The 72,089-nt window shown below is 36.9% G+C and overlaps 2 long non-coding RNA genes across 2 annotated transcripts; one reads left to right on the top strand and one right to left on the bottom strand.

Moving 5' to 3' along the window:
• Positions 1–40,691: 40,691 nt before the first annotated feature.
• Positions 40,692–47,550, top strand: LOC130541038 (uncharacterized). The gene is made up of 3 exons (XR_008955078.1): positions 40,692–40,820; positions 44,272–44,405; positions 45,520–47,550. It is a non-coding gene; the product is annotated as an uncharacterized LOC130541038 (long non-coding RNA).
• Positions 41,098–44,839, bottom strand: LOC130541039 (uncharacterized). The gene is made up of 3 exons (XR_008955080.1): positions 44,636–44,839; positions 41,819–42,018; positions 41,098–41,329 (listed from the first exon to the last, which is right to left on the bottom strand). It is a non-coding gene; the product is annotated as an uncharacterized LOC130541039 (long non-coding RNA).
• Positions 47,551–72,089: the final 24,539 nt, after the last annotated feature.

Here is a 72,089-nt window from a genome sequence, read left to right as displayed (position 1 = left end):
AGATATACTTGAGAAGAGGCAGTGGGTAGTCTTATAGAAGAAGACATAACCTTTAAAAAGAAGACATAAATTTTACTACCAGTGGCTCTTTTGAAATATTTCACAATGGTTACTTGAGAGATGCTTTCTTTCTGTGGGTGATAGCACTAAGGCTTCAAGTTACAGGTGCTGAACCATGTCTTGCAAATAAGAGGCACATGGCAAACGTTTGCTTTTTTTTGTAGTTGTTTGTTTGTACATGGAGTGCTCTTAGAAAATTTAGTTTGGAGCCGCAGCATTTAGTAGAGTGTTCTGAATATCTACTGCTACATAATAAACCATCTTGAATCTCAGTGCCTTGTAACAACCATTTATTATTAATCTTCATAATTTTGTGGATGGACTGGGCTCAGCTTGGGGAGTTGCCATGCAGATTCTTCCATGCATTTGCCATTAGATGGTGATCAGAACAGGAGGCATCTCTAAGATTCACTGCTCAGTTGGGATGGAGGTACCCAATGGCTCACAAATGTGTCCTGTCCAGACTTGCCGGCTATTGGTGGGGAGCTAAGCTGAGGCTGTCAACTGAGCACTTACACCTGGTTTCTCTGTGGGTCTGGGGCTTCTTACTACAAGGAATTTCAGTCCCCACAGACAAAGTGCTTAGACTGTCTGTTCTAAGGGATTCTAGAAGTTGCAGGCTTGTTAAGTCTCGTCTTCAAAAGACCCAGATTATCACGTCTGCCACATTCTGTTGGTCAATCAATTAAATACCAAAACAAACAAAACAATGTGTGGTCATTTTTCCCCTGTGCACCGAGGTCTGCTACAGCAGCATGCCACTGCCCTTTTGCTTGAGCCCATGGAAGATGTGGCATTATTGCCCTTGAGATAGAACCTAGCCTCATAATCCTTCCAAGCAAACAGTTTTAGAAATTTTAGATTAATGAAGGAAAGTGAGATGAAGCCTCTTTGGAGTCTCATTTTTACAACTGAAGTAGAAAAGCTTCTGATTCATTTTTTGCTTTTAAAATAAATTTTATGTTTTAGATTAGAATTAGATTTATAAAAATTTAAAGTTCATACAGGGAGTTCCCATATACCCCACACCCATTTCTTACAGTTCATATTGTATCGTACATTTGTCACAATTAATTAATCAATATTGATTAGCATTATTAACTAAAACCCATACCTTATATACATTTCCTTAGTTTTTACCTAATGTCGCTTTGTTGTTTTTCCAGGATTGCATCCAGGATTCACCATTTTATTTGTTTATCATGTCTCTTTAGGCTCCTCTTGGCTGTGATAGCTTCTCAAACTTTCCTTGCTTTTGATAACTCCGAAATTTTTGAGGTTTACTAGTCAAGTACTTTTTAAGAATATCCCCTCAATGGGGATTCATGTGATGCTTTACTCATGATTAGATTGGGGCTATAGTGTATTGGAAGAAGACTCCAGAGGTGAAGCGCGCTTCTCATCACATTATGTCAAGGATTTATGTGTGTATGTGTGTGTGTGTGTGTGTGTGTGTGTGTGTGTGTGTGTGTGTGTGTGTTTATTTTGAGATGGAGTCTTGCTCTGTTGTACAGGCTGGAGTGCAGTGGTACGATCTCGGCTCACTGCAACTTCTGCCTCCTGGGTTCAAGCGATTCGCCTGTCTCAGCCTTCTAAGTAGCTGCGATCACAGGCAAGCACCACCAAGACCAGCTAATTTTTGTATTTTTAGTAGAGGCAGGGTTTCACCATGTTGCCCAAAGCTGGTCTTGAACTCCTGACCTCAGGTGATCTGCCCGCCTCGGCCTCCCAAAGTGCTGGGATTACAGGCGTGAGCCACCATGCCTGGCCAAGGATTCATGATATCAACATGACTTATTACTGCTATTGTTAACTTTGATTGCCAGGCTGAGGCAGTGTTTGTCAGATTTCTTCACTGTAGAGTCATTTTTTTTTTCCTGCTTTCCATAGTGAACTCTTTGGAAGAAAGTCACTATGTTCAGCCCACACTTAAAGCATGGGGAATTAAGTTTTACCTTCTTAAGGACAAACAAATTATTTAGAATTCTTCTGCATAGAATTGCTTATTCTCCCCTATGCATTTTTTTGATCATTTATTTGTGCCAGTATATATCATGCATATTGGTTTTATACTTTAGGTTGGGATCCAGTACGACTTTATTTTGATGCTTAAATTTTTTAGTTTTGGCCATTGAGAGCTCGTTCAGGTGACTCCTACGTCTCTTTGACTTATCCCCATCAATGAGGGTTTTTTATTGTTTGTTTATCTATTTTTCTTTATAGCACCACGAGGCTCTCCAGGCTCATTTTCTGTTCCAGTCCTAGAATCAACCATTTTTTTCATTAAGCCCTGGGTCCTTTTATTAGAGAATGGAATTAGAGACCAAATTCTGGGCACTAGATGTGCGCATTGCTGCAAGGGTTTTGTTGTTTAGGCCCTATCAGTAGATACATGTGTATATACTAATCTGTGCATATACACATACCTATCAATATTTCTGTATGTAACCATCAATATCCACATTTAGCTAAACACGAGTTCACACTAATGACTCCAACTCTATTACCACATGGATCTTTCTAGTCTTTTCACTTGCTTTTCTGTAACTGCCCCCTCCAACAATGAGAAACCCATCTGCCATTCATTTACTTAATCATTCAATTCCAGACACGTGTGGAGGTTTCAGAATTGTTAACTCTCACCCCTGCGGGAAACATCTTTACCAACTAGAGTGCTTATGTGAAGTTCTTTCTGCCTTTAATCTTATAGATTCTACTCCTTTCCAGATTTACTTAGAGCCCCGGCACCTTTTTCTCCCACTTCAGGAAATTTGTTTTACATATTTGCCATACAGTTATATTTATTCGTCACAGTTTATATTCCATCCTGAGAGTCCCTGGTCCCTTAAATACTTTATTTTCAGTTTGCATAAATTAGTGCTGACTCTTAGTACTATAAAATTCTATGGATTTTTGACAAACACATAGTATAATATATTCAGCATTATAGCATCATATAGAATAGTTTCACCTCCCTGTAAAAAAATTAACTATGCTTCACCTGTTTTATCATTTCTCCTTTGACTCCCAAAAACTTCTGCTCTATTTATCTTTTACTGATCTGTTTACTAAACTGTTTTGCCTTTTGCAGAATATCACATAAATGAAATTATACAGTATGTGGCTTTTTCAAACTGGTTGGCTTATGAATTTTGAAAGTAAAAATTAACAAAAAAGTGAACAAAGAGAGTAAATTACCCTTTAAAAATGCATGCAGTAAAAATGATAAATTTTTAGGGAAAAAAATCTTTGATTTTCCAATTAAGGATACTATAAATGCAGAACATTGTTAAATAATAAGAGTGTAGAGTATGATAGTAGAGAAAGGATAAACATATAGATCAATAGAAAAGATTAGAAAAGTCAGAAATAGACTCACAAATTATAGTTGATTGACTCTTAAAGATGCAAAAGCAATTAGGGACAAGATAGTTTTTTCAAAAAATTATGCTGCAATATGGAAAAAAAATGAGTTTTTACCAATATTTTGCACCCTATACAAAAATAAGTCAGAATAGATCATAAACTTGAATATGAAACCTAAAAGCACAGCATTCCTTAAAAAAAAAAAAAAAGAAAGAAAATCTCTGTGACCTTGAGTTTGGCAAAGATTTATTAGGTATGACACCAAAGACATGATTCATAGACTAATGTAAAAATAGGTAAATTGAACTTCACCAAAATTAACTGGATTTTTCTTCAAAAGAAACGAGAATGAGAAGGCAAGGCACAAATTAGGAGAAAATATTCACAAAACTCGTATCTGATGAAAGACTTTTATGCAAAATGTATAAAGAACTCTCAAACCCAATAATCAGAAAGCAAATAATTCAGTTAGGAAATGGGCAAAATACTTGAACAGACATTTCACTAAGAAAATATAAGGATGACAAATAAGCAGATGGAAAGCTACTTAGCATCACTAGTGATAAAAAAATGCAAATGAAATCCGCAATGTACTACTTCACACCTAATACAATGGAAAAAAAGAAAAAAAAACCCCACCAACCTGACACTTCTGAGATGTGAATGACACTCAGATGTGAATAAGGTGCAGATTCATCGGAACACTCATTCTTCACAAGTGGAAATATAAAATAGTATAGCCACATCCACTTTGAAAAACATTTTGGCTATTGGCTTTGAAAAAAAAGTTTTTTAATAATGTTAAATATATACTTGTCTTTTGATCTAGCAATTTCCATCCTAGGTATTTATCAAAGTGAAATAAAAACCTATGTTCACACAAAAACCTATCCAGAAATGTTTATGTTAGTTTTATTCTTAATCTCTAAAATCTGAAAACTATCTCTCAACTGCATAATGGGTAGAAAACGTGGTACCTCTATGCAACAGAATACTTCCCAGTAATAAAAAGAAGCAAACTACTGATACATGCAACAACATGGATGAATATCAAATGCATTGTGTGCAGGTGAAAGAAGCCAGACTTAAACACTTACATACATATGATTCTGTTTACACGATATTCTTTTAAAAGATAAACTGATCCCAGCAGTTTGGGAGGCCGAGAAAGGCGGATCACGAGGTCAGGAGATCGAGACCATCCTGGCTAACAAGGTGAAACCCCGTCTCTACTAAAAATACAAAAAATTAGCCGGGCGTGGTATGGTGGGCGCCTGTAGTCCCAGCTACTCGGGAGGCTGGGGCAGGAGAATGGCGTGAACCTGGGAGGCAGAGCTTGCACTGAGCCAAGATCAAGCCACTGCTCTCTGTCGCCTGGGCGATGCAGCAAGATTCCGTCTCAGAAAACAACAACAACAACAACAAACAGAATAGTGTTTGCCAAGGTTTGATGGTGGAGTGAAGAATTCACTACAAAACAGAAACACGGGAATTTTTGGAGTGATGAGAATTTTCTATATCGTTGCTCTGGTGGTGGAAACGTGATTCTGTGCATTTGTTAAAACCATAAAAAATGAATCTTTATATACCTTAAAAAATGAATGAATCTTAGTTTATATATCTTAAAATAAAAATCAACCACCAACGATAAAATAAAAGTGTCACAGAGGCTAAATAACAGATTGTTAGAATGACACACGGCTCTAGTTTTTCGTTCCTTCAGTTCCAAGTACTTTGTTAAATGACTTTCAAGGCCTCACCCATGTGGGGCCAGTGAGGGGTAAGGTGAGTCTGGGGAAAGAGCTAGTATTTAGGCTGGTGGTCTCAAAAGGATCTTAGGCCAACTGCTCTGCAAATCAACCCAAATCTACTCAGGCTGTGAACCCTGAATTATTGTTGTTGTTGTTTTTCTAGATCAGAAATCTTCACTCCACTGCCCTCTATGTTTGTGGCAATTTCCTGTCTTTATCCAAGTCAGGACTTGTCCCTTCAGGCACTCACTGGTCCCCAACATTTTTGGCACCAAGGACTGGTTTCATGGAAGACAGTTTTTCCATAGACCAGGGGGTTAGGGGGATGGTTTTGGGATGATTCAAATGCATTACATTTGTTATGCACTTTATTTCCATTATTATTAAATTGTAATATATTATTTACACTGTAACAATATATTACATGTAATAATATATGTAATATACTTTATATGTATGTTATATTATTATATATTTTATTATATTATACATAATAATATATTACATGTAATCATATATGTAATATATAACAATGTAATATATTACAAATGTAATAATAATATATTACCATGTAATTACACAATAATGTATTACAATGTATATTATTACAAATACATTATTACAATGTAATAATAATATATTACAATGTAATACATTATTACAACATAATAATATATTACAACATAATACATTATTACAATGTAATACCTTATTACAACATAATAATATATTACAATGTAATACATTATTACAACGTAAAAATGTAATGTATTACAAGTAATGTAAAGTATTACAACATAATGTATTACAAGTAATACATTATTACAACATAATAATAATATATTACAATGTAATAATAATAGAAATGTTATATATTACAAAATAGTATATAATGGAATAATTATACAGTTCACCACAGGGTAAAATCAGTGGGAGCCCTGAGCTTGTTTTCCTGCAACTAGACGGTCTCATCTGGGGGTGATGGGAGACAGCGACAGATCATCAGGTATTAGATTCTCATAAAGAAGACACAACCGAGGTCACGCGCAGTTCACAATAGGGTTTGTGTTCCTATGAGAATCTAATACTGCGGCTGATCTGACAGGAGGTGGAGCTCAGGTGGTAACGTGAGCGATGGGGAGCGGCTGTCAATACAGATGAGGCTTTGCTTGCTTGCCCACCCCTCACCTCCTGCTGTGTGGCTCAGTTCCTAACAGTCCACAAACTGGTACCAGTCCATGGCCTGGGGGTTGGGGAGCCCTGCCTTGAGGGTTCTGTTTATGGCTGGATACCAAATGGGGTGACTCAAAGTATTTTCAGAAAACATCCTTTATAGCCCCCTTCCTTTACCTTGTTGTTGGGATGCTGGTGGAAGTTTGTCAAACAGGGACACAGAAATATCTGAATTTTCTGAGTCTAAGTATATCTGAGATTAAAAACTCATGGGCGTATACTTCTGAAAGTAAGTACTAGCCTTCCTGTCAGATATCACTTAGGCATCATTTGTCAGATGGATGAATGATCATAATAACAATTAGCACACACTGTAGTCCACACCCTTCTCCCACACTCCTAGGAACTCATAAGCCCCAGAAATTTAATTCCAGAGTTAGGGGAAAAGGAGATATTCCTTTCTACCCACAAAAGAGCAGTGTGAATAGGTGTCATGAGATAGGCTTTTCTGGGATCTGTGTTCTACTGAGCAAATTCAAATCAGCTATAAAGAGAATTTTAAACGTCTCAAGCTTCATTCTCCTGAATTTCAGGAAACCCTGTAAACAGCTTCTGAAGTTCTTTCATTCCATGTCAGTACATACCCGGTGGCTTCTTCCCCTACACTTAGAAGAAAGAGCCGCAGGCTTCCATATCTTAGGCAAGGTCAATATGTCACAGACACTGGCCACACATACAAATATAAAATTGTGTTCAGTGTTTGCCATGGCTGTGAACTGCAGGGGTAGAATGAAAGCTTGGGATGGAGACAAAGTGAAATTGCTCTTTTAAGGGAGTGTAAAAGTGCCCAGGAACACAGAGAGGCATCCAGCATCTCCTAATTGTATCCAGTCTGCATTGGTGATGCCACCTCCCAAGGTTCCCTCCAGCTGAGTCCGTCCCTGAATGAACAATGAGGATGTTTCCTTTATATATTTTTTCTCCCGTCAATGTTGCAGATTCATTTTGACAGAAACATGGCAGGGTGATATTGTCCAAAAGGTGATTTGACAGTGATACACAGACTTTCTCTGTAGCTTGTTATCCACTAAAATGATTTAGAGGAAAAGGGAAAAATAAGGTGATTTGTAGTTGAAAGAAACCAAATAATAAATTAATGTCTGTTCAGAAGGGTGTAGTAGGAAAACTACTAGAAAAGACACAAGAATATGGTCTCTAGTCTTGTCTGTTTTCCTTAATGGCCCCATGAACTTGGATAGTCTGCTTAAACTCAAACAACCTCCATTTCCATGTGCAGTAGATAGTAATAACGTATTGCCTTATTCAAAAGGCTACGCAGAAAGGATCTAAGGGGAGGACCAAAAAAAAAAAAAACATTTATTTTAAGGCAGCCTAGAATCTATTTCCTTCCCTAGCAACAGTCTGGTTTTATCTAAGGGGAAACATGCTAGTCATTAGTTGGAGAGTGGACTATTACATGCAAGAGTTAGGGTACACAAAGGGAGTTCTGAAGAGTCCTTGCACCCTGTCCTTCCTTTTATTTTCTGGTAAGATCAAGATGGGCATGTGACTCAAGCTACAGGGATTTGATGCTCCTCCCTGGAATGCATAATGACCAGAAAATCTGGAAGCAGTAGAAGGTCTTCCCAAATGTGGTTGCCCATGCAGTTTACTTTCCAGATGAAAACATGCCTGTGATTCTATCATTCTGGGTTTGTAGGGACAGCTTCCTTCTTTCCTTATAGTCCAAAAAATTCCCTTCAGCTTCAACTAGCCAGAGTGCGTTTCTGTACTTCGTTACCAAACAATTGTTGCTCCTAGAGAGGTTATTCTTCAAACCCTTTCAACATATAAAAGACTAGATAAAAGTAGCTCTACTACTGTTTTTGAAACACATGCTTTTCTACATGTTTCTGAACATAATTCAATAATTAATATTTTATTAAAACTACTATGTCATTCTACACTGAAACCACTAAGTCCGCATGATAAAGAAGTTTAATTACTAGACAAGAATGCAGACCAATTATTGTTATACATTTTGTGACTTTTTCCAAGACTGATGGCTAATATTGGAATTAACATTTCAAGTTCTTATTCCATGATAATGATTTGAAGCTCAATTCTTCATCATGGGTTTGTATAGTTTTCATTCCTTTGTAGATTCTTTTGTTTAAAGGACACATAATACACCATCCTAATATCAGCAATTTGGATTAGAATAAGATATCAGTCACTTTAGATTTTTTAAATGATTATGCACTTAGCAAAGAGTTGAAAGTTCAAGTATAAAAATCATAAATATATATCTCTGTAGAGACATAAAGATCATGATCAGAGTCAATAGCTTTTGATTTTGGATTGCTGTTCATTCTTTCAACCATGTCCCTATCTTTTCTATCAGATCCCAGTACTTTGAGGTTTTGCAAACAACATTCTTCTTATTTGGTAGATTTTTTTTAAAGCTAAAAGTTTAGAAAAATCTCACTAGGAGCTTATCATCACTACATTCTTTGATTTGGGAAATTATTCTTCAAAATCAGCATAATGAATGCTATTGAGATCCCTACCCTGGTACAAGAAAAATACTAAAAAGTATTTTTCCAAGGCCAAGAAAAAGCTGTGAGTGCATTCACACAACCTCCTACCCTTCAATATCTCTTTTTGTCTATAACTATATGTCTATATGTCTGTGTCTATATATCTATATTTGTATCTGCATATACTATATCTATAACTCTAATATATCTGTACTATATACACATAGCTATATCTACATAGATATATGTTCATATCTACTCTGTAACTGTATATATGTATCCATGTATATATGTATCTAACTATTTATTATGTATTTACCCATCATGTTCCTATTCATACTCAAAAAGGCTGGATAAATTTGCATTAAAGATTAATACCAAAGAAGAGGATACAGCATGTGCAAAAGTCACTGGGTGTAGGTGTGTAGGGCTGGGGACACCATAAAAAGAGAGACAGTTATCTTTTAGAGCAGTTGTAACAGAAGTGCAAGAAGGATTGAAAATTGAGTGACATAGGCCATAGAAGTTGATGGTTGCCCATTTCCAACTGAGCTGTCTCTCAACTGGACCACTATGTGCAATATACTCCAAGATTAGTAGAGGAGGGATTTATTTATTTAGTGATGGTTAATGATTGATCTCACCAGGCATGTTGGGGAACCAGGCAATCATCATAATTATCAGTATTTGCCCAAGTAAGAATCCAGCACTGTGTTAAATACTTTATATGCATCATTTCATTTAATTCTTATAACAACCTTGCCTTAGTTTCACCTTACATGGCTGAGGAGACTGAGTCTAAAAAGGGTAAAGAAAGGTACGCAGAGTGATAGAGGTAAGAAGCAAAAGAGTCTAGGTTCAAACACAGCTTCTTTGATGCCAAAACTCAGGTTCTTAATTATTTATTGTACTACACTGCTCCAAATATTAGCATCATTTTGTTACTTTAATTTATTTCATTTTATTTCTATTCTTCCCAGTGATTGCTATTATTTACCATTAGTGTATATGACATTTTTCTCCAGAATAAATTTAAAGGGCATTTTAAAATCTTTTTTTTTCAATTCCAGAAGGAATTATCACATTCTGTATACACAACAGCTTTCATCCCTGGATTATAAAACAATTTACAGATAGATACCACTAATCCCCAAGATCTCACAGAGGGATGGGTAAAGAGTATACTCAATCAGATAATTGATATTTATTGAACGTCTTCTATTTGTCCTTTACATTACACATTATAACATTTCATTTAATTTTCATCATGAATCTGTATGGTAGGTAATATAATCTTTATTTTACAGACAAGAAAGTTGAGACTCAAGGGTTTAAATAATTATTCTATATAATATGTCAGTCTCCAGTGCCACCGTTAACTTTCCATCTTTGGACACGGAAAATGTCACCACATTATTTTCCAAATCACAGAGTGGTCAATCAGTAAGTAACATTAACTTCTTTGTTTAAAGTATATACTTTTCTCATTAGCTTCCTTATGTTATCACACAGTTTTCATAATAATTAACAGTGTGGCATCCTTGGTTAAATTGCCTTGATTCTGTCTCATATCCACCACACTCATTATCTGTGTGACATTAAACTTCTCTTGAGTTTCCTCCTTTAAAAAATGGCATAACAATAACATCTACTTCATAATGTTGTTGTGAGGATTAAACAGGATAGTATAGATAAGTTGCTTATAAGTCTACCTAGTATACATCATACTAAATCCTTAGTAAAGGTTAGGCAATGATATCATCATAGCAATGTCGTTTAAAAACTAATGTTGAGCATGTAGTCATGCATTCACTGACTTCTATACACAACATAAAATCTAATTTGATTCCTGGCCAAAAAAAAAAAAAAAAACCCAAATATGTTGCTTGGCTTATTTCCTTTTAAAATGTTAATTATAACTCAGATCTAGGACTTAGACAGGTGTGTATTTAGTTAAACTTAAAACTTGGCAATCTTTTCTTCATTAAAAGGGAATGCAAAGATAGAAAAAATTTATCACAAATATTTATAAATTAATTATCCTTATTTGGCAACTACCTTTTGCACAATTCTTTGCAAAAGCCAGAAAACAAAACAAAGATAAAGAATGGGTATAGCAGAGAAAAAAAGGATTTTAAAGGTGACTATATAGAAAGACATTCTTAGAGGACTTATCTGTCTGTGTTTTTTTTTTCTTGTTTGCTGTCAAATGCATAAAAAAGTTGACTTTCTCATGTCATAAATTAGGAAGAACAGCATTGCATTACTGATGGAGGATAAAGAGCTAGTATCTCAGCAGGTCATGCAAATTTTGAGATATTGGGGTTTGGAAGTTTAAGAGTTATGGTAGCATCATGAGTCAACAGCTGAGAGGTCATGTGACTCATCTGCTGTCCAGGGGCTGTTCCTTACATCGGTCACAAGTTCTCTCTTTATCCTGGCCTATGAAATGCAATATTACTGGGTCTTGACTGCATTTCTAAACTTATCCTCCATTACTAGTCATTCCCTGCTTTAGTCAGGATACTTTAGGCGGTTCTGCTTTAAAAAAATAACTCCATCATCTCAGCAGTTTAACAGAGAAGTTTGTTTCTTGTTCCTATAGTTTCATTCTTGGATGGGAGACTCCCAGATAGCTGTTTTCCACCTGAGGTGTGAGTCATCTCAACAGGAAACCTATCCCATTCACTCCTACAGGAAAAGAGAGAGACTCAAGAACCATGAAAGGCTCTTTACTGCTCTATTGAGGAAGAACACATTTTATTGTTATTTGCATGGACAGAAAAGGCATATGTCTCTAACTACAAAGGAGCACAGGGATGTAATCTCTGCACGTGCCCAGAAGAAAAGGAGAAATGGATACGGGTGGGCATCAGACCCGTTCTTCCTCTGCTTTATCACATTGGTCTTCTTTCTATTCTTGGAACTCTCCAAGCTTATTTCTATTTTAGAATCTCTATACTAGCTCTTCTGTAGTGCAAATAAATCAAAACATTCCATGAACAAAGAAAAACCAGAGCAAGTGCTCCAATCCTGGAAGAATGCCCTGACTTATGTTTCTCACACTGGAATTCCTTACACACTATTTCAGGCAGGAGAACATCTAGACTCTACCTGAATTACCCCTGGGAAGCGGGGAGCTCATCACTTTGCATTATGAGCAGCATAACTGCATTTATTGAGGATGAGTATTTATTGAGTATGCAGTGATTTAAGATCATTGTAATATAATGGTCTTAAACCAGTGCACACTTAATAAATACTTGAGTATTCCATTGTAACATAATTTTATCTTCATAACATCATTATATTATGAATACTACTGTTACTACTTAGAAAATAAAGAGCCAAGACCAGGCACAGTGGCTTACGTCTGTAGTCCCAGCTACTCGAGAGGCTGAGGCATGAGTATCGCTTGAACCCAGCAGCCAGAGGTTGCAGTGAGCGGAGATCACGCCACTGCACTCCAGCCTGGGTGATAGTATGAGACTCTGTCTCCAAATAAAATAAAGAAACAATGACTCAGATAAATTTAATAATTTTACCTAGGTCACACAGTTGGTGATTCAAATCTCAAAATTAAGTTTTTAACTAAAATTATGTAATATTTTTGAGAAGGTGACCGATTCAGTTTTTGGAAATCTCTAGCTGGTAGAAGGATATTTCTTCCTTTATTTAGTCAAATTATGCCTCCCTATAACTTTCCATCATCATTTTTTTTCTGTTAATCAGAGCCACTCATAACATGTATTCTTCTCTATGAAAGCTGCTACAAAATTTGAAGATAATATTTAATAATGTGATATTATTTCTAGACTACTCTTTATTTTTGATGTAGACAGGCTTGTTAACATCCCTTTTAAAATGCGATACAAGATTGGCAATGGATTTTTGCAATATGACCCCACCAGGACAGTGTCTAATGAGTACTTTATTATTGCTGACTTATATATATCACATTCCAGTTTTGAAGCCTGCTTCCTTTAGCTTAGTTGGTAACTGAGCCTTTCTAATAAGTTCTAGTTGAGTTTCATCTAAAACCCTATAGATTATGAAAAACAATCAGTTCTTGTATAATTTTTTTCTTTCTTTGCTATAAACAGTCCTACACATTTATTCCTATTGAATACAAAGAAGGAAAAAAAAAAACAGAACAGAGCTTTATCTATCTACCTTCACAGTTAGGAAGGGCCCAACCTCATGCTACAAACACTAACAACTATTTGTCAGAATAAATTCCATTATGATCCAGTGAAAGAATATAGTTCTATTCAGCTCAGAAGCACACTGAATTGGCATGGCTGTGAAGACCCAGAGAAGAATTTGTTGAGAGAAGTCCACAATGGCTTCCATAAATGATAAATCTAGACCTGCATTTCTAAACATCAACACCTAGCCCAAGACAGAAACAGCCTTCATAAGTGAAATGGATCTCATCCAAAATAACGTCTTTAAGAAGTTAAGTATTATTCTTAGTTACATCCAAGAAGATGCTGTGCTATTAAAATAAGACAGGATGATAAGAAACAAGAGGGAGTGAGAATAGGGTGTTTTGGGAACAAAAAAAATGTTAGTTTTTGGATTAAAATATCAAGAAAGCCAATGAATCATATTCTTGCACAGTTTATAGCTAAAAGAAAAATATAATAGTTTATTTAATTCTAGCTAGAAATTTTGAGGGGAAAATAAGATATGGTAAGATGAAGGATAGATCCAGGAGACCAAGCATTTATACAATTTGCAGAGGGTGGAAGCAACTGCAAAGATCAGCAAGCGTTTTCTATAAAGGTCCTGACAGTAAATATTTTAGGGCTCCTCAAGCCATATGACCTCTGTCATGACTACTCAAGTCTGACCTTGCAGTGTAAAAGCATCAATGAATGAGTATGGCTATGTTCCAATAAAACTTTATTTACAAAATTGGCTGTAGCTTGTTGACCCCTGAATGTCAGGAAAGAGGAAATAATAATCAAAAGCAACTTGTCATTATGCTTAAATATAGGTTTGGACTGAAGCAGACCTGAATTTAAATTCCAGCTCTGTTGTTTACTTACTCTGTGATCTTTTTTGAGCAGATTCATCTAAGATGTGAGCTCATCTTTGTTAAGTGAATATCTTACATAGTATAGAACTAAAAGAAAAGCACAATAATAGTCTATAATATCAGAGTAGGAAAATTATATATGGTATATAAAAGGCTTACCATTGTGCTGGGCTCAATAAATAAAAATGCCTATAACTTGAATTATTATTATTAGTGAAGGAATATATTTAATATATAAAACATTATTACAAATTAATAAAAAATATAGACATTCAAAAATTTTAATGGGATTAGAACCAAGAAACTGGCAATTACAAAAGAAACAAATTAAAATTTTAGTATAGTAAAAAGTTTAAATCTTCTAGGAATAAAAATAAATATGAAATAAACAATGATGTTCCTGATTTTATAAAAGAAATATTAAAACCTTTTTTCTATTTTTTGGTGTTGGTAAATGTATAAAGAAATAAACACTTTTGGCTACTTCTATGGGTGGTCAAAAATGGTATAATCCTAATTAAGGGCAAATTGGCACTTGTATTTCAAAAGCCACAAACGTGTATATGCCCTTTGAGCCTATAATTCCACTTTGAGAAATAGATCCTAAGAAAGTAATAATAGATGAGAAAGAATTTGTCTCAAAATATTTCTTACAATTTTGTTGGTACTCATTACCAACAATGATAAACTATTTAAATATACAAGAATAGAGCTTGGTTCAATAAGTAAGCCATATGATAGAATACTTGGCAAAATCATTAAAATGATATTCTAAGATTTGCTTTTTTATCTTTGCATTTTTGTATTTTTATGATTTTTATAATATTCTTATGTAATAACAAAATAGATTCTATTAAAATAAATAAATGAAATTAGCATATGTATTAGAATTTCTGGTGGCAAAGGGCAAACCCAATATACCCTTTACTTAGTCAAAAAGAATTTAATGTTTTACTTTATTAAAAAATACAGAAGTGGATTAAATAGCTTGCCTTACTAAACATCTTACTAATCCCTTACTTTACTAAAAAGTAGAAGCATGGGTGGATTCAGGGTCTGAAGCAAGGTGTGACCTGAACCCAGTTCTCTCTGTCTCCTCAGCCATGCTTTCTCCAGGGTTGCCCTTCCTTCCTGGCAGGGGTTGTGAGGTGTGAGGAAAGACAGGATGCCCAGTTTACTACAGGGCAGGCTTGTTCAAACCTGCAACTTGTCAGAAGGAACTTCCCAGTCAACCCAGTTAAATAAAAACCTTACCTCCCTACACCTTATTCCTGGCCCCTGCTTATTACAATTGGGATTACAAATACTCGAATAATTCTTCCTTCCTTTTCTTTTCTCTAGAATGCAAGCTCCCTTACAGTATTAATTTTTTGGTTTTTTTTCCTACTGCTAAATCTTTGATACTTGTAGTAATCCATTCTCACGCTGCTATAAAGAACTGCCTGAGACTGGGTAATGTATAAAGGAAAGAGGTTTAATTGACTTACAGTTCTGCAGGGCTAGGGAGGCCTCAGGAAACTTATAATTATGGCTGAAGGGAAAGCAAGCACGTCCATCTTCACATGATGGCAGGAAGGAGAAATGCTGAGCAAAAGTGGGAAAAGTTCCTTATAAAACCATCAGATCTCATGAGAACTCACTCACTATCAAAGAACAGCATGAGGGTAACCAGCCCCATGATTTAGTCACCTCCCACCAGGTTCCTCCCATGACACGTGGGGATTATGAGAACTATAATTCAAGATGAGATTTGGGTGGGGATACAGGCAAACCATATCAATACTTAAAACTACACTTTGCACATTAAGTGTTCAAGAAAGACTCATTGAATAAATGAATAAAAGAATAAGGAACTAAAACCCTAAGTAGGAAAGCAAGTAAAAGGTAACATTTGAGGGCCTTTGCTCATTTAAAGAGCTTCCTAACAGAGACAGCTGGGTTCTAAGCGTGGCTAGGTCAAACTCTACCAACAATTATTAGTAGTAATAAAGTAAGTAGGAGATCACAGATGAAGTGGAAAAGTAGTAATTCTGCTTCAGAATCCCTGTAAAGGATGATAAAATTCAAATACCTGAACTCTACCACCAACTGCAAAATTAAAATCTAAGAGTTGAACTCAGGAATATGCATGTTTTTAAACTCCCCTGTGACTCTTGAGTAGAATACACTGTGTGAACCCCTAGAGAAAGGATTGTAGTCTTTACAGGGAGCCTCTGGAAACATGGAAGTTTTTAAAATGGTCTGTGATCTTGTCTTTGTCCTCAGCAGAGAAGAAAGGTTGACAATCTGCTCCTCGGGGTTCAGATCTTGTGAAAATCAGTCCTTTATTTGCTTTGTTGAAAATCCATCCTTGCTATATTGCAGGGGCCAGGAAGGGCAATACTGGTTGAGATGGTGAAGGGTGGGAAAATTATATCAGTTTATGGACATTCAAATAGGTTTGTAGTGACTCAAGAGTGTTACTTACTTTAATCAAAGCATTTACCATGACAGTGGAAGATTAAATGGAACACTAATTAGGGAATTTTTAAATTATCTTCCTCTCAACGGCAGATGGGTTTTTAGCCCTGACAAGATCAATTGTATTCCCAACAAAGCTGAATAGTTGATGACTTGTCTATTACAGCTTTTCATTTGCAATCTGAAAGTATTCCTGAACAATCCATGTTTGTTTTGTGATTTTCCCCCTTCCTTCCTTTTGTGTGAAATTACAAGTCTTGTGAAAAATAAATCATTTCAATAATCAAGATAACTCAAGGGATGGGTTACTGAGCCTAACTAAGGGACTCTTGGTCACATTTCCTTAGCTCACAGGTACTGAATTTATTTTAACAGAGAACATCACAGTTGAATGTTTAATAGAGGAAAATTCCGGAGACGTTTTCATCAGCCCCACTTCTAGCCTAGCACGTGGGGAAAAAATAACTTCAGAAGAATGTGGAAAATAACATGAATCACTAGTTTTCCAAAGTGTGGTGTGTTCATATGTGTGTGTTCTTTGTATAGCTATATCACATAGGTACAAATATACATGTTTATACCAATGCACTTCATCTGTGTGTGCTTAGCAGCTAATTTCAAAATAATAATTAAAATGAGATAAAGGGCTAATTGAAATCTTTCTGGCCCTTTTGCCACTTGCTGCCTTGAAGTGAGCAGAAGAGAGACGTGAATCTTTTTTCTACTCTGGACTCAATCTTTGATTCCTGTCATGGTATTCACTTGATGTTTCTAATGTTCTAGTATTTAAAGATATGTTGATTCTAATGTTTAAAGATAAGTTGTTTGCTTGTTTTGATTTGCAAACACAAGTCATCTACTTCTAGTGTTCAATGAAAGAAATAGAAATTGTTCCAATACTGGAGGAAAAACTCAATGTGCTGGATATTCTAGATAAATTTCCAAGGGAAATTGTGATTATACAATAAATTTCTCTTATCTACTAACTAGAACTTAACCATTCCTCTACACACACACACACACACACACACACACACACACACACCCAAAAGGAGTCAAAATCAACTGTGCTTTTCAGTTCCAGTTCTTTCTTTCGACAATATTCACAGAGAATATGATTTATTTATAAGTATATCTGGGGGTGCTGGGGGGCTAAAACTCAATCTTCTGATATTATGAATATATAGAAAAAAGTTGATATCTAGGAGAAAAGATAAAGAAGATCATAATAAAGAGGTATTTGTTTATTTTTATTATGATTTTCCCCATCTTCAGGTCTATTTATCAAGTTTTAGAATACCAGTGTGCCAACAAAAGCTAGTTTTACTTCCAAGATTGGAAGCGTATTGGAGCATGGGGACCATATAGAACCACTTTTCTAGAGACTAGGAGGCCAACGAACCCCGAGTTGCTGAGAGAGGTTTCTTTGAAGAGTCCTGTCAAATAGATCATTAAAAAGCAGCCAGAAAATGTTCTGACCTCTTGGTGATTATTATTCAGAGGAGGAATCTTGTTTAGCTTCAGAGCAGAACCACTCACTTTTTCACTGTAACTATCTAAAATAAATATATTTTTCTAAACATGTTGACCTTCCATTCAAAGCAAAGGAACTTCTGGTGGCTTTCAAGGACATGGGGGTCTGATTCACTTTTTACATCATGGCCATATACAGAATTGACTTGATTTGATAAAAGAAAACAAGAGACTCACACAAAACTATTTTAGATCCTTCTCATTTGCTTTTTGAATGTCCTGGTAAATGGACCTGCTAAAAGGTCATTGACGTTAAAATCCACTGCAAGTCCATCCTGCCTCCCACCTGTTCCCAACCCAACTGATGGGTCACTGGAGCTCTGATGTTATGTGCAAGTGGCCCACATTCTTCTGCTATCAGGCAGCTGCCTGCACCACAGCTGGTGCCCTCATAAAGCCCAAATCAACCTCTAAACCCTGCTTCTGATGGTTCAGGAAGTTGATATGCCATCTTTCTGGGTTGATTTTCAGAATGATTTCTATTTCCTTTTCAGTAAAGGTAATTACTGAGAAGTTTCTAACAATTTTCTTGCTTCCAGCAGTAAGCATTCTCATAAATTAGCTTTTCAGATAGGCTCTTAAATATTACATTTGGCCTAGAATTGGTGTCTGCTTCCCATGCTCAAGCTTAGGGTCCTTTGCCAAGCTCAACATTGTCACATTGCAAGAATGTTCAGGCAGAAATAGAGCTCCAAGTCAGCAATGCATGTGAACAAAAGGAAGCAGATACTTTATCTCACTGTAGAGTGTCCTTTAGGTTTATTCTGACTTATTTAGTTAAGAACTGACCTTTGCAAGAAAAAAAGAGAGATTTAAAATAAAAGAAAGCAAAAGTTTTTCATATAAAATGTTTTGTACTATTATGAAATTAGTAAAGCAAGTGCATTGATGAAATGTGGATTCACAAAACAAACAGAGCTCTTAGTTCTTAAGGTACCAAAACTGGCTCTAACTTACCCTTTTAGGAAGAATATGGGAAAGATCACAAATTCTAAATGAAATCTCCAAAAGCTGAATCATGGCCAAGCCAGGAGATCCGTGACTCCTCTCCCCAAAGTGCCACTATAGAGATGGATACATAAACACTATCAACCATTAAAGTGCTATGGGAATTACAAACACCATACAACAATCTGAGAAGTGTTCACTCATGAAAATCTGCTGAACTCTGGATAAGAAGAAGAGAGGGAATCTGTGGCATGCTGGGTGGCCTTGCTTCCATCTGACCCCAGCTTGGTAGGAATGAAGGCTTTGCCGTGGTGTTACGGGCCTTGAGAACTGGAAGCTTCTCTGTCCTAGTCAAAGGGACTCATTCACTTAGACCAGTGGACTTGGCCACACTCAGCGCAGCCTTGTTGGTAGAACTGGTTATTTTGAAGTTGGTCAAGTGGGGAGGGCCAATTGATTAACTAGCCTAAGGGTGCATGGTTAGAACAGCATACGCTAGACTGAGGCTACACACATGCGCACTAGAGTCAAGCGGGCACAAGCCAGCTACACACTCCTGTTTAGCCTTGAGGGTACACACATTTGCATAAGAGATGTGAATGGACCCAGTAGAAAGTAAAACTAGGGAAGAGTTGAAAACCTTCTGAACCTTAAATTCATTGTAAGGAACGGAAGCCTTACTGACTCAAGGTGGTGAGCACAACCCCTGCCCAGTTATGGACAGACACCAACATATGCAGACACGGGGTTGACCCTTAGGAATTTAGAATTAAACGTAAAACTGAAAACTTTGAAAAATGAGCAAAGACATCAACAGTCCTGCATCATAGAGAGATAAATTTCACAGATTCACCCAGAGAAGTTACAGAAAAAAGAAAGAGAGAGGATTCATAGAGAGAGGATTAATGGAACTTGTCCCTATGGGCAGTCGACAACCATACCCCTACAGTGTGCAATCAAAATAAAATCTAGCATAGAAGGTCAGGAGGCTGAGGGAAGTTGCCCAAATAAAATGTCACAATCCTTTTCCCGATTTCTGCAACAAAGTCAATATTCAGATCAAAATTCCTTTGACTGAAGGAAAAGCCAGGTTCCCAGAAGGAAGGACCCTATGATGCCACATGGTAATGATTTCTCCAGGGGCATCTCTTGCCATTTGCTTGGGTAAACATATGCCGGGGAGGGGAGAGGGAAATACCTAAATTTTTATTTAAGGGCTGTTGGAATTGCCTCAGCTAAAACGATTTGCTTCGCCCAAGGTCATTTCTCCTTCTTGGGTTAGTCCATATACAATGACTGGTCCACAGAGAAATATAAAAGCCACCTCACGCCAACTCATGGGAACCTTCAGAGTTCCCAGCAGTGTTGGCTGAGGCCTTCATGGTGTCTGCATTACAGCCTCTCCTCTCCTTCTGCCCAGTCCAGTTTTCTTACTCTTCCTTCCAAGAGTACATGGCAGTAAGTTTCCTGCATCCTAATCTCCATCTCAGAGTCTGTCTGCCAGGGAACCCAAATGAGATAATACACTCAAAAATGCTTTGTAAACTGCAGCGCTCTGTACACTTGTAAATTATTATATCTCTGAGCTAAGTTGTTTTATGTTGTTTTCTTGGCCATCTATTAAACAAAAATCTACCATGAACATGAAAACGGCTGCTAGGAAGACTTTAGGATTCTACTACTTAAGATATCCTTCTTAGAGTAAATAGAACTATGGCAAAGACTATCTTTTAAAATCCGGGAATGAAAGAATAGTAATGAGTTGTGCATCTCATTAACATTTTATGTGAAAAATTAATGCCCGCATATCCCCCAGTCTTTATTGCCTCTATAAAGAAGGCCATGTAGACCCCTAAATGGTGTTCCTGGGTGATTAACTGAGTATTTGCATCCTGCTAATCACTCACACTTGTACATTATGATACCTAAGGCCTTTTTGCTTTAGAGTTCTAGTAAAAAAGCAATATAAAAAAATAAATGAAATAAGCTAGGGTGTCATTTACTTTTTCATGTTAAATGAGCCAGTGATTAGAAAAAAGAAAACTAGTTAATATTCTGTTCCTCCAAGATTTAGTGTGGGAATGCTTATGAAAATATGCCTTTGACAAAAATAGGGGTAAATGAGCAATTGAGGTTGTTGAAACTCCAGATTCCCCAGTGGGCTACACGACAAAAGGCTTTTATGCTTTTTTCCCTGGAGGCATATCAGTTGGGTTCCACACCTGTAAATAAAAATGACAATATTTCTGATACCAGAAATATAGGGGAACAAAACATCACTGACAGCATTTTGTCTATAAAACAACTCAGACTAAATATTTAATGTTCTTTGAATAAATTAGTTGTCTAGGCCTGAATTGGAGATAGTCAGTTCCCCTGAATAATGTGTGTATATGAAATCCAATAAAGACGATCAACGAAAGTGTCTTATCTTTGGCGTCTACTAAGTTACAACCTCAAATGGTCACAAGTCCTAGCAGGTGTAAAAAAACAAAGAAACAACAGCAACCAAAAAAAAAAAATGTGAATCAGACTGATTACGTAAGCAAAGTAATAGAGGATGGTGAAGTTTGTGGCTATTTAACTCTTAAAAGCATTCAAATTCCATATTTATATAAAATCGTACATACAAATAAACCACAATGGTAGCCAGAAGATCAGGGAAGCCACTTGCTGCCTGTTTTATATTATGATCCAATTTTTCACTTAAAAAATACAATTTCAGGTTTACGTAGTAGGGGCATGGGGAAGAGACTTGTCAGTTGTTTATGCATCTTTCAAACTGTGGCAAATCATTTTTAGTATTGGTGGATATTTTAATACTGTCCCAACATACTTTTGAAATTTGTGGAACATTGTAGGTTTTTATATTTTAGAACTAAGTTTGGTTCTTATGCCAATTGCCAACTTTCTATTTCATTAATTTATTTTTAAAAATTAGTTTATATAACCTCTCTGTACTTCATGTCTCTTAGCCCAAAACATAGAGAATAACATAGACTTGGGAAGGTGATTTCATTGTGGGGGAGGTCCTGAGTGATATGGATAGGGCTCAGAAATTCCTTATAGCCAAGGTGGCCCAAAAACCTGAGGTCAAGGATACCTATTATTTGTGCGCTGATGCCTGTTCTGTGTTGGTATCCTGTTCAGTTTACCTACTACTTCTGCTACAACAACTGTTAACACCCAGTGCATGCAGAGTGGCTGGAAAGGGGGTTAACAGTTGCAGAAAGGGTAGTTAATAGATGCAGAAATATGTAATTAACTGGGAGCAAAATATAGTAAATACATTAGCCAACACTGATTGGTTAGCTATAGGAGTTACCTTTAAAGTATCAACCTCATTTACATAATAGAGATAGGTAGGTTATCTCAGGACCCTATTTTATAGATGAAAACATCTAGAAACATAAAGCTTAAGCAATTTGTCCAAAGTCATAGATTCAGTTTAAAAAAGAAGCCAGGATTCAAATCCAGGCATTCTGACTCCATGGCTTATGCTCTTAGTCAATATAAACAACACACATTTCGATGATATTGCAGAGGAGTCACGAAGCTTTCCACAGTCCTTGGAAAGGATACAAGAGATAAATACTGACCTCAGAAAGTAAGAGTATTTAGGGAAAACCAGAGAGTAGATGATGTTTTTAATCTATTTTTCCCATCCTTTTCTGTCTTCCTAGATATATTCCAAATATCTATCTCTAGCGTCTCCAAATTAGAGCACTTGAAACTGCAGCAACTTGTATCCTTATTTAAATCTTCTTGATTCTACACTTCATTGTCCTAACATTCCCCTTAACTCAATAGTGACTTTAATAATAGCCTATGTTTTATTAAGAATTTACCCTTAACAAGGCACTGTGCTAAATAGTTTCTACACATTAACATACTTAACTCTATGTTAATGACTCTTAATCTTTTTATTTCTTTCTCTTCCAACATATGAGCATTAATCCAAGTTTCATCTCCTGCCTGTGATTCAGTGATCACCTCTTTTAGTCTTTTTTCCAAACCTGCCTTCTAGCTCTATCCTGTCTGTTGGGCACGACCTCTACATTTGTGATCATCTGCTCCCCAAGTTCATCTTAATGTCAGGCTGGCAGATACTACATTTGTTTTTATCAAAACTGAACTTGTCTTCTTCTCACAAATTGTTCCTTCTAATGACTTTCAAATGACCATTAATGGAACTTCCATCCTTCCTTTCTGCCATCCGGAATCATCCTTTACACATTCTTCTAAGTCATGCCTCCATACGACTGGGACTGGCTCTGAGTCCCACAGAGTCGTAACTCTTTCAGTACCCTTCTCAATCATCTCCTCCTCTTCATTACTCTTGTTATTACCCTAGCTCAGGCTCTAATAATTCTACAAAAGGGTCTCGCTTTTAAGTTTTCTAAAGTTTGGCCTTTGTTCTCAAATGCTTATATATTTGATAGTTTTACACACAGTAAAATACAATTATAAACCCACCGCTGATTTTAAAATGTCTACCAAATTTCTAACTACTCTAATATTTGAACTCAACTCATCCCTCACTTACTTATTGTTTGCTATTCTTTCTGTTGTTTCTAATCATGTGTTTCATTTTCTAATACAATTTAATCACAGTTCCCCAAATAAGCCATGCCATTTTTTTCCCAATGTTCCCTTGTTTGCCCTATTTCTTCTACCTGGATGCACCTTTCCTTACTCTCCATCTTTCCAGGTCCCATTTATGTATTATGGAGAGTATTTGAAATACTCTCCATCTTTCCAGGTCCCATTTATGTGTCTTCCATGAAATCTTTTCTGATTACCCCAAAAGAGGTAATTTCTCTGTCTTTAAAACTCCATAGCATTTTAATTGTTTTCAAATGGCCCCTAGTGCTTTTTAAAAACATGTGTTATATTTATTTGCACACATGTTTTATTTCTATACCGAACTGTATGAAATTTTATAGTAATAGGCATCATTTCTTATATATTTTTATCTTTGAATCACTCAGAGTCCTGGCTTGAGGTGATAGCTGGCACTCTCAATATGAGAGTGCTTGGAAAGGTGTGGGCAGGGTACAAAGAAACCACAGGGAAGATTGGCATTACCTTGGCTAATCACAGCAAAGCTGTTACCACCTCCAGGTTTTAGGAATCAAGGGAAAGGAGTAGTTCCTGGATGGGATGGGTGTAGCCTTGAGAGGTCCTGTGACCTTTAGTGCAGGGTCCACCCAGCCTGAGGCAGTCCTGCAGGGCAGCTCCAGCTGAAGTCAAGCCTGCCCCTTCACCTCCTCCCCTCAAATCTCCTGCTGGGGCTCTCATTGGCCAAAGGCAACCTGGAGTCAAAGGTCAAAGGAGCCCGTTGACTCCAGGCCCCACTCCTGGGATGATAATTGTGTTGAGAAAGTTGGAAAGGAGATCTGGAGGGCCGAACCGAAGAGATATAAAACAATCATTAAGATCAAACATTTATTGAACATTTGTCCAATAGTCCTTCGAGTTGTAAATGGAACATTTGCAACTCATTTGCAATTAATGACATTTTGAGGTTGAAATATTTTTAAAGTTGTATGGTTCAGTTAACCTCCCTTACCAAGCATAATTTTTGCATTCTGCTCAATGCAGTGATAAAGAAATAGACTTATTCTTTCTTTTTCCAATATGTGTACTCTCATGATGTTTCTTAAGAATAAAATGACTTTTCAATATTGAACTGATGCTGACATAGAGATTATTTTTTCCCCAGGTTTATTGAGGTGCAGTTGACAGTTAAAACGTGTATCTATTGGTATAGCCATTATGAACAACAGTATGGAGGCCGCTTGAAAAAATTAAAAATAGAACTGCCATTTATGATTCAGCAATCCTACTTTTGGATATATATTGAAAGGAGATAAAATTAGTATCTTAAAGAGATATATGAACTTCCCTATTTATTTTGGCATTATTTAAAATAGCTAGGATTGTTTTCAAATGTACATTTTAAGAATGAGAATTTTCTGGAAGAAAAAGGCCAGTGAAAAATGACCTACCTGGTTACTAAGTTTCACATATCTCTTGCCAAAGGTCATAAAAAATCAAGATTTATTTTCCTTTTTAACTTCTTAGTTACTTTGAACTTTCACTATGGCTATTTTTGTAGACCCCAAAATGTGTAAGTCAAAGAAAGAGCAATGGGACATCTGATGTACAAGGATTCAGTCCGTTATTCCGTGAAGATTTATTCTTGAGCTTCTAATACTACGACTCATGTATGCATCTTTATTGAGAAGCTAGGCCTTTAAATAAAGAAAAGTCCCACACACACACACAAAACTGAAGACCACAAATGTAATGATGTTTAAATATACTATATATTATTTGCTATATATGATGTATAAATATACATGTACTTATGTAGATAATATATAAAAGTATATATTCGTATAAGCTAAATATATAAACATAAACTAATAATATATTTATATAAACAGAGAGCCACAAGGTAATTCAAAGGAATATCCCTATATGAAGTGTATATGATGTGATTAAACTGTCAAAATGAAGACAACTTACTTAATGTTTTATATGATTACAACTATGATGAGGACTGATTGTTTTCCTAGCCTCCAATCCAAGTTTGATTTTAGCCGCTCTTCAAAGACATTATTTTTCCTGTTATTATTATTTTGAATGGCATTAATGTTGACTGGTCTTTATCACTGCCACTAGTTACTAATATGATCTTATAAATAAGAAAGCAATAAATGCCATGGGCTCTACATATATAAATGATGCTAGTTGGGGGGTGTAGGTTATGACAGGATTCATGCTTCATTTTTAGATTTCTAGGCTGATACATTCTGTAAAAACAAAATAAAACAAACATTTCTAACTTTCATTGCAACTCTCAGGGTTCTAATTTATCATGGATTAAGTTATGTTCGAACATTTTTATATCTCTTCCCTTTGCTTTCCTTTATATAGAAGAACTGCAAACTCTTTCAATACCATCTAGGCAAAGAAAATTAGATAGTGATTTGATTGTCTTTGTCCTTGAAAAGCTCATTCCTTATAGCAGATAGCTGGTTGACCATCAAAGTGGCAGGACTGGCCAGGCGCGGTGGCTCACGCCTGTAATCCCAGCACTTTGGGAGGCTGAGGCTTGTGGATCATCTAAGGTCAGGAGTTTGAGACCAGCCTGGCCAACATGGTGAAACCCCGTCTCTACTAAAAATACAAAAATTAGCCAGGTATGGTGGCACTCACCTGTAATCCCAGCTACTCAGGAGGCTGAGGCAGGAGAATCGCTTGAACCTGGGAGGTGGCGGTTGCAGTGAGCTGAGATTGCACCACTGCACTCCAGCCTGAGCGACAGAGTGAGACTCTGTCTCCAAAAAAAAAAAAAAAAGTGGCAGGATTTTCTTTCATAGTATAGAATTACGTTGGAAGAGTCTGAATTGACTGAATATGGACTGCATTCCCCAGGCCTTCTTGCATCTAAGAGGTGCCTTGTGACCAGTTGTTACCAATGAAATATGAGAAGTGAAATATGTAACTTCCAGGCCACAGTGGACAAGAAGAAGATCTGCTTTCTCCAAAACCCTAAAGGAACGCACAGCCACAAGAGAGAAGGAACCTGGACCCCTGAATGACCAAGGGAAACTATCCATCGACCAGGAACTTTTGTAACACACTGTGACATAAATGACCAAAATTTTTCTTTTGTATTATGCCTCTTAGATGATAATATATAAGTATTATGATATTGAAATATATATACCATTTGTATATGTTATACATATATATACAAAAAAAGATCACTGTTGCTTTTACTCCTACCTAATACATTGACATGAAACTGAAGGCAGTAGAGACTACAGAAAATTGTCTGGCACCCATTACCTTAAAGAGCTCTCTCCTGATTCTTAATTACAGCTAGAATGTGAATAGCTTGCAAGTGAGAGAGCAAGAAAGCCTATCAATTTGGTATTTAAGCATCAGTATTAACTATCATTTGAAGAAATGTGTGATTGTACAAATTGCTCAATGATGATTACAAAAGAGTTTGCATTTGCAAACAAATGCCTGTGCAATTTTCCTAGTAAGCACCACTTACAGAATTAGAAAAGTGTAGCCCTTGAAATCAGACAAGCAATTCATACAGTGATTTCTGTTTTGCTTTAAAAGTGTTCTGTGTTGTGACTACATCCACTTCTAACAACTGCATTAGTCTCTCAAATTTGTTCATGTGAGCATCACCTCTGTGTCTATCTTACCTCTGTTTGACTTGTACTGTTACTTTCTTGATATTTTCCCTAGAATAAACTCTCTTACAAATTTATATAAAATATCTCTTTTGACCCTACTGCTGCCATCAGTGATTGCCCCCATATATTTGCCCCCTTGTACTCTACACTCCTTAAGATATTTGTTTTTACTCCCTGTCTCCAATTCATCTCTGGCCATTCTCTTTTAAACCTACTTCCATGTGACTTTTGTCTTTATCATTTCACAAACCATTACATCTGTTCACGGTCATCAACAACTTCATATTTATAAATCCAAAGGTCAGTTTTCAGTCCTCATCTTACATGACCTACCAGCTGTATTTGACACAGCTGATGAGTATTTCCTCCCCGAAACGCTTTCTTCACTTGGCTTCTGAATCCCCACACTCTATAACCTGCCCTGTTCCACTGGTCACTCTGTCTGATTCTCCTTTCCCAGTTCCTCCTCTTCACCCTAACCTCCTTATGTCCAAGAGCCTCAGATCTGAGTCCTTCGTCCTTTTCTTTATCTGTACTTGTTCCCTTCATAATCTCATTCGGTTTCACAGCTTTAAATTCTATTTATTTCCAACAAGTCTCAAATTTATTACCACCTGCAAACTCTGGATTCCAACTGCTTGCTTGACATCTTGAGACAATTAGATATCTAAACAGACAAATGAGACTTAAAACATCCCAAGCAAAACTCGTGATCTACCGACACCTCTGCATAATCTGCTCTACCCACAGCTTGGCGCATCCTAAATGATTGCATTGTTCCCGTTGCTCAGGCCTAGAACCTTGAAAGTTTCCTTGATTTATCTTTCTCTCTCTCAATCTCACACCTTCCACCCCATCTGTCAAAAACAAAAACAAACAAACAAACAAAAACCCTGTTGATTCTGCCTTATAAATGATACCCAGCATCATGGCCGGTCACGGTGGCTCACGCCTGTAATCCCAGCACTTTGGGAGGCTGAGGCGGTGAATCACGAGGTGAGGAGATCGAGACCATCCTGGCTAACACGGTGAAACCCTGTCTCTAATAAAAAATACAAAAAAATTAGCCGGGCCTGGTGGCGGACGCCTGCAGTCCCGGCTACTCCGGAGGCTGAGACAGGAGAATGGCGTGAACCGGGGAGGCGGAGCTTGCAGTGAGCTGAGATCGCGCCACTGCACTCCAGCCTGGGCGACACAGCAAGATTCTCGAAAAAAAATCTTGAAGCTCAACCTGACCATTTAAAATATGCCCTCTTTACTTTCCCTGCTATGCTTTTATTTTTTCATAGCACTTTTCAATCTGAAATATACTGTACAGTTTACTGATGTGTTATATCCATTCTGTATTGACTGTAGCCCTTGTTAGACATGCAAACTCCACATGGGCAAGGATCCTTGCAATTCTAGTTAACTTGTGCACGCTCAGCAGCTGAAATCCTGTCTAGAACAAGGCTCAATAGATATTTGTTGCATGAACTAAATACAGGAATGAAGCAAGTCTGTGTGTTATGTAATCCACTAATTCTTCCAAGACACTGAACTTAACTGACCATTCAGCTCATATGCTTTTTGAAAGAGTAAGAGCAGGTCATCTAAATATTTTGGTAATTTCTCAGCAGATTATGTGAGTAGTTCATGGTGTATATAGTTATTTAATAATAGTGATATAATCTGATAGTTATCAAATATTGACAAATTCAAAATGTAGATAGGTTAATAATTTGCCTAAAGTAATGAATCTTGTAAAACAAGCAGATGAAAACTGCCTCTATGATCCCAACGCATTGCTTTTCAAACTGTTTGTGGTGGAAGATCGTTTTTGTTAAAATTTCAATCCATCACAGAACAATACTTTTGTAAAGTATAATAAAAATGAATTGCTAGAAAAATAAAAATTTTAAAAGGCACAAACAACACAACCTCCATTTATTTAGTATTACATTCCACAGAATTGTCAAATTGCTATGAACATTTCTAAATGCTTACTTTCTATTTCTGCATTTTGCTTATGAACAGTAATGAAGAGTCGACATACTAGTACAAGTCCTGTAATCACACTTGGTGTACACCATCCTTAACTATAAGGCTTTCTTATCCTGTCCCATTCTGTGTTCTCTCTATAAGGCTTCAAACTTTATACATGTGCATACTCTGTCACTACTACGTTGACATATTTCTATCCACATTAAATCAACTGCCTTGGGACTCATGCCTGTAATCCCAGCACTTTGGGAGGCTGAAGTAGGAGGACTGCTTGAGCTCAAGAGTTTCAACCTGAGCAACAAAGTGAGACCCTGTCTCTATAAATAAATAAACAAACAAACATACTAACTAACTATATACTACTTAATCTAATACAAATAATGTGGTTGCTGGAAACATAAAGATCTAACAAAAACTTTTACAAGTGTGTTCCCCAGGCCCAAGATGACTTCTTCTTATGCTGACCTTGTCCCTTCTAAAACACCTTCCAGCATAGTTAGACGGCCGTGTGCCAGCAATCCTGCCAACTGAAGGGGCACTAGGCAGACCGGGCTTTTCCATCTTCTCGGTCACTCCTCTTGTCACGATGCTTAACAAATTGGCAGCAGAAGCAGCAGTGGTTTTCCTGTCAGACTTGTATCCGGGAGAGAGCACATTTCAGCGTAAATGAGTGTGTCCAATGGTCGTCCAGGAAACAGTTTTGCAATCTGTGTTTAATCAAATTCATTGAGTTTTCACAGCATTACAAGCAGTTCATTACTGTCATTTTCCCCACAGATGACTATATTCCTCTGCACCACTTACCCACTTAACACCTCCTGGCAATGGCCAGTGCCAGCCATCTGTCTCTGTGGTGCCAAAAGTAATAACTTCTGGTGCAGAACATGAACATTATGTTATTATATTTAATCTTTCCTCTGTGTGTTATCATTCAGCATAACCAACCTTCTGGATTATAGAGAATTAGATAGAAAATAATATTGCTTCCATATTGTTTTCTGCTCCTGGATTCTGTGGTTTGCTGCCAACAACCAGACACTCTGCGGACCTAAGGCAAACCATTAGCTGTTGTTACGATGCGGGTGCGTTGCTGAAGGCCTCGCTGAACTGGATTATGTGGAATGTAGAAGTAGCGCTGTCTGCTGCTGAACCTCGCTGCAATGGTTTGTGAGGTTTTTAGCACGAAACACCATTTAAAGCATGGCTTATCCAAGGTATTATTTTTATTCTCTCCATAACATGGGGTATTTATGTTCCATCCCGAAATTCCCACGTGTAAAGAGGTGTGGGGTGGATTGCATATGCTGAGCATAAATCCTGATGATTCCACTGTGAAATTTTGGGCAGATGAGCTGTAGCTGATGACATCAAAAAACCACTCAAGTCAGCAGAGAAAAACAAAAAACCCACAAGATTCTTATGTAGCATGTTGCAAGAAAAAGGTAGTGTTTGACCTAGGATTTTCACTTTTCAACTTGTAATGCAGGTGTTGTATGGAATTTTGTTCTCCAAAATTTGATGCAGAAGCATCCCTGAGTCTGAAAAGTGACTCTTCATTCATCCACCAAATATTTATTAAGTGTCCATTATGTTTTTATTGTCAGTATTTCAAAATGCCTGCTGTGGATTCAACGGGACATTAGGTTCATGGGTGTTACGAAAAGAAATTATTATATGGTCAATCAAATTTGTAAAAAAAAAAAAAAAAAACCCAAATCAAACAAAAAAAACTGAATTAAATAAAGATAACTGTGCTTTTTATAGCATCATTTCTCAAAACTGACAGTGGATATTAACAATCTCCAATGAAGAACTTAAAGCATCATATTAACAACAGTGTTTTGTTTAGTAGAATGTTCCTGTTCTTTTATATTTTCCTACAGAATACCTCATATCCCTCACATTTCTCAGAATACATTTTGGTAACTGTATCTTTATGCTCTACTGCTCACTGAAGGTCTGTGTAACCCCTCTCCCAAACTTTTTTTTTAGCCTTGTGATTTGGCAGGATTTTGTGATTAGCTTTGGCCAATGGTATTAAGCAAATGGAAGTGTAACAGAATGGATGTGACTTCTACAGGCTCTGTCTTCCCCTGTAGTGGTGACCATGGAAGGCACATGACAAGATGTTGGAGTCCCAAGAAAGGAAGGGTCTGGATTTCTTAGTCAGCACGGGAAGAGAGAGGCCTTGGAAAAGAACAGCGATAGAGTAGAATTTGCAGGAGTAAGAAAGAAGCTCCTATGGTTAAGCCACTGAGATGTTAGGGTATTGCAGCCCAGCATAGGCTATGTTTACTACTATCTCCATGAGAAAACTACTGTGGTTAATGTTTTTTATCTGTGGTGTGGGTTATATCCACAAAAAGTAGTGATTGCAGTTATCTTTCTGATCATTACATGTCCTTAATTTGTGTTAAGATTTTACCAACTCATCATTACTTAATAAGTATGTAGAAGAAGAAGTTTAAGAAGGTGGGAGGAAAATCAATACAAAAGTTGTGCTTTATACTAAAAGATTTCCAGCAGGTGCTGCATATGAAAGAGAATGTGCCAGAGCCCATGAGTGCCCCTGTGTATGAAACAAGAGTATTTCATTGACTCAGATAGAATTTTTTTCACTTAATTTATAAGTCTCAGTAAAAACATATATCCCCTTCACCTTCAAGGGAAGCCTTTGGTCCTGAAGGAATCTTCTGAAGAAAGAAGTCATTTTATCAGAATCTTAAGTGTCTTCATTACAGCACCAACAACATTTATTATGTTCATTGGTTGGCAGGACACTCTCTTGAGCTCCATGAGAATTTACATAATTTGTCCTCTGGAATTTTATGGTCAAAAGAAGCAGCACTTAACACACTCCCTCTCCACCCCACCTCAACACATATGATAAATGACATTCACGTGAGTAATGCATTTGCACGTTCAAACTCAGGGTTATGCACCATTTCCAGCAGAAAGTTGATCATTTGCTCTTTATCTCCCACTCAAGAGACCTTATTAGAATGCAAACAAGTAAGAGGAATATTCAAAGCATAGCCTTGACATGCCCTATATGTTTAAAGAAATACTTTGTAAATTTTGAGATTTTAATTTTATAAGTAAAAAGTTACTTGGGCCTTGCACAACTGGTGACCATTATGTAATGATAATGATGGTTGATGATGGTGATGGTGCTGATGATGGTGATAATAGTGATGATGATAGTTAATATTCAAGGAGTGTTTTCTATATACAAAGGACTATTTCATATATATATATATAAAACACCATATATATAACATATATATAAAAACCATATATATATAAAAAACACCATATATATAACATATATATAAAAACCATATATATATATATATTTGTGGTATTTATATCAATTTGCTTAATCCTTAGTCCTCACCACAACCATCTAAAAGTGCATTATTATTTTGCCCTATTTTGCTTCCCTGAGGTACAGAGGAGCAAGTAATTTGCATAAAGTTAGGCAGCTGGTAATTAGCAAAACTGAGATTAAGTCATCTACCAGGGTGGCTTCAAAGTTCATATCCTTTTTTGACAGTATAAATATTATAACATAATATCATAAGTGAATGTTAAGTGTCATAAATAGTATGTCATAATATTTATAGTTGATCACCACTAAGCATCCATAGACTGCCCTTAGTTTACTGCTAGATACTGGGAACTAAACTTTTCCAGTTTCTGGAGGGATTTGGAAGATTTACTATGAAGTCCTTTGTAACCTTAAAAAGTTATTTTAAGAAACAAAGACTTACATTTCAATCCCATTGAGGGAATGGCAGAGAAGAAAATAGCACACAGGTTATTCTTTCATTTTGTATAGGAGAATAGCTCTGGAATGAGGGTTTCAGGATACAAAAATATGTCTCTACCTCTTACTCTGCAAAGGCTCTAGTTTTCATTTAGTCATTCATCCACAATTATTAGTTAAGTACTCAGTCTGGGCTTGACACCATTCTAAGCCCTGTGCAGACAGTAGGAGACCAGACAAACCATGTCCTTGTCCTTATGATACTTATATTCCAGCAAGACGAGATGGTTAACATACCAGGACACAAGTTCATCAGAGCATTGATTTCATAGAACAAAAAATTACCTAAAGAAAACAATATAGGATAGTGTGAGTAACAGTAACTGTAGGTAAAGTAAAAGAAAACCGCCGGGCGTGGTGGCTCACGCCTGTAATCTCAGCACTTTCGGAGGCCAAGGCGGGTGGATCATGAGGTCAGGAGATCGAGACCATCCTGGCTAACACGGTGAAACCCCGTCTCTACTAAAAATACAAAAATTTAGCCAGGTGTGGTGGCAGGCGTCTGTAGTCCCAGCTACTTGGGAGGCTGAGGCAGGAGAATGGCATGAACCCGGGAGGCGGAGCTTGAAGTGAGCCGAGATTGCACCACTGCACTCCAGCCTGGGTAACAGAGCAAGATTCTGTCTCGAAAAAATAAAATAAAATAAAAAATTAAAAAAAAAAAATAAATAAATAAATAAATAAAAAATAAAAAAATAAAAATAAAGAAAACCACAAGTCACTAAAGAAAAATGAAAGAAAGTTTTAGGCATAATGTTAATGGAAAGTATAGAAAACAATGCTCTAGCTATATTGTTATTTTATGATATGAAATTGAAGATGCACATAAATAATTGAAAGTATTGGTGTTTTCAGAATGACATTTGTGGGTAATTTTCTTCCTATATTGATACTATTTCAAACTAATTTTTACAATAGAACAACACATTTAAACTGTTTTTATTCCAAAATGAAGTAAAAAGCTTTAATACTATTTTAATAAAGAAAAACTAGGAAAAGCATAAAAATGAACAATAACATGTAATGTCGATATGGACTACTGAATTGTCATAAAATATGAGAACAATAATGATGATAAAGCAACCTAGGAATGTCTGCAATATACAGTAAGAAACGCAGAATACAAAATTATTTATGGTAGTGATTATCATAACCATATTTTACATGCATAAAACAAGGAGATGAACATTGTACAGACCACGGAGGTGGTTGAATAGTTAGGGAAATTGGATTGTAGACTATATTTTCTCACTTTTGATATTTACAAATTAATTAAAAATTGTTCAAATGATTTTTAAGCAAAGCAAGAACTTGAATGATTTTGAAATATACTTTACCTACTTCACCGAGAGGAAGCAAAAGTTTTTCTAATTTGAATTTCATATGAAGTGCTATTCTACAAAAGTTTTAATATATGTTGCTCTTGAACATAGGCATCCTCAATTTCACATAAATTCATTTTCAATTCAGTAGTTAATCATTGCTAGAGAGACACACACTGTGGGTAGGCTACTTAATTCATCAGGGTTGATCTGTTCAAGGTTAGTTACAAGTGGTACTTGACTTTGTTTTTTCTGTTTATATTTTGTCCGTGTTGAAGTTACTCCCTTATAAATCTAATTTATAAGTTTTCTCCTCACTACAGTGTCTGGAAAGGTGGCTAATTTTCTCTCCTAAGCTTGTGATGGCTACGCTTTTAGAATCTCTTCTAATTTTAGCCTCACTTTCCCTTTTCATTTCTTCATATACCTAACATCCTTTGTACTAAGTTTTTATACTAAGTCACTTGTGTTTTACCATCACCAGTAATCAATGGGTTTTCTGTGTTAGGATGGGTTTTCTTTATAGAATAGAAAACTTTTTATTCTCAGAAGCAGTTGTTCTTCAGCATGTGATCTGAGAGGGGTTTTTTTTGTTTGTTTGTTTGTTTGTTTGTTTTTGAGACAGGGTCTCACTTACCACCCAGGCTGGAGTACAGTGGTGTCATCACGTCTTACTGCAACCTCTCCATCTCCCAGACTCCAGCGATCAGCCTCCCGAGTAGCTGAGACCTCAGTCATGCACCACTATGCCTGGATTTTTTTTTTTTTGGGGGTGGGTGTAGAGACGAGGTCTTTCTGTGTTGCCCAAGCTAGTCTCGAACTCCTGGGCTTAAGCCGTCAGCCCGTCTCAGCTTCCTAAAGTGCTATGATTCCAGGTGTGAACCACCGCACCCGGCCCAATATGATAAGCTTTAAGGGGGTAGGCATGGGTCAGATCAGTGGTAGGTATGGATCAGATAAGGGGTCAGCAAGCTATGGCACCAGGGCAAAATCCCACTTGCCCCCTATTTTTGTTGAACTAAGAAGGGATCATACATAGGAACACATGCAATTGATATGACAGGGAACACTAACTTCGATCCTAATTTAGCAAAATGTTATCCCCAAAAAATTATATTTCTGTAATTATTAGTTGCATATTATAAAAAATTCACTCTAATACCTTATTAATAATGTTTAATGACAAAATTGTTATTTTCATATTGTATATTTTATCAATTTTTTTTGCCAAAATCTGTTATCTCTGTTTTGATAAAAGTACCTAATAATAGCTTTGATTTTGCCTCTTGGCCCGTAAAGCTTGAAATATTTACTTACTGTCCCTACAGAATAAATTTGTTGACCCTTGGGTTATATCATGCCAACTACTGTGGGAAAATACTTCTTTTCTTTAACTTAATTCTGTAATTAAAAAAAAAAATTTAATCATCCTAAGATGTTTTTATTTATTAATAATATCAGGTCCCATTTTGTCTTATAACAAATATACTCATTGTATGCCTATGTATGATATTGTTATTAGAAAATGATAGAAAAAAACTGCCCCTGAGAGAGAGATGATGTTGAAATTCTGAAGATATTTCTAGCTCTGTCTGGTTTTTCACAGTCCTGTTAGTCTCATTTCCAAAATCACATACGGACACATCCCTTTGGAGTTTGCCCACCACCAGGAATGGTATCAGCATCTTTCCAAACCTGAAGGCTCATGATTAGGACCAACTATGGGCTTCTCCAGCACTGATCACCACTTTACGTGAAGACCTTCACCATATTTGCTGCTTTCCATTTTTAGACATTCCCAATGTGCTCTCATTCCAGATGGATGCTTCCCACATGCTCTTCATTGCACCCCAACAACAAAGCTTCCGGGACACTGTCCCCCAGCCCAGCACCTCTGTCATCCGTACTTTCACCTGCAGAGAACTTGCTGTTATGCCTCTATGGACATTATGTCTGTGAATCTACTCCCTCCCTCTGTCCATTCTGAAGCTATACCAGTGCCTCTTTCTCTGCCTGGAATGATTTATTCCCCATTCCTTACTGACAGTGGATATACTTCACCGCTGTCAGGTCTGGGTCTTCCCTCTCTCTCCCAGCTCTGACCACACAGACTGGGATCACTCCTCTACTGAGCAGCCCATCAACAGCTAATTAAGTTGATGCTCTCAATCTGTAGCTACTGATAACCTAGATTAGAATCATCCAAAATGTTTATTTTTAAAATGTAAATTCTTGAGCCCTATATTACACATCCCGAATCAGATTATGGGAATGAAAGCCCAGAATCTGGCGTTTAGCATATTGCAGACGTGTTTGATGTATTCTAAAACTGGGAAACATTTTCCTACTAGATTTTGAAAGATGATTTATAATTTCTGGATCTGTAGAAAAAATTATACATGGGCAAACAAATATGCATATATACACACACAAATACATATGCACATATATGTGTGTGTACATATACATACAGAGTTAACATAAAAAATAAACAGGAAATAAAAAAAGCAATAAAGCATATTTTATGTTTTATTTAACACATATTTATTAAGCATCTATTACTCTATAAAGACACTGTTCTATGTACTAGGAATGGAAAGGTGAGCAAAACAGACAATAATCTCTGCTTTGTGGAACTTAAGTGCCAGGCAATCAACCAATCAGTCAATCGTGGTAAGTATTTACTGTGTACTTGAAAAGTAAAAAATACTATCTAGAAAAGCAAAATAGGGAAAAGGAATGGGCAGTTCCCATGTTAGGAATGGGGCTACAAGTTTAAGTGTGGTGATCTGCGAGTCTTTCTTTTCCTTTCGTTCTCCCTCCCCTACCCCTCCACCTCCTCCTTCTTCTTCCTTTCCTTTCTCTCTTAATTTGTAAATTCTTTCTTTAGAAGTGAGAAACTTGGCACTCATTATCTACAATCTATTTACTTATTTATTTAATCCTACTTCATACATAAGAGGATTTCTGAATTGCTTACTCATACTTTTGTGAGAAACAGATTTACAAACTAAAGCCCAGCATGTCTCAACATTTCTTTTTGCCTTTAGCCTTATGATAGCCCGTCACAGTTCTGTTTCCTAAAGTTACTTCAGTGAGTTATTTTCTTCCTCACCCCCTTCAATGAGGCGACATTATTCATTTGTCCGACAGTTAGCTTCATGTATTCCTATTTGTATTCTGCGCTGGATTCCTCTCACATCCTGTTGGTTTTTCTTGTATGTTTGGTTCCATTTTTTTTTTCTTATATGGTTTTTTTGGTGTGTGTTTTTTTTCAAGATTCTAGAAGTCAAAACAATGCCATAAGGTATACTTAGAGAAGTGTCTCCTCTCCATATTCCTGCTACCCTGTTCTCATTCTCCTTTCCAGCATTTTCCCACCCACCCCATGGAGATAACCAATCTATAATTTCTTGTTTATCCAGCCTGCATTTCTTTTGCACACATGAGCAGATGAATGTATATTTTCTTGTAGCCTATTTTTTTCTACTTGAAGGACAATTTACTATAGATAATTTTCTGAATTTTGCTACTTTCACCTGACAGTAGATTCTGGAAATCACTTCAAGCCAGTTTGTAGAACTCTGCCTCATTCTTCTTACAGCTGCACAATACTCCACTTTGCGGATGTGCCATTGTTTATTCAAGTGCTCTCCTATGTACGGGAATTTAGGTTGTTTCCAAACGTTTGCATTATGATCAAGACTGCCATGAATAACCCAGTGTATAGTGTTTTCATATTGCTGGGAATGTACCTTCAGGGTAGTTTCCTAGAAGGGGAACTGCAGTGCAAAAGTTGTAGGCATGTGGAGTTTTGTTGGATTTTGCCAAATTCCTCTCTTGAGGGGTTGCACCGCTAGGCATTCCCATCAGCAAAGTGTGACAATTCCTGTCTCCCCATAGCCTCAACAACAGAGTGTATTGACACACGTTTAATTTTTGCCAGTCTGATAGGTGATAAATTGCATGTCAGTATTTTTATTTTCGTTTCTCAAACTATGAGTGATTGGTCCTTCATATGTTTCAAGAACATTTTTGCATCTTTGTATGTTTCCATAATTGTTCCTGTCATCCCTCATTTAAAAAAAAATCAGATTTTTTTCTTTTTGCCCTCAAATTTTAAGAATTATTCATATATATATAAAATGCCTATATTAGTGCTTCGATTGTAGCATACGTTGTACATATTTTCTCCCAGTTTTCAGTTGTCTTTTGACTTCATTTTTGTTTTGTTTGCTTTTTCATGTAGTTATTTTTTCATTAGTAAAATATATCCATATTTTACTGTATTGCATTTGGATAGGCAGTCATAATTACAAAGTCTTTCTCTGCAGCATGGTTAAAGTGGAGTTTGCCCATGTTTTCTTCTAGTACTTGCATAGTCTCACTTTAAAAAATTTGGGTGTTATTTGGAGTCTATTCTTGTATATAGTGTAAAATATGGACCTAATTTTACTTTTTTCCAAGTGGCTACCCAGTTGCCCCAACACCATTTATTAAAATTTTCTTCTTTACCTCAATGCTTTGAGATGCTACCTTTATTATATAATAAATTTGCACGGGTACTTGGGACTATCTCTTGGTCTTCCCTTCTATTCCACTGGTCTATTAGTTTATTCATGTACCCGAACCATGTTGATTGAAGTATAGTGACTTTATAGTGTGTTTTAATGTCTTCTAGGGCTACTCCTCTGCCTAGAGCCCTACTCTAGGGCTACTGTCTTTCAGAAAAGAAAGAACACCTTTCTTTTCTATTATTTTTTTTTCTGGTTATTCATAATATTTGTTTTCCCATATGGACTTTAGTATCAATTTGTTTAACTCTGTAAAATAACTCGCAAATGAGTAACTTAGGAAAAAGTTTAGAAGGAAATAAAGAAGGACAGAAAAAAATGGAGGATAAAGACAGGGAGCCTTCCTCCTCAAGATTCTTATAACCCAGCTAGGAACACATCTCATCTCCTAGCATAGACTCATGATCGGACACCTACTCTATCCCTCCCTACGCTACACCAGGCACTGAAAATAGAGCAGTAAAATGAACACAGAGGGCGTTCCTCACCCTGAAGAGGTGGGCACAAGTCTTGGCTTGATTAAGCACAATTTGAAAATGGTCTACAGGCTTTTTTCTTTTTGCTAAATATTCCCAGGAGAGAAAATAGAGAATTTTGAAATAATGTCATAAAGTTCAAAACGGATCTCCATGTCTGCAGCTTGTCAAGTCATGCATCTCTAAGTCAGTCTTGACATCTTCCTCTTTCGCTGCCAACACCTGATCAATCACTCTTGTCTGTATATTTCATTTTTGTAATATCTCTCCAGTCCACCCACCTCTTTCCAGCTCACTGTCACTCTTCCGGACCAGGTCTCCAGGCCAACATAATATTTTATCTGAATTACTACACTTATGTCCTAAGTTACCTCTCTCCCTTCCTCTTCCTGTCTCCCCTCATCCAGCATAATCTTGACAATCCTGAGTCAGATTCTGTCTCTCCCTAGCTTCACACCCTTCAATGGCTTCTGACTGTTCTTGAGCGAATGTTCAAACTCTTTATCAAGCTTTACAAGGCTCTGCATTATCTGCTTCTGCCCGCCTCATGTTGCCACTCCCCTTGTCACTACGCAGTTGCCACTCTGGCTTCCCTCCGATGTCTAGAAAGTACCTGCTTCTTTCTGTGAGTTATTCCCATGCCTGTAACCTCCTCTGAGTTCCACCCTTCTGCCTGGTAAACTCTTACCAATCCCCTCATCCAGATTTAAACATTCCGTCTTGGAGGAAGACTTCTCTGTCTTCCTATCCTTCATTTAGGTTTCTTACTCCTCATATTCATTGAACTGTGTACTTCTTGAGATCACTTAAAAACAACTCTAACATTCATTGATTGAAGGAAGAAAGGAAGGAACAAAGAAAGAAACAATTGAACTCAAAACTGAAAGTTTCCAACATTTGAGCAGTACCATGTCATCAGTGTTTTGGGTGATAGTGTTGATGGGGTAGTTGCTGTGGAAAATTGAATACAGTTTACTTACTTGCAGATAGACTCATTTAGATGTATGAATTTAAAATGTATACCTTTTTGTACTGTCTTCTATAATTACTGTGGTTTGGATTACAACTTGCCATTTGAGTTTTTTATTTCAAGCACTCAAATAACAAAAGGCGACCATTTCTTACATTATCTCCAACACTGCCAGGTGTTCTTCCATCATCAAATTGTTAAAGAAAACACACAAAACATATGGTTTCCATTGCTCCCTGCATAATCTGGAGCTGTAGAAATGCAGGATGCTCACGCTCTCAGCAGAAAGGAGTGAGCATGAAACATTCATAAGCTTGGTGTTTGTGATTATTAAGTAAAGGCCAATTCTGGTGAGTTTGTCATTTTTTTAAAAATATGTAGTTATTTATTAAGCAGCTAAATATTTGCTATATGATAGTTCTCATTACAATACTAGCTGAGACAGATTCCCTAAGAGGTATATGGAAGACTCTTGAAAATAAAGGACAGAAAAGCCTTAGGAAATACAGATGCATTCAGGAATCAGTACAACCAATACATATCATCTTTAAGGTTTTAAAAAGGTATCTGTCATAATATTTATTTTAACTTCCAGTAAAAAAGTAGAGCATGAGGCTTTGGGATTTGGGATTTGGAGACACTCAGATGTGAGCTAAGTCTTCCTCTGTCACTCACTACTTCTTGTGATATTGGGCAAGTTACTAAACTTTGCTTAGCATCAATTTTCTTTTTCTCATCTGCAAAGTGGTAGCAGTAATTGCATGAGGCTCGTAGGATGGTTGCCAACAGTATTGAGGTAATGCAATGCTAAGTATTTATCTCAGTCTTTCCCACATAATACATGTTTGATATTTTGTTTTTATTGATTATGGTATATAATATTTTCTTTTGAAATTTGGCATTAGTTCTATACAAATGGAAACCAAGTTGGGCAAGTCCTGGGTCAAACACCTGCTAAGGTCAGAACTAGTGGAAAGAGTGTGTAGATTCCCAAGAGCAGAAGTTCAGAGATGGCTCTGTTACATCTTTCCTTTGAAACTTTGGGTAAGTCACTGGATCTCATATCCCTGATCTATAAAATGAGGATAATGGTTGCTTTAATTGCATGAACTTAACGAGATCTTATAAATCAACATATTTTTAGCATTGTGATAATGTTTTTAAATGGCAGCTTTTTCTATTTAATTCTTTCATTTAACGAACATTTAGTGAGCACTTGCACTTTGATGGGGCCATTTTGATTTGGCTGCAAGAATAGAGATGCATTATATGTCTTGTTTCAGTAAGTCCCATCCATATCTCCCTACTAGTAAGAAGAAAATTAGCTTTTGGTGTTTAGAAAGCCTATAAATCTACTACTATAAATTGATTAATTGATTTTACAAATATGTGCGGTTAGTATGCGTTCAAAAGCGTGGTGAAATATTCAAAAATTGAAACATTGCTCACAATGGCAAACTGTAGGAAAAAGTCTAAGACATCACTAACAGTGAACAAAATAAATCAATGATACATCCATGCAAAGGAATATTATGCAGCTCTTAAAAAGAATAAGGCATACCTGCATGAGAGGCATTATTTTCATACTGCAAGGTTATGCTGCAGAGTTGTGTGGGGCACAGTCTAGACTGCTTGAATTTGAATCACACTTCACTGCCTTCTGTGTAAATTTGTTCAAGTCACTTTCTGCATTATATCACCCTTTCCCTGTGTCTCCAACTGGTTGATACTTGCACCTCTCCCAGAAGTTGTAGGGATTATCTGAAAAGAATTTAGAGAAGTGCCAGGTTTAGACACATACTCTATATGGGTTTGTTTGCTGCTGTTGTTATTATTATTATTGAAGTGGGTACCTCAAAAGATTTATTATTAACTAAAAATCAAAATGCATAATACTGTCCACATACTATATCCATGTATAAAAGTATATGTTAGAGGATGGAAAATATATGTTTAAATGGACAACACATATTTCTGGAAGAGTCTAGAAGAAATTCATTATGTTGCTATCTTTTTGGAGGGTAAATGGAAAACTGGGTGACATGAGAGAGAAGGAGAGAGAATTATCTCTAATTAGAAAATAATTTTAATCTGTTTAAAATATTTACCATATTCACATATCACCTCTTAAAAAAACAAGGACAATAAAATAAGTAACTATATGTAACCACATTATAATCCATGATTTTATATTTATGACATTTTTCCTGTCTGGGCCACATGGATGAGCTTAGTATTTGTCTTTTGTGTGTGTGATTGTTGTATGCTTGCACCTCCGTCCTCCCAGGTTCATTTTCATCAAGGTAAACCAGGGTAAAAATTTCTAAGCACTGTTTAGATCTTCAACAAAACCTTGAATACTTTTAGAAATTAAATACCCTGAAATGAATTGGAGCATCTCAGATCCAGAAAGCATGAGTCATGGAGAATGGACTCCTCCAGCAATTCAAATCCCAGGCTTCTCAGCACTCATGACAGCTGTATGTGGGAGGCCCCAGAGGTTCGCCTGAAATAGGGTCAACTGGAGTCTGTCTCAAAAAATTTACAAGCATGTTTTATTAAAAGGAGTTGCCTCTTCGAGGCCACTGTCACTATTAAAACTAAGAGGAAAGTTTTGAAAAAATTAAAACCACCCTCTCTACCCTCTTCGAATAGAACATCAATTTATGTAAATTGTTTTTTATAAGTAGCCTCCGAGTCATTTAAAACATTTTACTTAATCCACGTGGGTGAAGCCTCAAGGTTTCCAGTTTTTGTGCTTCTGCTGGAAGGAAGCTTCTCAGTGTTGTGTGGTTTTCAAAAGGTGCTTGCATGGTTTTCCAAGAGGAATTGTCCATAGCAAGCAATCCAGAGCTGGAGACCTCAGTCATTGCAGCAGGAGGCTTATCTGACAGGCTTATCTGTACTTTTATCAGCAAGACAGGCGATCTTGGGAGCCCGTGTCTCAAAGCAGCACAACCCTCTCTCTACCATTTGCTGACATGTGTTTCTTGACCATGAAGGCGAAAAACACTGCCTAGGTTCTGCTTTCAGGGGAAATACACATGACCAGGAGGAGTTGAAGGTCCTTCTCTTTAGGGATGTACAGGAAAGGCAGCAAATCCTTGTCCTTCGCAGGAATATGCATGAGGCTCTTGCTGTGCCCTCTAATCTGAATGCCACTCCCTTTTATTCTGGACACAGAGAGCTTGGTAGTGATCATGGCTCTGCCTCTTACTAGCTATATGGCTTTCAGCCACTAGTTAACCTTTCTAGGCCACATTTTTCAAATCTGTAGGGTGGGAATAAATAAATTAATTTGACTAATATCTGAGTTGCTACTCTATGCAGGATTTGGACTTTTGCAGTACAGGAATAGTTACAGAGGTACAAAAGAGTGGTTGTTCAGGAAGCCTCTAGTCTAGGACTGTAATAAAATATTCTTCCTTAGGTTACTGATTATGACAGGATATTTCTCCTAAGGTTACTGAGGGTGATGGGCCATTCCCCTTACGGTTACTGACAATGGTGGAGTATTCTTCCTAAGGTTATTAAACACTTCTCATAAGATTATCGAGGGTGTGAAGGGACAATGTCTACCTACAAAATTAGTTGTGGAGACTTGGAGAAATGCAGGTCAAGCTGTTGGCAGTGCTGTCCCAGATTAGGCAGTGAGCAAGTGTGAACACTGCCCACCTCAGCCTAATTTCAGTTTCTCAGGGAAGCCCCCAACTGGTTCAAATTCTTCTACTCTGTGCTTTCAGAAATCCTGGTACCTCTTCTTGAGGGTCTTATTACATTTACAATTTTATATTAACTTGTGTAATTATTCAATTTATTTCTGATTCTCCCACTAGACCTTAAGTTCCATCAGGACAGGGCTGCTGGCTTTTTATTCTTCTTATTTGTCTCTATTTTCTCCCAAGGGCAGTTGCCCAATGAAGGTCTGAGAGATGTACATACTTGTATTTTTAATGAATAAATGAGCATATTGAGCAATATGTGCCCCCTTTTTCTCTCTCAATTTCATTTCAGAAAGCCAGAACATGTATTTCTCTTGCTTATCCCAGGCAGGATCTAAATATGCAAATACGCCACTTTTCTACAAGATAACTCACTGTGAGTCAATTGCAGGACAGACACAATACAATGGAGCCCGAATTTCTCAGGTAAGCATCGGCATTTTCTCCGACCTGGAACTGTTGCTTCATTTGCATTGCTAACTGTATTATGAATATGTTCAACTCCATTCCTGGCACTTGATGCCTTAATAGGCTTTCAAAGGGGTTTTGTGATGGAGAAATTGTCCTCCAAATTCTCTTGGTGGCCCCCTGCATGCTCTTTTATAATGTCTACCTGGCAGGTGCACTGGCCATACAATGAATTCAGCAATAATTACCTTTGAAATCCAAAACCACATACTGTTTCAGGACCCAGGAGGGATTTAGCTGAATGCCCATATTAGCTTGAAGCTCAGATTGAAGAAAAAAGAAACACCTGCTTTTCACATTTTAACAGCATTTGTGAAAATCCATGGGCATTCTCTGCGTGCCGTGACAGGGCACAGCTCCGCCTTGCTACCCCTGCCTTCCATACTTCTTTTCTTTGGGTTATTTTGTCTTCTCTAGAATCTTCTCGCATTCCATTTTCATTGTGACTCCAAACAGCATTTTCATTTTGGATTTATGGCAGCCCAAGGTCGTGTCAGAGAATACAATCAAATTAACAGGGTCAAACATTCAGGACGACCAAGCCCAGGCATGAATGTGAAATTGTTAACACAAGGGCAACCTCTAAAGGTTTATGGAAACATAAGAAAGACAAATGCAGATGAGGACAGGCTACGGGACTGGCTGACCAAACCACAAGTTACCTGAAGGGCAATGCTGGGCACAGAGTAGGCACTTAGAGTTGTGTTTGAATGATTCTGTAGGGCGATAAATCATCCTGTTTTTCTCAAGACATGAATTCCTGTGCTAAAACTGGGAAAATCTCAAGAAAACTAGGACAGGTTAGTCACCTTAGATTAGCATACACTGACTTTGGGTTTTCTGATAGCCCAGACTCATCCTGCTTTCACCCTGTGATAACCATGGTCTCAGGCAAGATTACGTCCACTTCCCTTCTATTCTTTGCAGCCATATGAGTTCAAAGCACATGTCCATATTGTGGACATATTGTGGACAGTGCACTTGGAGATGGAAAGGATGGGTGAGGGAAGAAAGAATTGATGCGTTTTGATATAGCCAACATATTTTTTCTTCCCTTTTATTCTCTTTTCAGGCAAAGAAATGTGGATATGGACATCTAAGAGCTTTTAGAATATAATTTCAAAGGCAGGACTGATTCTGTGAAAAGCCATCAAATGTACTGTCTGACAGCTGTTCCTGCCCAGCAAATGAACAGGATACCTACGACACGGTGACTACCATGTCATCAGGGCCATGAGATGTACAGAGTTGACCAGGAAGCAACAGAAATGTAACTCAAAACCTCAAAACAGAAAACCACGTAGCCTATGACAGTGGTCGCTGAAGTATATATTTTACTCTTGCGGATTAGAAAAAAATCTCAAGCCGTCAAAGATAGAAAAGAAAAACTGGGGAAAACAAAGAATTGAAATCAACATATAAGAGACAAGACTACAATTGCTACATTTATAGTATTAGAAGGAAAAAAAAAAAACACTTCAAGGTGAGGGAAAAAAAACTGGATGAGAGTTCAGAAATCCCTCCAGGGCATGAGCAAAATGAAGTGAGAGACTCCTAGGTAGGAAGATAATACCATGCCTGAAGTTAGCAAAGTTCTAGACGGGATATGACAGAGATACCATGCAGTTGAAAAACAATTCCTGGGGTCACGTCATACAGATGGTTGCCCCACACCGCTCCAGGAATTCAAACCAAGACAGCATTCTGGGGGAGGCTGGACAAGGAACAAATGGCTCTGTTGTAAAAGTTAAATGAGATTTCCATGCCTGCCACTCCAATGGCTCAGGGCACACCTCTAACTATTTTTTTTTTTTTAATTTGAGATGGAGTCTCAGTCTGTCGCCCAGGCTGGAGTCCAGTGGTGTGATCTCAGCTCACTGCAAGCTCTGCCTCTCGGGTTCACGCCATTCTCCTGCCTCAGCCTCCCGAGTAGCTGGGACTACAGGCGCCCGCCACCACGCCCGGCTAATTTTTTGTATTTTTAGTAGAGATGGGGTTTCACCGTGTTAGCCAGAATGGTCTCGATCTCCTGATCTCGTGATCCGCCCGCCTCAGCCTCCCAAAGTGCTGGGATTACAGGGGTGAGCCACCGTGCCTGCCCCAATTTGTTTATTTTTAATTGGTCCTCAGCAGCATCACCATAGGAATAGGAAAAACTAAAGTGGACCTGCATTAGGACACCATCATCCACAAAAACCCAGCCTTGCTCCCTCAGGCGGCAACGGGCAGTAGGTTGGGGGACTACTTTAAACAAGGGAAAACGACGGCAACAACGGACAGGCAAAATCTCCCATGCTTTCTGAGGAAATAGACGTAAAAAAACATGGAAGAAAATATTCATTAAATTTTTGTGTCTTAGCAATTGCAGATATAAATTAAGGTGCATTTAAAATGCCACCTTTAGATGTCTGATGTGTCCTGGGTGGGATGAGTGTATGCATGCATCGCACCTTGTATTATGTAATGACTAGGCTGCTTGGTTCTACTGGAATATTCTGCCACATCCGTATTCAACATCCAACAGATCTGTACTGAACACCTGCTGTATACATGGAATGATTCTAAGTCCTGGGGATAGAACAGTGAATACAGCAGACAAAATTTCTGCCTTCATGGAACTTATATTCTTATTAGCAAGATAGAAAAAAATATACAATATACATCCTATATAAGCACTATAGAGAAAATAAAGAATATAGCAGGGTAAATTAAACCACTTGTGATAGGAGCAATATTTGAGATAGGTCACTTAGACAAACCCTCTCTGAGAGGAATTGAGCCATGATACATATACCACCGTATATAAATACTATCTAGGACAGAGGGAATAGCCAGGGCAAAAGCCCCTGTGCTTATTATATTCAAGAACCACTGTGAGGCCAAAGAAATGACAGACACTTGGACCAGCATGCTGTCCATGGAGTTGTGAGAAGTGTTTAGTAATAAGTGAAATACATTTTGAAGGTAAAGTTGGCATAGCATGACTTCTTTCTTTCTAACCCAGAAACCCCACACACCAGATTTCCTTTCTCATATGGACATTTGTGACAGGCTCTCTAAATTGAATCCCCTTAGGCTATTAACTGAAAGGAGCATGGTGCTTAAAAAAGAGAAAGTAGAGAATTAGCTCATTATGTGATGCCTTTAGTATTTAATTCATTCCTGTGACCATTCTTTCACTCATTCCTCTTGAAAGCACTTGCTTAGCATCTAATACATCTTCAGCACCTGCTGGGCCTTAGAGGAGAAAAATGAGCAAGGCACAATCCCTGCATCCAAGGACACAATCTTGCTGATGAAGAAAGACTGACAAACAGATGATTACAGGACAATATGGTAAATGCAGCCATCATCATTTATGTGAATGCTCTACATGATTTGAAGATAGAGGGTCAGCTAGGGGACTCACAGGAAGTGAGAATCCGGATCAAATGACATCAATTAGGAAGAGAAGATGGCCTGGTAAAGTCAGGGAAGGAAACAGAATCGGAAGAAGGAGAGGAGTGAGGGAATTCTAGCAGAAGGAGACCTGATTAGAGGCATGAATGGGTTGTGGGGAGGGCATAGCACATACAGGGGATATTAGGTTTGGTGCTGCTAATAAAATGGTGTTTCTCATAATTAACAAATGACTATATGCCTTGCTAAATACATAGATTTTCATATCCCTCTCTGGGAGATGCTGATTCAGCAGGTGCATGGTGGGAAGTAGGCGTGTGCATCTTCACAAGTACCAGAGGAATTGTGATCACTGGGAAGTCTGAGATTTACCGTATTAGAGGTTAAAGTAAAGAGTTGGGGGTGGGCATGCAACTGGAAGGAGGGACCGGATTAGAAGAGCCATACATAGAATGCGTCATGGACAAGAAGCAGGAAGTTTATTCTATGTGTCAACAGTTAAATTTCATAACACAATTTTTAAAAAAGAAGAAAGGGAAGAAAGGAGGAAGAGATACATGTAAGGCAGAAGGAGTGGAGAATTCAGATTAGAGGATTAACACAGGATAATTATATTTCATTTTGGCAAGGAAGAAATAAACTAGAAATAACACCACCGCCCAAACACAGACACACACACACACACACACACACACACACACACACACACACACACACATTCACATACACTATCATTTTAAATCATTTCGCAGATAAAAAGAGAACACTTTAAATTGCAAAGTCAAAAGACATGATATGACCAAAAAACAATAAAAATATTGTATTAGTTTTCTGTTGCTGCCATAACAAATTACCACAAACTTCGTGGTTTAAAGTAGCACAACTTTATTATCGTACAGTATTTGTGATCATAGGTTGGACATGGGTCTCCCTCAGCTAAAACCAAGGTGTTGACAGGGCTGCACTCCATTCCGAAAGCTCTAGGAGGAACTTTGTTTCTTGCCTTTTCCGGCTTGCAGAGGCTGCTCTTATACCATGGTTCATGGTGCCTTCCTCCATGGGAAGCCAGCAAGGATGGGATAGATAAGTCCCTTTCACATGAGATCACTCTGATCCCCTTTCCATAATCACATCCCTTTCTCTGACGAAAACTGAGAGATGTTCTCCACTTTAAAGGATTCATGTAGCCCCATTTGAATAATCCAAGATAAATTCCCTGCCTCCATGGCTTTAACTTAATCCCATCTGCAAAGTCCCTTTGCCATGGAAGATAACACAATAATAGAGCTCAGGTTCTGGGGATTAGGAAGTGGGTAGTTGGTGTGTGTGTTGGCAGGGAGGAGGACAGCATTATTTGGCAAACCATAAATATATTAGATGGGGAAAAATCTAGCTTCATGGAAACCCCCTTCCATTCTCCTTCGTTTCCTCACCTCAATTTGGACCTGCAATGGCCTCCTTAGGAACCAGGTGCCATCAGCACCCAGTGAAGGGTTTTAAGCTTAGAGTCATAGGGTCTCATCTCTTTCAGCGAAGAAGAGGATTCTCCAAGTATCCAGTTAACTCATACCTTATATAATTATTTAGAGGTGATTTGATTTTTTAAAATTCCCAATTAAACTTGGCAAATTTCTCCAGTATTATTTTATACTCAACGTAAGTTGATGTCCTTAAGAATGAAGCTTTCAGTAGCTTTGCCTTAGACAGTCTATGGATTTCACATTTGTAACAAGCAGTAATTTTCCAGGTGAAATTTATGCATAGGTGATTTTACCTTTTCAAGAGGACGATTTTGCAAGTTTGTTGGTGCAGACAAATAAACAAAAGCTGGCCTGTGCAAGTATATTAGTCCCTTCTTCCAAAGAAAAAAAAATGTCTCACTGCATAATAAATGAATCTAAAGGGAGTGAAGGAAGCTTCATTTAGAGTCAAGAAGGAGCACAGATACTTGACAATATTTAATAGCTGAGAGAAATGACTGAACTCAGCACAAAGCCTGCTGCCTCTTCATCATTCCAGAGTTTGCAAGCTTTGTTACATTCCTTTATGACAAATGCAGTTTTTACTTTTATGGCTTCCTTTGATTTTGTTTCTAAGTAATTTTCCCCCAACTCCGTACTTCTCTTAGACTCCACAAAGTTACCACTTAGCCCAGAAGTCAAAGAGAGAGTACAAGTGAAAGAGAACATCTGGTTGTCCAAGCCAATATTACTGGGCTTAGCTGTTTGGGATTCAGCCAAAGAAAAGAGAAGCAGAAATGAAGGTCTGTGTTCTGTGTTTCCTCAATTTTTTTCTGTTCTAGCAGTTGTCTTCTGAAGGAATGATAGAAGTCCTTTCTACATAGATTCTGCAGAATGAACTACTAAATGTTTTCTCCTCATGGAAAATGTAACTTTTTAAAATAAAAAGTATGACAGAATACAAGAAAAGATATTATTTACACTGCTACTACTCATAATTAAGCACTTGTAATAGTTGATTTTATGTCAATTTGACTAAGCTAAGGAATGCCAAGATGGCTTATCAAATATTATTTCTGGGTGTGCCCATGAGGGTATTTTCTGAAGAGATCAACATTTGAATCAGTAGACTGAGTAAATTTTTAAAAAAGTTTAAAACAAAGATGTGTAGTACATTGTTTTCTCTAAATCAATAATGCTCATTATAAATAAATAGTCTGTGAAAAAATGAAAATATAAAATTTAAAAATAGCTCCAAATTCAACCACGCAAAAATAGCATAAGTAACATGGCACAAACAGCATTCCAAGTATCTTCCTATAAACCTACATGGATAGGTGGTTGAATGGGTTAGTGGGTGATGATTGGAAGAAAAAAAAAGAAAAGCTCCAGGGAAATGTTATGTTTTGGATGATTTTAAAATACAAAATATTGAATATTTTGTCAAATTTAACAGAATAATACTCAATATAAATATAGTTATTTAAATGAAAATAAATGATTCTACTCTCCAAAATATAGTTTCTCTCATCTCCCCAAAATTTAGAAAAAAAATTGTAAATGACACTAAGAATTTGTAGTTATTTTAACCTATAATTTTACAGCTGTGATTTATTCAACTGCATAGTTAAGAAATCTAACACTTCTTTTAATTTCCTCTGAAACCTTCTAACTTATTATTCATTACAGTATTTTTACTTTTTCAGTTTTATTATTTTACCTACTCCAAATTTTATAGTTATTATTAATTTGGTATTTATATTTGAATCAATACACACAGATATACATTTAGTGTTGACCATCAATCAGTTCTTTTGACAATCCTGTTTGAAGTTTTTTATTTAGATTAAAATATGAAATGGCTGGATGGTATTGCCAAGTACCATCCAGCAATTTTATATTTTAATCTAAATAAAAGTTTTCGTTTTTTCAAGAAGGAATTCCGAACAACTCAATTGTGTATAATGTCCTTGCCTGGCATCCTCCTTCAAAATTTTGCTAACGTCTCCGTTTTCTAACAACCTACACCACCTGTTACCACTAGGCCCTGGCTGCTTGCTAATGACATCAGCTTCCATTACACTTGGGATTGACAGATTCTGAAACACATCTTTCTTCAATGTAGAGTTGATTCTTGCTCCACTTATAGTCTATACCTTATTATGATTAATTCATGAAATCATTCGACAAGCTATGGAGTGCGTACCACATGCCACACACTCTAGGAAGCAGTAGGCATACAGAGATAGAAATGACCTTGGTCAGGTTCTCAAAAAGACATCATCACCTGGTGAGGATGACACTCAAGTAAAACGGAAATGATATTATATTAATAAAGAATGTTATGTTATTGGGCCTATAATAGAGATATCTAGAGGGTGCTGGGAGAAAACAGGGTTTAGTTTCATACCTGTTTTTTCTTATAATCTTTTATAATCTCACATAAAAAACGTTTTGATGCTCTGGGTTAGATGGTTCTTTGTTACGGAGGGCTGTTCTGTTCATTGTAGAATATTTAGAGGCAACTCTGGCTTCTACCCACTGAAAGACGGTAGTACCCTATATGTCCCCAGGGGGAACAAATCACTGCAGACAAGAATACTGCCTTAAATCAACTCTCCCTTTGAATCACCTCTTTTTTGTTTGGTTAATTGCCTTACAAAGTGGAGACATCTGGTGGTGAGTTTAAGTTTATCTTTTTGAGTCACTTATTCACATTTCATTATTCACTTGAAATGTGAGGAAGGTAAGATTAATGAATTTATTATCTTTAAGCATCCATTCTGCTGTCACTCTAAGAAACGACATTGTTCTAAGTCGACAGCGAGGGGGTCCAAATTTTCTGATTATCAACTGTGCTGTTCAGCAAATCAACAGCACAAATGTCATGTCTAGAATTTTGAGTAATTGTATGTATTATTTTTGAAAAATACCTTTATTCTGTTTCTCTAATTAAATACATCAGTTAATTTTTAAAAAAAATATCCCCCAGAGAGTTCACTGATTCTAAAAGTGGTGCAAGGTGGGGCTGCTGGCAAACAGATAATCTTCAGTAGATAGATTGAATTCAAGCGTCCACATTCTTGACACCTACAAAATAATTTTAGTAAAATATAGCCTGTGAGGTTTCATTCTGACACATGTGGATGGAAATTAGAAAAAAATTACCTAAATGTTTAAATGAAAAACAGCATTTTGACACATTGAAGCATTCACATCATGTGTTTTACAGGAGTTATTATTTTAACCTCATTTTTCCCTTATAAAAGTACTCAAATTGTTTGTGATCATTTTGCAGCTAAGCATATAAATCTGTAAGTATATTTGTTGGACTAGAAGTTATGAAAAAGTGAGCGTGTATTTATTTCACTGACTTTCATTTCATAGAGTCAGAAGAAATTATCCAAGGCCAAATTGTGAATTTATTTAACACCTGTTTAGAACAGTGTTCTGTGTGCTTTATAATACTACTTCATTTGATTCTTCTATCAATCCTCAGAGATAGTGCTTATTTTTATTCTCATTTATCAGATGCGGAAAGAAAAAGGGAGGTTAAGTGACCTGTCCAATGTCACATGGCTAGTGAGTAGCTTAATCAGGATCTCAGCCAGTCACTCTGACCCCAGATGGGTCTCTGCTATTTATCACTTAAGACTATTTCTTAACAAAAAGAAGCTAAAGTTTACATATAAGGAATAAATCAACTAGAAAATACATACAAACATGCATATATATGTGCATATATATGATTATAATATTGCTTTTACTATACCTTTTTAATGTCTAGATACACAAATACCATTGTGTAATAATTGCCTACAGTATTCAATACAGTAACATGCTGTACAGGTTTGTATCCTAGGAGCAATAGGCCATATACCATATAGCCTAGGTGTGCAGTAGGCCATTAATCTAGGTTTCTTTCTGTAAATACACACTATGAGATTCAAACAAGGATAAAATTGCCTAACAACATGACACATTTCTTAGAATGTATCCCCATCATTAAGCGACAAATGGCTGTAATTACTCCAGCTTGGGGAAAGTTGGAAAAGGTCACTTCCATGTGATCAAGAGTAATCTGGAAGCACCCAAAAATCTTAAAAGTACATGCCCATGTTAATTCTTCTGCTAGTGAGGTAAATGCTACAATTGGGACTAAGGACAAGTTTTTCAGCTTGTTATTGACTCAAGGCAATGGGTCTTCCATGCTTTGTATGGTAGACAAATAATTTTGTAGCAGTCAGATCCTCACATATATCATTAGGCCCCTGGCAGCAACTAACAATATAGCTAATAAAGTCAATAAATATCAGTTGGTTTGAATTACTTTATTTGCACAAACAATGTGTTAAGATTCAAGATAGTATAGTGGTCTAATCAAACTTTTTTATTTCTCGTAAGTATAGATTTGCAGAGTTGTGAAGAATAATAGGGATATTTCCCCTGTAACATTTACCCAGTTTCCCCTTTGGTAACATACTGCAGATCTGTAGGTCATCGTTATCATAAGCAGAATATTGACACTGATACAGTCAAGATACGGACAATTCTATCACCACAATACGGCTGTTTTATAACCACATCCACTTTCCTCCCACAAATATAACCCTTCATAACTCGTGGCAACCACTAATCTGCTATCTATTTATATAATTATGTACTTTCTAGAATGCCATGCAAATGGAATCATACAGTATATAGGCTTTTAGAACTGTCATTTTTCACTCCACGTATTTCTCTAGAGATTCATGCAGGTGGTTGCGTGTATCAGAAGCCCATTTCTATTTATTGATGGGTAATATATGAGGGATCCACCAGTTTGTTCAACCATTCACCTGTTGAAGAACATCTGGGTTATCTTTTATTGGGGACTATCATGAATAAAGCTACTATAAGCATTATGTACAGGTTCTGATCTGATCATGTTTTATTTTCTCTGGGATAAATGTTCAGACATGCAATTACTGCTCATATGGTGATTTCATATTCTGTTATTTAAGAAATTCCACTAGCAATATATGAGTGATCTAGTTTCCCTGCATCTTTGCCAGTATTGGGTTTCATCACTGTAAAATAATAATTCATCACTGTGTATAATTTATCACATTGTGTTTTTAATTTCTATTTTCTTAATAAAAGCAAATTTTATGTGTTTATTTCTCATTTGTATATCCTCTGGTAAAATGCATCACTGTGTTTTTTGGTCCATTTTCTAAGTTTTTTTTAATGCTGAGTTTTGAACATTCAGTTTTGAACATCCCCATCATTTGTCAGATGTGACTTGCAGATATTTTATCTTGGTCTTTAGCTTGTCTTTCCATTCTCTTAGGATAGAATTTTGCAGAACAAGAGTATTTAATTTTGTTGAGGTCCTATTATCAATTTTTTCCTTTCATAAACTGCTTTTAGTGTCAAGTCTATATAGCCTTTTTGCCTAACTCTAGATGTTGAAAACTCTAGATGTTGAAAATGTTCTATATTTCTACAAACTGTATAGTTTCAGGTTGTACATTTAAGCCTGTGATTTTAATTTTTGTAAAGTATGTGACTTAAGTCTGAGCTCATTTTTTACTTGTTGATATCCAATTAGCTCAGCATCATATATTGAAAAGGCTCTCCTTCTTCCATTGAATTGGTTTTGAACTTTTGTCCAAAATTGTTTCACATATGTATGTGGGTCCATGACTAGACTCTATTCCATTTCATTGATCTGTGTGTCCATTCTCTGCCAATATCATACAGTCTTGATTACTCTATGTAATTCTTAAAATTGAGTAGACTAATTCATCTCACCTTATTTTTTGTTTTCAAGATTATTCAATATTGTCTAAATCTACAAAAAATTCTTGCAGGGATTTTGGTAGAAATTGCATTAAATCTGTATATGAATATGGATGATACTGACATCTTTACTATTGTATTCATCTGTTTTCACATTGCTGATAAAGACATACCCAAGACTGGGCAATTTACAAAAGAAAGAGGTTTAATGGACTCACAGTTGCACGTGGATAGGGAGGACTCAAAATCACGGTGGAAAGTGAAAAGCACATCTCACATGGCGGCAGACAAGAGAAGAAATGAGAGCCAAACAAAAGGGGTTTCATCTTATAGCACCATCATATCTCATGAGACTTATTCACTACTATGGGAACAGTATGGGGGAAACCACCCCCATGATTCAATTTTCTCCCACCCGGTCCCTCCCACAGCAAGTAGAAATTATGGGAGCTACAATTCAAGATGAGATCTAGGTGGGGACAGAGACAAACCATGTCAACTATGTTGAATCTTCTAATATGGGCATGAAGTTTGTCTCTCCATCTTAATCTTGAATTGCATTTTTCAGCATACAACTCCTACACACGTTTCACTAGATTTCCACCTTAAGTATTTGATTTTTGAGCAATTATAAATGACATTGTATTTCAAATTTCAGTGTACAAGTGCACATTACATATATAAAGAAACACAAGGCCAGGCGCAGTGCCTCACACCTGTAATCCCAGCACTTTGGGAGGTCAAGGTGGGCGGATCCCCCAAGTCAGGAGTTCAAGACCAGCCTGGCCAACATGGTGAAACCCTGTCTCTACTAAAAATACAAAAATTAGCCAGGCATACTAGAGGGCAACTGTAATCCCAGCTACTTGGGAGGCTGAGGCAGGAGAATCGCTTGAACCTGGGAGGTGGAGGTTGCGGTGAGCCAAGACTGTGCTTCTGCAATCCAGCCTGAGCAACAGAGCTAGACTCTGTCTCAAAAGTAAAAAAAAAAAAAAAAAAAAAAGAAACACAACTGATTTTTTCGGTATGTTTATATTGCATCTTGTGACCCTGCTAAACTCACTGACATATTATAGGAAGTTTCCCTTTTTTTTCCCCATTTTTGTAGATACCTTGTGATTTTCCACTTAAACAATTATTTTATCTGAAAATACAGAATGCTAATTACTTATTGCTTTCTCATATATCTGCTTTTTATTTCTTATTCTTGCCTTTTTGATTAGCTAGAGCTTACAGCACTGTGTTGAATTAGCAGGGTTAAAGCTAATATCATTGTCTTCTTCCTAGTCTTAGAGAAAACGTTAAGTTTTTCATCATTAATGTAATCATTAAGTTTTCTTTATTATAGCTGTAATTTGTTTTTGTTTTTGTTTTTTTTTTGAGAAACAGTGTCACTCTGTTGCCAGGCTGGAGTATAGTGGCGTGACCTCTGCTCACTGCAACCTCCGAGTTCCTAGTTCAAGCAATTCTCCTGCCTCAGCCTCCTGAGTAGCTGGGATTACAGGCACGCATGACCACATCAGCTAATTTTTGTATTTTTAGTAGAGATGGGGTTTCACTATGTTGGCCAGGATGGTCTTGATCTCCTGACTTCATGATGCACCTGCCTCGGCTTCCCAAAGTGCTGAGATTACAGGTGTGAACCACCGCGCCTGGCCATAACTGTAAGGTTTTTAAAGGTTTCTATCAAGCTGATGATATTCCCCTTTATTCCTATTTTTGGGAGATATTTTGTCGTAAGCATCTTTTGAATTTTGCCGAATGCCTTTTCTGCCTCAGTTGATATGATCACAAAGGTTTTCTTCTTTAGTCTGCCAGTATACTGAATTACATTAATTAATTTCTGAAAATTGAACCAGCTTTGCAACCCTGAAACAAGACTTAGTTGGTCATGGTGCATAATTATTTTTATATATTGCTGGATTATGTTTGCAAATATTTTGTTAAGGCTTTTTGCATTTATATTAATGAAGGGTATGGGTCTGTAGTTTTATTTTCTGTATTGTCTTTTATGTAAGTCTGTTTATGTTTTCAGGGTAATATAAACTTAATAAAATATCTGGGAAATTATTCTCACCTCTTATGTATTCTCAAAGTGGTAGTGCAGAATTGGTGTTAATTCTTCTCACAACATTTTGTAAAATTCTCCAGCAAATTGAACTGGACCTAAAGACGTATTTTTTAAAACATTTAAATTATGAATTCAATTTCTTAATAGTTACACAGCTATTCAAATCATCTATCTCATATTGAGTAAGATGTAATATTAATAATTTGTATTTTTAAGAAACTGGTTTATTTTATCTAAGTGATATTTATGTGTGGAATACATCACAATATCCCCTTACTATTCTTTAATGTCATCAGGGTCCGCTTATTGGATCTATAGTGATCCATAGAATTTTTTTTTTAGCAGTGTGTTGTTTAGTTTCCAAGTATTTGATGAATTTTCTGGTATGTATTTGTTATTGATTTCTAGTTTGACTTCATTGTGGTCAATAAATTCACTCTATATACTTTCAGTGCTATTAACTTTGTTGAGACTTGTTTTATGTTCACAAACATAAGGCATCTTGAGATAGGAATACGTTAGGTATCCTAGGATATGTTAGGTAGCACTTTAAAAGAATGTGTATTCTTCAGTTTTGGGGTTAGGTGTTCTATAAACGCCAATTAGATCCTGTTGCTTGGTGGTATGGTTGAGTTCTTCTACATCCTTGCGGATTTTCTGTCTAGTTGTTTTATTAATTATTCAGGTAAGGGTACTGATGTCTCCAACTATAATTGTAAATTTGTCTCATTTTTCATTTCAGTTATATCTTTTTATGTTTTATATATTTTACAAGTTCATTGTCTATGTGCATATACCTTTAAGATTGCTGTGTCTGGGGAATTGAGAGGAGAAGGTGGAGCAAGATGGCCAAATACAATCCTTCAGCAATCATCCTCCTCCCTGCTAAGAACACCAAATTGACCAATTATCCACACAAGTAAGTGCCTTCATAAGAACTAAAAATCAGATGAGTGATCACAATACCTGGTTTTAACATCATATCATGAAATGAGGTACTGAATATGGTAAGAAACACAGTTTTAGATCACCTTCCCCCATCTCTCAGCAGTGGCTATGTGGCACAAAGATAGAACCTGTGTGCTTGGGGAAGGGAGAGCAAAGATTTGTAAGACTTTCCATTGGAACTCAGAGCTGTTCTGACTCGGTGGAAATCAGCAAATGGCAAAATTCAGCCTACATCCACAGAGGGATCATTTTGACCAACCTTAGACAGAGGAGAATTGTCCAGCCCAGTGGTCAGAATGTTGAGTTCCTCCTAGCCCCATCACCATGGGCTAAAGCACTCTGGGGTTCTAAATAAACTTGAAAGGAAATATAGGCCTCAAAAACTGCAAATCCTGGGCAATTCCCGGAGCTGGCTGTGCTGGGCTTGCAGCCAGTGGACTTGGGGTGCTCATGTCCTAGTGAGACAATAGCTGGGTTGGCCATGGAAGTGCTCGTGTTACCCTCCCCAACCCCTGGCAGTGTGGCATATGGTTTTAAGAGAGAATATTTCCCTCTGTGTGGGGTGAAGAGAGAGACGAGTAAAGAGAAATTTGTCTTGCAACTTGGATAACAGCTCAGCCACAGTAGAATAAGCCAGGCAGAATCCAAGGCCCCTATTCTAGGCCCTAGGTCTTAGATGACATTTCTAGATACAACCTGGGCCAGAAGGAAGCCTTCTACTTTGAAATGGAGCAATGAGTCCTGGCAGGATTTAACAGCTGTCAACTGGAGAGCTCTGGAGTTTTAAATAAACATCAGCTGTAGCCAGGTAGTGCTTGCTGAGGGCCCTGGGTGAGACTCAAGAGATGTACTAGCCTCAACCCAGCACATTCCCAGATGTAATGGCCATGGGGAAAGATTGCTTCTGCTTGAGGAAAGGAGAAGGAAGAGCAGAGGGGACTTTGTCCTGCAGCTTGGGTACCAGCTCAAACCACAGTGGGGTAGATCAGCAAGCAGGCTCCTGGGGTCTCCAATTGAAAGCCTTGGCTCATAAACAGCATTTCATCACTTGCCCTGGGGAGCCCACTACCCTGAAGGAAGAGGCTCACGCCTGGCAGCATTAATTATAAGCTGACTGAAGAACCTTTGGGCCTTGAGTGAACATCGGCAGTAGCCAGGCAATACTCACCACAGGCCTGGGGCAGTGGTGATCAGAGGTAGAGAGTCCTTTTTGAGGAAAACAGAGAGAAGAATGAGAAGGACTTTGTCTTGCAACTTGGGTGCCAGCTCAGTTGCAGTAGAATAGAGCAACAGGTAGATACTTCGCATTCCCAACTCCAGGGCTTGGAAATCAAATGACATTTTTGGACCTGCCTGAGCTAGGGGTAGAGAAAGTTGCTGCCCTGAAGAGAAGGACACAAGCCTGGTGCATTCACCACCTACTGACTGAAGAGCCCTTGAGCCTTGAATGAACATTGGCAGTATCCAGGCTGTGGTTATTATGGGCCTTGGGCAAGACCCAGTGCTGTGCTGGCCTCAGGTCCGGCCCAGTACATTCCCAGTGGTGGTGGCCACAAGGGTGTTTGTGTCACCCCTCTCCCAGCTCCAGGCAGCTTACCATGGAAAGAGATATTCCATTTTTTGGGAAGAAAGTAAGGGAAGAGAACAAGAATCTCTGCCTGGTAGGCTGGGCATGGTGGCTCACGCCTGTAATCCCAGAACTTTGGCAGGCCGAGGCAGGCGGATCACAAGGTCAGGAGTTTGAGACCACCCTGGCCAATGCGGTGAAACCCCATCTCTACTAAAAATACAAAAAATTAGCCAGGTGTAGTAGCAGGCACCTCTAATCCCAGCTACTTGGGAGGCTGAGGCAGGAGAATCACTCGAACCCAGGAGGCGGAGGTTGCAGTGAGCCAAGATTGCGCCACTGCACTCCAGCCTTGGCAACAGAGTGAGACTCTATCTCAAAAAAAAAAAAAAAAAAAAAAAAAAAAAGAGAATCTCTGCCTGGTAATCCAAGGAATTATCTTGGATCTTGCCCAAGACCACCAAGGCAGTACATCTATGAATCTATAAGGGTCACATTGTCACAGAGGATACTCCCTAATGCAGTTGTTGCTACAGTGACCAAAGATTTGGATTACAACACTCAATTCCCTTTGAATACTTGGAAAGCCTTCCCAAGAAGGATAGATACAAACAAGCCCACACTATGAAGATAAGAATAAACACGTAACTATTCAATGCCCAGACATTGAGAAACATCCACAAGCATCAAGACCATTCAGGAAAGCATGGTCTCACAAAACAAACTAAATAAGGCACTGATCCCAGAGTGACAGAGATACATGAACTTTCAGACAGAGAATTCAACATAGTTGTTTTGAGGAAGCTCAATGAAATTCAAAATAGCACAGAGAAGGAATTCATAATTGTATTAGATTAATTTAAGAAAGGAATTGAAATAATTTTTAAAAATCAAGAAGTTCTGAAACCAAAAGTTTCAAAGGATAAACTGAAGAATACATCAGAGTCCCTCAACAGAATTGCAAGCAGAAGAAATAATCAGTGCGCTTGAATACAGGCTATTTGAAAATACACAGAGCAGACAAAAAAAAAAAAAAAGAATAAAGCACACATACAATATCTGGAAAATAGCCTCAAAAGGGCAAGTTTAAATTATTGGCCTTAAAGAGGAAGTAGAGAAAAAGAGAGATTGAGTTAGAAAGTTCATTCAAAGGGATAATAATAGAGAACTTTCCAAACCCAGAGAAAGACATTAATGTTCAAGCACAGGAAGGTTATAGAACACCAAGTAGACTTAACCAAAAGACTACTTCAAGACATTTAGTAATCAAACTCCCAAAGGTAAAAGATAAAGCAAGCACCCTAAAAGAAGCAAGAGAAAAGAAATAATATACAAAGGTGCTCTAATACATTTGGTAGTAGACCTCTCAGTGGAAACCTCACAGACCAGGAGAGAGTGGCATGACATATTTAAAGTGCTGAAGAAAAAAAATATTTTATTCTAGAATAGTATGTCCTGTGAAAGTATCCTACAAATATGGAAAAAAAAGACTTTCCCAGACAAACAAAAGCTGAGGGATTTCATCAACATCAGATCTGTGCTATAGGAAATGTTAAAGTGCGCTTTTTAATCAGAAAGAAAAGGACATTAATGAGCAACAAGAAATCACCTAAAGCTATGGTATATAACTCACTGGTAATAGTAAGTATACAGAAAAACACAGAATATTATAACACTGTAATTGTGATGTGTAAATTATTCATACCTTGAGTAGAAAGACTGAAAGATGGATCAAACACAAAAAAATAAAAACAAAAACTTTTAAAGATATACACAATACAATAAGATAGAAATAGAAACAACAAAATGTTAAAAATATAAGGGGATGAAGTTAATGTGAAGAGTTTTTGTTAGTTTTCTGTTTGTTTTTGCAAAATCAGTGTAGTTGTCTTCAGTTTAAAGTAATGAGTTATAAGATGTTATTTACAAGTTTCATGGTAATATCAAATAGAAAAAGAATGATACACAGAGAATGAAAACTAAAAGTGAAAATGTACCAACAGAGAAAATAACCTTCATATGAGGAAGAAAGGAAGGAATTAAAGAAGGAAGAAAAGATCACAATACAACCAGAAAACAACAAAATGGCAGGAGTAAGATCTTATTAATAACAACATTGAATGCAAATGAACTAAACTCTCCAATCAAAAGACATAGAGTGGCTGAATATATATATTCATCTTCTCTGACCACAGTGGAATACAACTAGAAATCAATAACAGGAGGAATTTTGGAAAGTATACAAACATATGGAAATTAAACAATATACTCCTGAATGGCCATTGGGCCAATAAAGAAATTAAGAAGAAAATTGAAAAAGTTTTTGAAACAAATGTTATTGGAAATACAACATACCAAAGCCTATGGGATACAACAAAAACAGTACAAAGAGGAAAGCTCTCAGCTGTAAACACCCACATCAAAAAAGTAGAAAAACTTCAAATAAACAACCTAAAATGCATCTTAAATAATTAGAAAAGCAAAAGCAAACCAAACTTATAATTAGTAGAGGAAAAGAAATAATGAAGATGAGGGGAAAATAAATAAAATTAAAATGAAGAAAACAATAAAAAATCAATAAAACAATAAAAATATCAATAAAACATAAAATTGGTTTTTGAAAAAGATAAACAAAATTGACAAAATTTTAGCTAGAGCAACTAAAAACAAAAAGAAAACCCAAATAAAATGAGAGATGAAAAAGGAGATGTTAGAAACAACACTGCAGAAATTCAAATGAACATTAGAAATTACTGAGTAATTATATGCCAATAAACTGGAAGACTTAGAAGAAATGGATAAATTCCTAGGCAAATAAAACCTACCAAGATTGAACCATGAACAAATCCAAAGTCTGAACAGACCAATAACAAGTAATAAGATTGAAGCCATAATAAAAAGTCTCCCAGCAAAGAAAAGCCTGGGACCCAATGGCTTCACTGTTAAAATTTTACCAAACATTTAAAGAAGAACTAATACCGATTCTACTTACATTATCCCATAAAATATAGGAGAAGGGAATACTTCCAGACCCATCCTACAAAGCCAATATTATCCTGCTACCAAAACCAGATAAAGATAGATAGATGATAGATAGATAGATAGATAGATAGATAGATAGATAGATAGATAGATAAATCATAGGCCAATATCACTGACAAACATTGAAGCGAAAATTCTCACCAAAATATTTGCAAACCAACTACAAGAAGACATTAAAAAGATTAGTCATCATGACCAACTGGGATGTATCTCAGAGATCCAAGGATAGTTAAACATATGCCAATCAATCAGTGAGATACATTATATAAACAGAGTGAAGGACCAAAACCATATTATCATTTCAATTGATGCTGAAAAAATTCAACATCCCTTGAATCACTTAATAAAATTCAACACCACTTCATGATTAAAACCCTTGGAAAACTGAGTATAGAAGGAACATATCTCGGGACAATTAGAGCCATAAATGACTGATCCACTGCTAATATCATACTGAAGTGGGAAAAACTGAAAGTCTTTGCTCTAAGACACGGAACAACAGAATGATACTCACTGTCACCACCGTTATTCAGCATAGTACTGTAATTTCAAGCTAGAGCAATAATGTAAGAAAAGAGATAACAAGTATTAAAATTGGAAAGGAAGACATCAAATTATTCTTGTTTGCATATAATATAATTTTATATTTGGAAAAATCTAAAGATTCCATCAAAAACAATGGGAACTGAAAACAAATTCAGTAAAGTTGCAGGATACAAAATCAACATACAAAAATCAGTAGTATTTCTATATGCCAACAACAATTCAAAAAAGAAATCAGAAAATGAATCCCACTTACAATAGCTACAAATAATAAAAATAAGAAATAAACCTAACCAAAGAAGTGAAAGATCTCTATAATAAAAACTATAAAACCTTGATAAAAGAAATTGAAGAGAACACACAGAAAATGGAAAGATATTCTATCTTCATAGATTAGAAGAATCAAAATTGTTAAAATGTTCATACTACCCAAAGAAATCTGGAGATTCAATATAATCTACATCAAAATATCAATGACATTCTTCACAGAAAAAGAAAAAAAACCTAAAATTTATATTGAACCATAGAAGACCCTGAATAGCCAAAGCTATCCTGAGCAAAAAGAACAAAACAGGAGGAATCACATTATCTGACTTCAAATTATGCTGCAGAGCTATAGTAACCAAAATAGCATGGTACCAGCATAAAAATAGACACATAGACCAATGGAACAGAATGGTGAACCTACTAAAAAATCCATACATCTAGAGTAAACTTACTTTCAATAAAGGTGTCAAGAACATACAATGGGGAAAGAATAGTCTCTTCAATAAATGGTGCTGGGAAAACTAGACACGCATATGCAGAAGGATGAAACCATACTCCTATCTCTCACTATACAAAAAATTCAAATTGAAATGGATAAAATACATAAATCTAAGACCTCGAGCTATAAAACTTCTAAAAGAAAACATTTGAAAATTCTCTAAGACATTGGTCTGAGCAAAGATTTTTTGAGTAATACGCCCAAAGCACAGGCAACCAATGTAAAAATGGACACATAGGATCACATTAAGTTGAAATGATTTTGAGCAGCAAAGCAAACAGTCAACAAAGTGAAGAGACAACCCACAGAATGAGCGAAAATATTTGCAAAATATCCATTTGACAAGGGATTAATAACCAGAATATGTAAGGAACTCAAACAGTTCTATCGGAAAAAATCTAATAATCTGATTAAAAAGTGGGCAAAAGGTCTGAATAGACATTTCTCAAAAGAAGACATACAAATGGTAAACAGGTATATGAAAAGGTGCTCAATATCATTGGTCATCAGATGATGTGGTTTAGCTCTGTGTCCCCACCCAGATCTCATCTCAAACTGTGATCCCCACATGTCAGTGGAGGGGAACTTGGTGGGAGGTGATTGGATTATGGGGGAAGGTTCCCCCATGCTGTTCTCATGGTGATGGCTGAGTTCTCAGGAGATCTTATGGCTTAAGGGTGTGGCACTTCCTGGCTCACTCTCTTCTCTCTCCTGCAGCCATGTAAGACATACCTTACTTCCTCTTCACCTTCTGCCATGATTGTAAGTTTCCTGAGGCCTCCTCAGGCACATGGAACTGTGAGTCAATTAAGCCTCTTTTGTTTATAAATTACCCAGTCTAAGGTAGTATCTTTATGGCAGTGTGAGAATGGATGGATACATCAGAGAAATGCAAATCAAAACTACAATGAGATAACATCTTGTCCCAATTAAAACGGCTTTTATCCAAAATACAAGAAATAGCAAATTCTGCCAAGGATGCGAAGAAAAGGGAACCCTCATACACTGTCGGCAGGAACATAAATTAGTACAATCACTATGGTGAAGAGTATGAAGCTTCCTCAAAAAACTGAAAATAGAGCTACTATATGATCTAGCAATCTCACCACTAGGTACATACCAGAAAGAAAAGAAATCAGTGTATCAGAGATATACCTGCACTCCCATGCTTATTGCAGCACTATTCACAATAACCAAGATTTGGAAGCAACCTAAGTATCCATCACAGATGAATGAATAAAGAAAATGTGGGTACATATACACAATGGAGTACTATTCAGCCATAAAAAGAATGAGAGCCTATCATTTGCAACAACATGGATAGGGATGGTTAATGGTTATAAAAATATAGTTGGCTAGAATAAATAGGAGCTAGTATTTGATATTAAAATGGAGTGATTACAGTCCACAGTAATTTGTCATACATTGTAAGATAACTAAAAGGGTATAGTTGGAATATTTGTAACACAAGGAAACAACAAATTCTTGAGGTGATGGGTAGCCCTCCCCCCAAAAAAAGGTTGCTATTGCTATGTCTTCTTGGTGGATTAACTCTTTTATTATTATATTATGTCCATTTCTATCTCTAATATTTTTTTGTCCTTGTATTAATTCATTCTTGCATTGCTATAAAGAACTATCCGAGACTGGGTAATTTATAAAGAAAAGAGGCTTAATTGGCTTATAGTTCCACAGGCTGTCCAGGAAACATGGCTTGGAAGACCTCAGGAAACGTACAATTATGGTGGAAGGGGAAGCTGGCACATCTTACATGGCTGGAGCAGGAGGAAGAGAGTGAAGGAGGAGGTACTATACAATTTTAAACAACCAGATGTTGTGAGAACTTACTATCACGAGAACAGCAAAGGGAAACCTGCCCCCATGATCCAATACTTTTCACCAGGCCCTTCCTCCAACATTGGGGATTACAATTCCACATGAGATTTGGGTGAGGACACAAATCCAAACTATAGCATCCCTGATCTCTTTTTTGATATTAATATAGCCACTCCTGCTTTCTTTAGATTAATGTTTGCACAAATATCATTTTCCATCCATTTATATTCAACTTGCATGTATTATTTTACATCAAATGAATTTCTTATAGACAGTATGTAGTTGGGCCAAATTATTTAACTTACCTTGACAATGACTTCTCATTGGTACATATAGATCATTTACCTTTAATGCAATTATTGATATGTTAGGGCTTAAATCTGGCATTTTAATAATTTGTTTTTTGTTCATTCTTTTTGTTTGTTTCTGTTTTTCTTCTTGATTCCCTGTGGTTTATTTGAACATTTGTTAGAATTCCATTTTGATTTATATATAGTGTTTTTCAGTGTAGTTTTATGTAGAACTTTAGTGGAGGCTTTAGGTATCACATTATACATACATAATTTTATCATAGTCTACTGGTACTGTCATTCAAGGAAATCCATTCAAGAAAATTATTTAAGAAAACACAAAAAGCTTACTTTTATGTTCTTTTTCATCCCCATTTATAATATTACTACCTAACATAGTTTCTGATATACATTTAGAACCATGTCAGACAGTGTTATAATTTTTGCTTTCACTATCACTCATGATTAAGACAACCCAAAGGAGAAGGAAGTCTACTGTATTTATCTATATCTATATTTCTGCTTACTACATTAATTCTTCCCGGTATTCTGAGATGTTTCATTTTGTCATTTTGTTTCAGTTTAGAAAACCTCCTTTAGTCTTTATTTTAGAGTAGATGTGCTGGTGACAAATTGTTTTCTTTCATCTAAGAATGTCTTAATGTTCTCTTCATTCCTACAGGATATTTTTGCTAGATATAGGATTCTGTGTTGACAGTTCTTTTCTTTCAGCACTTGAATGATGTTGTGTGACTTCCCTGTGATCTCCACGGTTTCTGATGAAAAATCAGCAGTCATCCATATTGCTTTTCCTCCCCTTGGTAAGGTGTCATTTCTCTCTACATTAGATCACTATAGTGTCTTGGTATGGATTTCTGGTCTTGGGCTTTGCTCAACTTTTTGTAGGCAACCTGAATCTGTAAGTTGTATTTTGCAAAACTGGGGAATTTTCAGTGATTATTTTAGTACTTTTTCAGCCCTTTCTTCTCTTTCCCCTCCTTCTGTGACTCCTATGAGAGTTTTGGCCTTTTTATAGTCTCACCAGTCCATGAGGCTTCATTTTCCCCATCCCCTACCTCAATTTATTTTCTCTCTTTTGTTCAGATTGTGTAATTTTATTGTTCTCCTTTCCAGGCTTCCAGTTTCTTCATTAGTCCCACACATTCTACTGTTGAATTCAATGGAGCTATGTGTTTGCTGAGAGTTTCTGTTTCTGAGCTCAGGCATTCTATTTTATTCATTTGTCCCAAGTATATTTGTAATGGCTTGTCGAAGCATTTTTATGATGGCTGATTTAGAATATTCTTCAGATAATTCTACCATCTCTGTCATTTTTGCACTGGGATCTATTAATTATCATTTTTCATTTAGTTTGATATCTTCCTGGCTTGGTGGCATGACTAATTTTTTTTATAGAAAATTGGATCTTTTGAATATGGTATGAGTCTCTCTATATTATTTAAGTCTATTGACTTAGCTGTTTGTGACTTTTGTTTTTGTTGTGTTTTGTTTTGTTTTCTGATACCACTATGGCAGGGGAAAGGGGCTTCCATCTCATCACAGCCAGGTGGGGGTAGAAGTCCATGTTCCCCATTCAGACTTCATTAATGTATTGGAAGGAGGACTGCTCATGTTGATTTGCAGAGTTGGGTATTGTAGTTTCCCACCAAAACCGCACTGAGAGTTTACTTGGCTGAGAGGGTTTGGAGTGTCACAAGATTGCTTCCCACGTGCCATCCAATTAACACTATGTTGGAGGATGGGTAACCTTTTTATTGCTGGATGGTGGTAAACGTCCAAACTTTCCACTAGGCTTACTCTGTCACCACTCCAGTTGGGAGGAGAAATACCTTTGCTGCAGAGTGGAAGTAGAGATCCAGGACCCCCATCTGGTCTCCTCTGACACCATGGGGGTGGGGCCGTTACCATCATCTGGTGGAGAAGAAAGTCCTGCCTTCTACATGTTTTTTATGGCATCACTGTGGCAAGGGGTTATACCTAGTTGCAGGCTCTCAAAAATGGATATCCAGGATCACCACTCACATTTTTCTGGTCTAGATGGGAGTAAGGCCACAGTTTTTTATATGGTACTTAGTTTGACTAGGGCACTTGTCTAAAAGTTTTCTATCTTGCTAGGCTGCCTCTTACCTAGTCCTTTAGCTAGAGAGAGACAGAGAGAGGTTTTTTTTGGGTGTGTGTGTGTGTGCATATGTGTGTGTGATCTTTTCCACATCCCAGCTTCTTCAGCTCCATGTCTGGGATATATGAGGCAAAAAGGAAACTCAGGGATCTCACCATTGTGTCACTGCTTGCATCCCCAGGTCCAAGCTGATCTGTATCCTTTTTAAACTTTCAAGGCCTTCTTATATTTGTTTTATATATAATGTCCAGGGGTTTTAGTTGGATTAAAAGGAGGAATGGAAAAAATATGCCTATTTTATCTTCCTAGAGGTAGTAGTCCAAGTATAATTTTGAAGGTAGAAATGTACTGTCTTAATTTCTATATTATGCACCATGGTTGCCTGATCAACAGTTATTCTCCATATTCTTGGTAAGAGAGCTCCAATTCATTTGAGGTGTCTAGGAGTAATTTATTCAGCCCCAGGGGAAGAATCATGATTATTTTAAGATAATCTGTAGTAATATCAACCCCATTTCTTACTCTTTTAGTGATATGCCAGTGATCCAGATATATTGGGACTCAAGAGAAGTATTCTAGAAAGCTCCTGAAAAGAGGTTCATCTCTGATAAAAAGAGAGAAGGCTTGAAGACAAGTCTGTATTTCTCGTACTACTTTTAGACACTGTCTTGTAAAAGATGCATGGCTTGGAGCTGCAGTGGCCGTCTTGGGAACAAGAGGAAAAATATCACATGTGTTCTCAAGATGTCAAAGTCAAATCATGGAAAGGTCTTGGGTATTTAACGGCATTGTTAAGTTGCAGAATATTACTGTATCTATTTCTTCCAGACTCCTTATAAAGTGAGGTAATAAAATGATACTATTTTATGAGCAATTTGATTTACAAGCAGAATCATCATACCTTACGTATTTAAATGTGCAATAACTTTGAGAAACATATATGTCTTTAAATGTCAGATTAGACCACTAAGGAATGGCCTCTGAAAACTAATTAAAATAAAATCTTCAAGTTCTATAAACTGGAGAAAGGAGGAGAAGAAGGAAGATAAGGTGGAGAGGGAACATGTATTCGGTTCTTACTATGTTCCATGCACTTTGCCTAGAGTTTTAAAATATATCTATTTTAAAAATTTTAGAATAGTTTCTATGGACAGAAAATTTGCACAGATAATATAGAGAAGTCCATATGTGCCACATCCAGTTTCCTCTGTTGTTGACTTCTTACATTACCGTGATATATTTATAAGAATAATGAACTAACACTGTTAGATTATCATCAAGTAAACTCTATACAATTTCCATACTTTATTTGGATTTCATTAGTATTTACCTGAGGTCCTTTCATTGTATGAGATCCCATCTAGGAAACCTCATTATATTTAATCATCATGTCCCCTTAGGCTCCTCTTGACTGTGACAATTTCTGTCTTTTCTTGTATTTGATAATCTTGACAGCTTTGAGGAGTACTGGTTGGGCTTTTTATAGAATACCATCTATTTGGGTTGATTTGATGTTCTTCTAATAATTAGACTGAAATTATGGATTTTGGGGGAGCAAGACTGTATTAATCTGTTTTTCATTGCTATAAAGTATACCAGAGGCTGGATAATTTATAAAGAAAATGAGTTTATTTGGCTCATGGTTTTGCAGGCCATACAAGCATGACACCAGCATCTGCTTGGCTTCTGGTGAAGCCTCAGGAAGCTTTTACCCATGGCGGAAGAGAAGAGGAGCTGGTGTGTCACATGGTAAGAGAGGAAGCAAGAGAGAGCATGCAAGTCCAACTCTTTTTAGCCATCAGCTCTCATGTGAACTCACTGCCACAGGGTAGGCACCAAGCCATTCATGATGGATCCACACTCATGACCCAAACACCTCTCACTAGGTCCCACCTCCAACACTGGGAATCACATTTCAACATGAGATTTGGAGGGGACAAACATCCAAACTACATTAGACCAAACAGGTGAAATGTCATTATTCTCTGATCATATCAATGGTGCATACTATCTACATGATTTATCGTGGAAGATATTGATGTTGACCTTGATTACCTGGCTGAAGTAGCATTTGTCAGGATTCTCCATTGTAAAATTACTTTTCATTTTCCTGCCTTTTATACTGTACTCTTTGGGGGAAAAAAAGGCACTGTAGGCAGCCCACAGCTAAAAGGGAGGGAGTTAGGTTCCAACTCCTTGGTAGTGGTTGGAGAGCGGTGTGGCTACATAAATCACTTAGAATTCTGTACATATGCCAAGCATTTTAACTCCAATGTCTCATTTAATCCCCATCATAACTCTATTATTATTCTCATTTTAACATGTGACAAAATGTAGACACTGACAAGTTAAGTTACTCACCCACACTTACAAATCAAGTAGGATTCACACTGAACTCTGGACCCCCCTTCCCATTATATCACATTGCCATGCCCAGCTGAATTATACCATGGAGCAGCTGGTTCAGATCTGTACCTCCATTAACTTTGATTTCTGCCAGATGAAAATGTCCCTCCCCAACAGCACACACACACACACACACACCACTAGAAATGTCAGGGATTAAAGTACACTATGCATCTCCTGATTAATCCAAGGTTGACATTTTTATCATGTCATTTCACTGGAACATCTCAAGATATTGTATATCTTCTTAGTAGTCCAACCCTAAGATCTAGCTGTCTAACTTGGTGTTATAATTAACTTACGGTGGAACTGAAGTTATTTAAAGACTTCGCTTGGTTTGGGTATTGTAGGTTTAGAGCTTGAGGTCTAAATGTGACAGTGAAAACCGTAGCTAGTTTTCACTGATGCTTTATGAATCTCTGAGTGTAGTTTTTCAGACTTGCTTGTTTTAATGGACAAAAAAAAGCTCCTCTGCTTATTTCACTCTCTAGTATGACTCCTAGGTCTGAGATGTATTTTTTTTTTTCACCAGATGCTCAATACATGACTACAAGATGCAATTTCTTTTGGCAAGTAGACACAACTTCTTCACCTTTAATTTTCAGACTCATCCTACTCACCTGATATCCTCCCTCATTCTCATAAACATTAATCTCTATATAACATTTGCATTCACGTTGAGGTAGAGCACCTCTTAAGTGGAAAGTGTAGAGACTATAAACAGTGTAAGAATCATATTATTATGGCAAAAGTGACATGAAATGTCAATCTTGGTTTGAAATATGCGTCATTCCTCAAAGTTATAGTTAGACCAAGGGCTCATCATTTTAATATCTTGAATACAATTCTTATTTGTTGCTCCTTGAGGGCTACTATGTACACAACAGTGTAAAGCATTGTTGTTGTTGTTGTTGTTTTACTTTTCAAAGGTCTTTTTCAAGACTCTTTTTATTTGTTTACCACAACAGCCCTGTAAAACATGAAACAGGGATTAGCAAGAGTTTGTCAACTCTAAGTGAACATCCAGATCACCTGGAAACTTTAAAATGTTGCTCTATTGGTCCCACCTTCTACACAGTCTAATTCCATGGGCTTTGTGCATATGTTATTTCTTTTCCAGGCATAATTCTTCCCTCTTTTCACTGACTTGCCTCTTTTTTGCCTCATTCCTGACATCTCAGTTCACCTTTCATATCCTCCAGGAATATGCTCCTATATGTTGGCTGGTGCTATTGCATGCTCTCCTTTGAAATGTTTATTTTATTATTACTTCTATTTTAATATAATGAGTCTTTATGTTTGTCACCCCTAAATCCTGTCATGGATATGTGACTTTTGTTCCCCAGTTCCTAGCACAGTATCTGGGACATACTAGGTGCTTAGTAAACAT

Source organism: Pan paniscus, chromosome 21 (genome assembly GCF_029289425.2).
Source record: "Pan paniscus chromosome 21, NHGRI_mPanPan1-v2.0_pri, whole genome shotgun sequence".
Taxonomy (NCBI): domain Eukaryota; kingdom Metazoa; phylum Chordata; class Mammalia; order Primates; family Hominidae; genus Pan; species Pan paniscus.
Note: the sequence above shows the minus strand (reverse complement) of the source record. Positions and strands in the feature narration are given on the sequence as shown.